Here is a 72,089-nt window from a genome sequence, read left to right on the forward strand (position 1 = left end):
TTAACACTAGTAAGTACTGTCTTAGATACAGAGGCACAAACTCTGCAGTTGTTGTACTGATGTGTGGTGTTAAAGCGGAAATATGCAATTGCTACATCCATATTGTGACTTTTAAATTAATAATTTATAGCCATTGATTGTTGAAGAATATAACACATGCCTCATGAGCTTAGTTCAACTGTTGTACCCCATCAGAACCCCAAATAAGCTTTTTTTTACTCCAATGTTTAGAAATGTAAACCAACACTTTATAGCCTCAACATAGTTAAAACTATAATGTTGATATCATGGATGGTCAGTCCTTGCATGCATAGGTCTGTCTATGAATTTGAAAGTAGTTACATTTCTCCAACCCCATAATCATCTTATAACCAAAACAGTGGTGGAATGACAGCTTTGTTATTGTATGAACTGCAGATTGCTGGGTTGTGTGGGTTTATTCAACAGTAACAAAATGGCTGCCCAGAGGCTTGGTTTGGTAAACAGCTGAGGGATGGGGGAAGGAGGAGTGTAACCACTCAAATCTATTAATCCATGATGTCATAATGATAGTTTAACCAGGTTTCTAGGCTATATAGTATATTCTAAAATTCATCCATATTGTCATAATGATAGTTTAACCAGGTTTCAAGGATATATAGTATATTCTAGAATTCATCCATGATGTCATAATGATAGTTTAACCAGGTTTCTAGGATATATAGTATATTCTAGAATTCATCCATGATGTCATAATGATAGTTTAACCAGGTTTCTAGGATATATAGTATATTATAGAATTCATCCATGATGTCATAATGATAGTTTAACCAGGTTTCTAGGCTATATAGTATATTCTAGAATTCATCCATGATGTCATAATGATAGTTTAACCAGGTTTCTAGGATAAATAGTATATTCTAGAATTCATCCATGATGTCATAATGATAGTTTAACCAGGTTTCTAGGCTATATAGTATATTCTATAACTGCCAGTGTAGATTTCCTGTGGAGGCAAATTATTAGAGCTGTTGATAAGTCATTGTATAATTTTCAGCCAATTGTTTTTCATGTCATTACATTAAAGGCAAGACATACCTAGATTCAATTACATTCTTGAATTGGTTTGAAACCTTTGTTTTAAACCCTTCTCAAAATTGGTGCCTTGCCGGATTTGTAAAAAATTGATTGTCAGGAAACTCTATTTTTTAAATGTATTTAAATGTAACCTTTATTTAACTAGGCAAGTCCGTTAAGAACAAATTCTTATTTACAATGACTGCCTACCCCGGACAACGCTGGGCCAATTGTGCGCCGCCCTATGGGACTCCAAATCACGGCCGGTTGTGATACAGCCTGGATTTGAACCAGGGTGTCTGTAGTGAAGCCTCAAGCACTGAGATGCAGTGTCCTCTGCGCCACTCGGGAGCCCCAAAATTATGTTCTAGTGCTGTCCCCAACTAAAATACATCTTGGTCAACCAAGAGTCATCTGTTCTTTCTACCAATCGCCCCATGTGTTTTTATACAATCAACTATATGTACTGAACTTGTCTGATGCTTTAAGCATGCTATTTGATTAAATAATTAAAACACACAAATGACTGGAGGGAGCCAGTCGTCAACATAACCTGACCGGAGGGAGCCAGTCGTCAACGTGACCTGACCGGAGGGAGCCAGTCGTCAACGTGACCTGACCGGAGGGAGCCAGTCGTCAACGTGACCTGACCAGAGGGAGCCAGTCGTCAACGTGACCTGACCGGAGGGAGCCAGTCGTCAACATGACCTGACCGGAGGGAGCCAGTCGTCAACGTGACCTGACTAGAGGGAGCCAGTCATCACTATAACCTGACCGGAGGGAGCCAGTCGTCACTATAACCTGACTAGAGGGAGCCAGTCATCACTATAACCTGACTAGAGGGAGCCAGTCATCACTATAACCTGACTAGAGGGAGCCAGTCATCACTATAACCTGACTAGAGGGAGGGAGCCAGTCATCACTATAACCTGACTAGAGGGAGCCAGTCATCGCTATAACCTGACTAGAGGGAGCCAGTCATCGCTATAACCTGACTAGAGGGAGCCAGTCATCACTATAACCTGACTAGAGGGAGGGAGCCAGTCATCACTATAACCTGACTAGAGGGAGCCAGTCATCACTATAACCTGACTAGAGGGAGCCAGTCATCACTATAACCTGACTAGAGGGAGCCAGTCATCACTATAACCTGACTAGAGGGAGCCAGTCATCACTATAACCTGACTAGAGGGAGCCAGTCATCACTATAACCTGACTAGAGGGAGCCAGTCATCACTATAACCTGACTAGAGGGAGCCAGTCATCACTATAACCTGACTAGAGGGAGGGAGCCAGTCATCACTATAACCTGACTAGAGGGAGGGAGCCAGTCATCACTATAACCTGACTAGAGGGAGGGAGCCAGTCATCACTATAACCTGACTAGAGGGAGGGAGCCAGTCATCACTATAACCTGACTGGAGGGAGCCAGTCATCACTATAACCTGACCGGAGGGAGCCAGTCATCACTATAACCTGACCGGAGGGAGCCAGTCGTCAACGTGACCTGACCGGAGGGAGCCAGTCGTCAACGTGACCTGACCGGTTCTGAAATCCTTTAGCCGTACCCTCATCCTACTCCTCTGGTGATGTAGAGGTTATCCCAGGCCCTGTGTGTCCCCAGGCGCTCTCATTTGTTGACTTCTGTAACCGTAAAAGCCTTGGTTTCATGCATGTTAACATCAGAAGCCTCCTCTCTAAGTTTGTTTTACTCACTGCTTTAGCACACTCTGCCAACCTTGATGTCCTTGCCGTGTCTGAATCCTGGCTTTGGAAGGTCACCAAAAATTATGAAATTTCCATCCCCAAATACAACATTTTCCATCAAAATGAGAGGAGTTGCAATCTACTGCAGAGATGGCCTGCAAAGTTCTATCATACTTTCCAGGTCTATGCCCAAACAGTTTGAGCTTATATTTAAAAAAATAAATCTCTCCAGTAATAAGTCTCTCACTGTTGCCGCCTGTTATAGACCCCCCCTCAGCTCCCAGCTGTGCCCTGGACACCATATGTGAATTGATTGGCCCCCATCTATCTTCAGAGTTCGTTCTGTTAGGTGACCTAAACTGGGATATGCTTAACCTCTCTAGAGGGTGTGGGACGCTACCGTCCCACATGGCAAACATCCAGTGAAATTGCAGAGCGCCAAATTCAAAAACAGAAATACTCATTATAAGAATTCATAAAACATACAAGTGTTATACATCGGTTTAAAGATTAACTTCTTGTTAATCAAACCACGGTCTAGAAAAAAGAAACGCACACCTATAAAGGCGATGTGCTGGCTAGCGGAGCAGAACACTAGAAAATAAAGGAAAGCCGCACACTCTAAGAGCTCAGATGCAAAAATGTAATAACCAACGTTTCGACAGCTAAGCTGTCTTCATCAGGGTATCATCACAAACACTGGGAGATGAGTCATTTATATAGTGTCAAGAGACACACAGGTGTTTGTAATCATGGCCAAGTATGGCCTAATATCATTGGTTAACTGAAATATTTAAAAAATGGTATACAAGAAACACAAAAAGACAAACAAATGGATAACATGATCATAGCATTTGTAGTCTAAAAAGTATCTAACAAACAATTACAATGGCAAAATCACAATAATCACAAGAATGGCTTCAGATCAAAGTCTATGTTGAGACCGAAGGGAGCAAGTGTCTTTAAATTAAAGATCCAGGCAGCCTCTCGTTTTAACAATAAATTATCAAGGTCACCCCCTCTCCTCGGGAGGGTGACATGTTCGATGCCAATATAACGCAGAGACGAAATCGAATGGCCTGCCTCCAAAAAGTGGGCCGCAACTGGGTAAGTCAGGTTTTTGCACCTAATGGTGCTACGGTGCTCTGAGATACGTACTTTTAATTCACGCTTTGTTTTACCCACATAATTTTTACCACAGGGACAAGTTATAAGGTAAATAACTGCCTTAGTGGAACACGTAATAACACCTTTAATTGGGATAGATTTCCCTGTTTGGGGGTGTTTGAAGGATCTACATTTGTAAGTGCCATTGCATTGAGCACAGCCATTACACTTGTAATTTCCATCCAGTATGGGCGCAAATAGGCGTTGTTCAGGAATATCTTGGGGTGGTAAATCAGAGTGTACCAATTGGTCTCTGAGATTTCTGCCCCGCGAGAATACGACCAGGGGAAGATCAGAAAACACATTACCAAGACTATCATCATATTTCAGAATGTGCCAATGTTTGTGAACGATTCCTTTAATTTGTTCAGAGCACTTTGAATAGCGGGTAGTAAGAACGCATGAATGCGTCTTTTTGCGAGACTGACCTTGAAAAAGGTCATGTCTCGTTTTGTTTTGAATTTTCTCAATGGCAATATTAATCTGATCATTGTTGTACCCCCTCTCCTTGAACTTATCCTGAGTCTCAGCCATATTTCTGTAGAAATCTGATTGTTTAATGCAAATTCTTTTGATTCGACAGAATTGGCTGTAGGGCAAACTATTTTTCAAGGGAAGTGGGTGACAACTATCAGCCCTCAACAAACTGTTACGATCAGTAGGTTTCCTGTAAAGATCAGTGTATAAAACATTATCTTCACACAAGATCAGAAGATCAAGAAAACTGATTTGACGTGTATCAGATTGCATAGTAAATCTCAAATGTTCAGAACAGGAGTTAAGAAAAGCATAAAACAACTGGAGCAGTTCTGCATCACCCCTCCATAGAACAAAAATATCGTCAATATACCGTTTCCAAATAATGATGTTAGGCAAGAAAACATTTTTGAGAGGGTTAAAAATGGATTGGAAAAAAGGACACCAGCAGTATGATCTCTATCATTGAATCTCTTGATCCTCTGCCTGAGAACACCTTGTGTAGTTACTTTTGATGTTGAGTCGTTATACACAAATATTCCGCATGAGGGCGGTATTGAAGCCATGGAACATTTTCTTCTGCAACGTGACCCAAATGAGCTACCTTCCAGTGCCTGCATTGTAACGTTGGCTGAAATAGTACTCACACACAACTACTTCATGTTTCTAAATGATTTCTTTATTCAGACGAAGGGTACTGCTATGGGATCTCCCATGGCTCCTAACTATGCTAATTTGTATGTGGGTTACATGGAGAAACAATCCATTTTTAACCCTCTCAAAAATGTTTTTTGTGAAATGAACTCATAAGCAACCTGGTAATGGAGGTTACTCCCCTGAGCAAAAATCTTTTCTCACCAGCAAACATAGAAAAGGGCCTCCAATCTTAGATGTTACTACTAATGTGAAAACAAGACAAAATATGACTATTGTTGCTCATTTTAAGACGATTGTCAAGTAATCATTACATTCATTACAGATGTCAATTGTTGTTCAACATCATGGCTACGCTGTTGGCATCACCTTTTACAGTGGATTTCTGCTGTTGTGGGCCTTTAACCATCTGTCTGACTTAGTCATGTCTCTCTCCTGTGTGAATGACAATCGTGGATCCTCTGGGGAGCCTCAACAACCTCATGATGCTGACAAGGCGGAGAAGAGTCTCTCCAGATCAGAACTCCTCAAGAAACACCAGCAGAGATCCACAGGGAAGAGAACTCACTGCTGCTCTGATTGTGGGAAGAGATTCACCTCATCAGGCATTAAAATTCATCAGAGAATCCACACAGGAGAGAAATCTTATAGCTGTGGTCAATGTGGGAAGAGTTTTGATACATCTAGCCATCTTATTGTACACCAAAGAACACACACAGGAGAGAAACCTTATAGCTGTGATGAATGTGGGAAGAGTTTTACTCATCGAAGCAGCCTGATATCACACCAGAGAATACACACAGGAGAGAAACCTTATAGCTGTGATGAATGTGGGAAGAGTTTTACTCATCTAAGCAGCCTGATATCACACCAGAGAACACACACAGGAGAGAAACCTTTTAGCTGTGATCAATGTGGGAAGAGTTTTACTCAGCTAATCAACCTGATAACACACCAGAGAACACACACAGGAGAGAAACCATATAGCTGTGATGAATGTGGGAAGACTTTTACTCATTCAACCAGCCTGAAATTACACCAGAGACCACACACAGGAGAGAAACCTTTTAGCTGTGATCAATGTGGGAAGAGTTTTACTCATCGAAGCAGCCTGATATCACACCAGAGAATACACACAGGAGAGAAACCTTATATCTGTGATGAGTGTGGGAAGAGATTTACTTGCTTGCGCAATCTGACTCTTCACCAGAGAACACACACAGGAGAGAAATCTTATAGCTGTACTCGATGTGGCAAGAGTTTTGTTCAATCTGGCGAACTGAAGATACACCAGAGAACACACACAGGAGAGAAACCTTATAGCTGTGGTCAATGTGGGAAGCGTTTTGGTCAATCTGGCCATCTGACATCACACCAGAGAACACACACAGGAGAGAAATCTTATAGCTGTGATCAATGTTGGAAGAGTTTTACTACTTTTAGCCATCTGACATCACACCAAAGAACACACATGGGAGAAAAACCTTATAGGTGTGGTCAATGTAACAAGAGATACTCCGATAAAAGACATCTGATCAAACATCAGAAAATACATGAAGGAGTTGTTTCATGATATCAATGAATTAATGTCACAATGTAGAATGTTTAAACATTGTAGTAGGAGTATTTTAATGATGTCACAATGTAGAATGTTTTAACATTGTAGTAGGAGTATTTTAATGATGTCACAATGTAGAATGTTTTAACATTGTAGTAGGAGTATTTTAATGATGACACAATGTAGAATGTTTTAACATTGTAGTAGGAGTATATTAATGATGTCACAATGTAGAACCCTAAACGTTTGTCCCCTGTTCTATTGATTTCAACATGATATGGATATTAGCCTCAGGGGGAAAATCCAGGCTCTGAAATGGAAGAGTTACTATTTTTGTGATTTAACAAAAAGTGACAAACACAAAAAGAGTTGTGTTACACTTACCACGTTGGTGACCCACTGGAATCAAAATGCAACACTTCAAAATGTAGCTAGCTGTTTTCTACAAATTCTCCTCTAACCAGTGATGTACACATTATTCCCAGATTCCATGTGGCTTTTGAGCTGTTAGTTTTAACAGGACGTGCAACCTCATCTCCCTCCTCTCAGCACAAATGATTTCAACATGATATCGATGAGTGATGACAAATTAGTGTTGTGTTCCTTTGTTTAGCGACCCCTTCATTTAAATGCATCAGTCCAAAATGTAGCTGACTGTCTTCTGCAGGTTGTCCTCTAACCAGTGAGGTGAAAGATATCTCCATTTCCATGTGTTTTTTTAGTTTCAACAGCACAAACAACCTGATTTCCCCCCTAATCGATATCAGTGATTTATTGCTGCTTGTGCAGTTTTATAAAGGTGCTTGTTTAAAAAAAATCCAAGTAATATGATTATTATGGCTGATGTTTGTGTATATAGCACATTTTATGTTTAGGTTTTCAATATCACAAACTGTTTCTGCATATTGGTTATTGATTTGGACACGTTAAAACTGTGTTTTGACATTGGGGATATCCCACCTAGCAACATGTCATTGAAAAGACTTTGAAAATAAGACTATGCAACCAAATATTTCATATTTACATTTCATGTAACATTTAGTAATGATTATTATTAATGTAACCAACTGACAATTTTTGGTACAATTATATTGACATTGTTGCCCTGCTTTTAGAATATCAGGAGTCATTCTGATGTGCCAACCCAAATGTACTAGAGCATGACATTGGGGACTGGACCCCGATCCAACAACATGCCTATCTAGTGAACCCTGAAAAGAGAGAGAAGCTCTGCAGTGAGGTGGAAAGTTACTACGAATATTGCAGGAGTTTCCTCTTGAAATCAGACACGTCTGTGGTAAGGACAACTTGGTTGCTGATTGTCTCAAGGGTGGGCAGTCAAAAAGATTTGTGTTTTGCGTTTAGCCAGTTCGAGAGTTCTAGAAGCTAGTGAGTTTTAGGATTCTATAGAATCCCTTTTCTTTCTATAGAATCCTAAAACTCACTAGCTTCTAGAACTCTCGTCCCCTTGGAACGAGCCCAAACAAAACTCATCTCCAATACGGAAAAACATGCAGTCAAAATAAATTTTGATCCATATATTATTATTTAGAAATTTGTTTATTTCATTTTTTTATTTTATTGTTGACAGCCAGTAGACACCATGTTTATATTGTAGAAGGGAATCAATTTAGTTGATTATAATGTGAAATGAATTTTTCGGTTGGTGGTGAGCAAACTTGTCCAACAAAAATGTAGGATATATTTGTTGTCTTAAGGGGGAAGGTGTTACAGGCTTTGGTTTTTCCATTTATGTTTTGAGGTTGGACTTTAGCACGTCTAGCTCGTTAGCACGTCTAGCTCGTTAGCACGTCTAGCTCGTTAGCACGTCTAGCTCGTTAGCACAGCTAGCTCGTTAGCACGTCTAGCTCGTTAGCACAGCTAGCTCGTTATCACAGCTAGCTCGTTAGCCCGTCTAGCTCGTTAGCCCGTCTAGGTCGTTAGCACGCCTCGCTCGTTAGCCCGTCTAGCTCGTTAGCACGTCTAGCTCGTTAGCACGTCTAGCTCGTTAGCACGTGTAGCTCGTTAGCACGTCTAGCTCGTTAGCACGTAGGACGCACTGATTGGTGTCACCTCGTTAGTCAGTATGTGTTACACCTGTGCTGGCTTGTCCATCTCGTTAGTGGGAAGGTGTTTCACCTGAGCTGGTCCAGGTTCTATTTATGAGTGTCTGGCCCAGTGCTCCAGTTGTCTTGATAGATGTGGAGAGTCAACACCTTTAGTTGCTCCACCTTTTTGGTTTGTTTCCTGTCTTTAAGTTTGGTGTGGGTTTTTCTTTTGTTTGTCTCTTCTTGGGCAGATTTAGTGGGTCTCATGGTGGGTGTCTTTTAGGTCCCAGTTGTTACTAGTCAACTTCCAGTGGACACCCCCATAGTGTCTTTCAGAGACCCTCCTAAAAAACAAGCTTATATTTTGGGTTGGATGTTGCATCCAATTAATATTTTAATCAATGGCATTTCCTTAGAATGCTCATTAGTCTTTCAGTTGTTAGCCTTCTGTTTGTTGTTTACTAAATATTTCTGTTTTTTTTTCATTTTTTTATTTTTTCCTGTGAAGCCATTGTGTTGCATACATGTGCTGTATAAATAAAGCTTGATTTGATTTCAACAAATTAACCCAATGACTGGCCAATCAACAGACTCTTGGTATGAAAAACAGTATCACTTTTCCAGCCTGATGAAGGCGTGGTGGAGTGGTAAACACCACCCCCGGCTCTACCAGGGGCTTGAGGTGGTCTCCCACAGCTCTGCTTATGTCATGTTCTGTGGCCTTGCTGTTCCATTTCTTGACTGCCCCTGCAACACAGAAACACATTTAGTCATATTATATAAAACACTCAAAGTAATGTATATGGAGCATCTATGGCCTCAGTTACACCTGGCACCTAAATGTGACTATTGTCATCCGATCACTCCAAGCTGCATTAGGTTCAGATCTACCAGGATGGGCCTTTGACACAGTCAGGCCACTGATTATGCATCAGCAATGTAAAGAGGTGGGGTGAATGAGGGGAAAAGTACATTTGACAAAAATGACCTTCATAATAAATCAAATGTTGTTGGTCACATACAGGTGTTCAGCAGATGTTATTGCGGGTGTAGTGAAAGGCTTGTCCTTCTAGTTCCCACAGTGCAGGAATATCTAACAAGTATTATCTAACAATTTCACAACAAATACCTAATACACACAAATCTAAGTAAAGGAATGGAATTAGGAATATATAAATATATGGATAAACAATGTCAGAGCAGCATAGACTGAAATACAGTTTATACATATGAGATGAGAAATGATATGTAAACATTATTAAAGGGCCTATGATTTCATGATGCCTGTTTAACAGTCTGATGGTCTGGAGATAGAAGCTGTTTAACAGTCTGATGGCCTTGAGATAGAAGCTGTTTTTCAGTCTTTCAGTCCCAGCTTTGACGCACCTGTACTGACCTCGCCTTCTGGATGATAGCAGGCTGAACAGGCAGTGGCTCGGGTAATAACAAAGAAGAAATGTGTGTGCCTGAGGGGAAATTAACTTTCATACAGCCAAAAGGGGTGAGAAATTACACCCATATCAGTGGACAATTTGCACTAATGTAAATAAATATAGATGATGGAACATATTACCTTTTGCTGACGTGATGAACCGCTAAGGGGACATAAATATTTACCATCTAAACCATGTGTGACCTCTCACCTCTCTGGCTGTAGAAGTGTTCTTCCTAACCAGTCCCTCAACAGCTCTCTGACTGAGCTCCACCCTCACTGGGTCTTCAGAGGAGAGGAAGGCTGAGGAGGGATGGATGGATCAGTCAGTCAATAAAGTGTAGAGCTGCTGTCTATGCTGTCTGACAAAATCACTATTTTAGTAGTTCATTAAAGTAAATAAGGCTTTATGACTGCTGAATACCAACTACCAATCACTTAGATCATGTATTTTCAGGTATAGATACATCCTTGGGACGTCCCTAGCCCGTTGAAGTTGACATTTAAAATGGTTAAGGTAGGGGTTAAGGTTAGGGTTTAGGGTAGGATGTCCCAAGGATCCCAGATAGCATTGACCATTGTGCATTATTCTGTCTCTTTTACATAGCAGGTGATGAGTTCTGAACTTGAAAATATTAAATATCCTTATTATGTGAAATTGTATGAAATAATAATGCATGTTGATGCTAATATGATGTACAATATTCCATCATGTTTCTATCTGATAACAATAGAGTAATATATTTAATATGACAAATACTATTTTTTAATAGTTTGAGTAATTCATTTTAATGAACTTAATCATTATGATTCAACATCAGTTCACCGTCTCACCTCATACTGTATTGGAGCAGCAGCAGCTGACTGCCCGGTTCAACATCAGTTCACCGTCTCACCTCATACTGTATTGGAGCAGCAGCAGGTGACTGCCCGGTTCAACATCAGTTCACCGTCTCACCTCATACTGTATTATAACAATATAACATACTAATAATGAATAACGAAGACAATGATGGTTTTCTGTGAATATCTTCCATAACGTTACTATAGTTAATGAACGTAAATATTAGAAAGCCGGGTTTGACCGTCGGCGTTGTATGAGCTACAGTACAGTACAGTTATCTAGCTAGCTAACGTTATGTCCTAACTAGGCACAACTAGGTTTGGATTATTTCCTCAACTATATTCTTTCCCATATATTGTATACCGTTTCCATAAAGCCAACAACAGCTCTTATTCCTTCCCTTTCTCTGATGTATTTTGTAATGAAATTAGCAAGTCTAGTAAGATCATTGCTTTACTTTACTAGGACTGGAGACCACAGCAGCGATTCTGCTCTTGCCCAACCTCTTCAATGAGGACCCGAGTGGACTTTATGTCCGTGACAAGGTATGCCTATGCACCAATCATCTGTTTCTTCATAAACATAGGTGTTCATGCTTATATAAAACTACAGCTGAACATTTGTTATGTTCTTTGTTAATTGTATGTGTATTAATCTTTTCTTCCTTTTGTTGACACAGATTTCACCGCTCTTCACTCCTTTACTGCACATCGGTGGAAATCCATTTCACCATGAGAGTGAAATCCCGCTGGCCTTTGATGGGGAGAACATCCAGGCCCTCGAGGACGTTACCATGAGAGTGAAATCCCGCTGGCCTTTGATGGGGAGAACATCCAGGCCCCCGAGGACGTCCCCATGGGACTTGGGGCTCTGCTACGACTGGATTTTTATTTTCCCTTCAATTTCCCCAAAATGTCAGAAAAACAGTTATGTTGTTAAGTTACTGTGTTCTGGGGATCAGAGAAGTTGGGGTGAAGTTACCAGGGCCGGTCATAAAGATGGAGAACTTCCTAACATAACTAAGTGGATACGATATACACACTAAAGCTGAAACATCTGTATTTAGCATCAAGTCTACAATGTTGTTAGTTGACCTGTGATTCATTTTTAATGTTTTTATTGTACATCCTTATTTTGTAACTGTCATGAAAATCACTATACAAAGTAAATGTATTATTTATTATGTTCTGACATGTCTGCAGAAATGTTGCAATTTGGTAATGTGTTTTGTTTGGTAAATTGTTTTGTAAATATTAATTCACATTTGTGGTGCCAGTAAATAAACAATGAATTATTTAAATCAATACTGTCAATATTGTTAGACGGGCTAACGAGCTAGACGCGCTAACGAGCTAGACGTGTTAACGAGCTAGACGGGCTAACGAGCTAGACGTGCTAACGAGCTAGACGTGCTAACGAGCTAGACGTGCTAACGAGCTAGACGTGCTAACGAGCTAGACGTGTTAACGAGCTAGACGGGCTAACGAGCTAGACGTGCTAACGAGCTAGACGTGCTAGACGGGCTAACGAGCTAGACGTGCTAACGAGCTAGATGGGCTAACGGGCTAGACGGGCTAACGAGCTAGACGGGCTAACGGGCTAAAGTCCAAACTCAAAACATAAATGGAAAAAACAAAGACAGTAACACCTTAAGAGAATTTTTGTTGGACAAGTTTGCTCACCACCAACAGAAAGCTTCGATTTGACATTATAATCAACTACAATGCTTCACCTCCTACAATATAAACATGGTGTCTACTGACTGTCAACAATTAAAAACAGGAAAAAACATATTTCTAAATATATATTTTTCTACAACCTTATTTTTTTTAAAACTCACTAGCTTCTAGAACTCTCATCACCCCAATCAGGAACCAAGTCGTCCAAAAAAGGAAAACACAAAACTTTTTGACTGCCCACCCTTGAGACAATCAGAAACCAAGTTGTCCTCACCACAGACATGTCTGATTTCAAGAGGAAACTCCTGCAATATCCGTAGTAACTTTCCACCTCACTGCAGAGCTTCTCTCTCTTTTCAGTGTTCACTAGATAGGCATGTTGTTGGATCGGGGCCCAGTCCCCAATGTCATGCTCTAGTACATTTGGGTTGGCACATCTGAGAATGACTCCTGATATTCTAAAATCAGGGCAGCAATGTCAATATTATTCTACCCAAAAATTGTCAGTTGGTTGCATGAATAATTTTCATTACCAAATGTTACATGTAAATATGAAATATTTGATTGTCTTATTTTCAATGACATGTTGCTAGGTGGGATATCCCCAATGTCAAACACAGTTTTAACGTGTCCAAATCAATAACCAATATGCAAAAACAGTTTGTGATATATTGAAAACATAAAATGTGCTATATACACAAACATCTGCCACAATAATCATATTACTTGTATTATTTTAAACAAGCACCTTATAAAACTGCACAAGCACCAAAAACGCTGTTGTTTTGACAAGTAGCAATAAATCACTGATATCGATAAGGGGGGAAATCAGGTTGTACGTGATGTTGAAACTAACACAACTAAAAAACACATGGAAATGGGAGATATATTTATTATATATTACACAACTCTTTAAATGTAGGGGTCCCTAAACAAAGTAACGCAACACTTATTTGTCATCACTCATCGCTAAAATCATTTGTGTGACAGGAGGGAGATGAGGTTGCACATCCTATTAAAACTAACAGCTCAAAAACCACACGGAATCTGGGAATAATGTGTACACCCCTGGTTAGAGGACAACTTGTAGAAAACAGCCAGATACATTTTGATTCAAGTGGGTCACCAACATGGTGTAACACAGCTCTTGTTGTTAAATCTCATAAATAGCCAACGTGTTATTAAGTGTAACACAACTCAACACAACTTTCAATTCAGAGCCTGGGTTTTTCCCCTGATGCTAATATCCATATCATTTTGAAATCAATTGATAAAGAGGCAAACATTTTGGCTTCTACATTGTGACATTATTAAAATACTCCAACTACAATGTTAAAACATTCTACATTTTGACATTAATTCATTGATATCATGAAACAACTCCTTCATGTATTTTCTGATATTTGATCTGAGATCTTTTATATGATTCTCTCTCTGGTCACAGCTAAGAGGTTTCTCTCCTGTGTGTGTTCTCTGGTGTTGTACCAGGCTGTTTGACTGAGTAAAACTCTTCCCACATCGATTAGAGCTATACGATTTCTATTCTGTGTGTATTCTCTGGTGTACTGTCAGAAGGCTAGATGTAACAAACTTCTTCCCACATTGAACACAGCTATAAGGTTTCTCTCCTGTGTGTGTTTTCTGGTGTACTGTCAGATCACCAGATCGAACATAACTCTTCCCACATTGAGTACAGCAAAAAGGTCTCTCTCCTGTGTGTGTTCTCAGGTGTATCTCCAGCTGGCTAGATTGAACAAAACTCTTCCCACATTGATCACAGCTATAGGGTTTCTCTCCTGTGTGTGTTCTCTGGTGTGATATCAGGTTGCTTAGCTGAGTAAAACTCTTCCCACATTGAGTACAGCTAAAAGGTTTCTCTCCTGTATGTATTCTCTGGTGTAGAGTCAGATTTCTAAATGCAGTAAAAGTCTTCCCACAGTCATCACAGCTATACGGTTTCTCTCGTGTGTGTGTTCTCTGGTGTGATATCAGGATGCCGAGCTGAGTAAAACTCTTCCCACATTGAGTACAGCTATAAGGTTTCTCACCTGTGTGTGTTCTCTGGTGTGATATCAGGCTGCTTAGCCGAGTAAAACTCTTCCCACATTGATCACAGCTATATGGTTTCTCTCCTGTGTGTATTCTCTGGTGTGATATCAGGCTGGTTGAATGACCAAAACTCTTCCCACATTGATCACAGCTAAAAGGTTTCTCTCCTGTGTGTGTTCTCTGGTGTGTCTTCAGATGGCTATATTGAACAAAACTCTTCCCACATTGATCACAGTCGTAAGATTTCTCTCCTGTGTGTGTTCTCTGATGAATTTTAATGCCTGATGAGGTGAATCTCTTCCCACAGTCAGAGCAGCAGTGAGTTATCTTCCCTGTGGGTCTCTGCAGGTGTTTCTTGAGGTGTTCTGATCTGGAGAGACTCTTCTCTGCCTTGTCAGCATCACAAGGTTGTTGAGGCTCCCCAGAGGATCTACGGTAGTCCCATATCTCTCCTGTGTGAACAACAAAGTCAGACAGATGGTTAAAGGCCCACAACAGCGGAAATCCACTGTAAAAGGGGATGCCAACAGCGTAGCCATGATGTTGTACAACAATTGACGTCTAATGAATGTTAAAATTATTTGACAATTGTCTTAAAATGACCAACAATAGTCATATTTTGTCTTGTTTTCACATTATTAGTAACATCGATGATTGCAGGCTAGAAATAAGTTAAAGTTGTTGAAATCCTAAGCAGTGTGGCAGACGACTTTTGGTCTCCAATATTGGCCCCTTTCTGTGTTTGCTAAAATTGCGGCACGAGGGCGATTTGGTTGCAGAAACTCCTCTCTGCTAATGAGGAAACCACTAGTTATGGATGTAGTGTATCTGGTAATGAGGAAACCACTAGTTATGGATGTAGTATATCTGGTAATGAGGAAACCACTAGTTATGGATGTAGTGTATCTGGTAATGAGGAAACCACTAGTTATGGATGTAGTATATCTGCTAATGAGGAAACCACTAGTTATGGATGTAGTATATCTGGTAATGAGGAAACCACTAGTTATGGATGTAGTATATCTGGTAATGAGGAAACCACTAGTTATGGATGTAGTATATCTGGTAATGAGGAAACCACTAGTTATGGATGTAGTATATCTGGTAATGAGGAAACCACTAGTTATGGATGTAGTATATCTGGTAATGAGGAAACCACTAGTTATGGATGTAGTATATCTGGTAATGAGGAAACCACTAGTTATGGATGTAGTATATCTGGTAATGAGGAAACCACTAGTTATGGATGTAGTATATCTGGTAATGAGGAAACCACTAGTTATGGATGTAGTATATCTGCTAATGAGGAAACCACTAGTTATGGATGTAGTATATCTGCTAATGAGGAAACCACTAGTTATGGATGTAGTATATCTGGTAATGAGGAAACCACTAGTTATGGATGTAGTATATCTGGTAATGAGGAAACCACTAGTTATGGATGTAGTATATCTGGTAATGAGGAAACCACTAGTTATGGATGTAGTATATCTGGTAATGAGGAAACCACTAGTTATGGATGTAGTATATCTGGTAATGAGGAAACCACTAGTTATGGATGTAGTATATCTGCTAATGAGGAAACCACTAGTTATGGATGTAGTATATCTGCTAATGAGGAAACCACTAGTTATGGATGTAGTATATCTGGTAATGAGGAAACCACTAGTTATGGATGTAGTATATCTGGTAATGAGGAAACCACTAGTTATGGATGTAGTATATCTGGTAATGAGGAAACCACTAGTTATGGATGTAGTATATCTGGTAATGAGGAAACCACTAGTTATGGATGTAGTATATCTGCTAATGAGGAAACCACTAGTTATGGATGTAATATATCTGCTAATGAGGAAACCACTAGTTATGGATGTAATATATCTGGTAATGAGGAAACCACTAGTTATGGATGTAGTATATCTGGTAATGAGGAAACCACAAGTTATGGATGTAGTATATCTGGTAATGAGGAAACCACTAGTTATGGATGTAGTATATCTGGTAATGAGGAAACCACTAGTTATGGATGTAGTATATCTGGTAATGAGGAAACCACTAGTTATGGATGTAGTATATCTGCTAATGAGGAAACCACTAGTTATAGATGTAGTATATCTGCATGGAGCAAAAATGGTGAGCAAAGATTTTAGCTTTTCACAATGTATTCTGAATATTACAGCGCAAGATCAGGAGTGCTACTCAAGGAAACTCACATTAAGCTCTGTGTCTATTCACTAATTCACCACCGTGGGGAAAACTCAGGGGAGTTCTCATAGGCTGACAGCAAAAATAGCCTCCATTTCCAGGTTGCCTATGACTTCATTTCACACTACTTTGGATTATAATTGTAAGGCTCGCTTGAATCACCTGCTTAATATGTTTGTGTTATTGTCGCAAATCAACTGCTTTATACTTAAAAAACACCTCAACCAATAAAATGCTCTTTGGCTAGCTTTAACATCAGCCTGACAATGAGGGTTTGTACACCAAGTGTATGCCAAATTGGCCCATAACTTCACCTAACAACAACACAGACCTACTGTAGGACCCATAACTTCACCTAACAATAACATAGACCTACTGTAGGACCCATAACTTCACCTGACAACAACATAGACCTACTGTAGGACCCATAACTTCACCTAACAACAACATATACCTACTGTAGGACCCATCACTTCACCTAACAACAACACAGACCTACTGTAGGACCCATAACTTCACCTAACAATAACATAGACCTACTGTAGGACCCATAACTTCACCTAACAACAACATAGACCTACTGTAGGACCCATAACTTCCCCTAATAACAACATAGACCTACTGTAGGACCCATAACTTCACCTAACAACAACATAGACCTACTGTAGGACCCATAACTTCACCTAACAACAACACAGACCTACTGTAGGACCCATAACTTCACCTAACAATAACACAGACCTACTGTAGGACCCATAACTTTACCTAACAACATAGACCTACTGTAGGACCCATAACTTCACCTAACAACAACACAGACCTACTGTAGGACCCATAACTTCACCTAACAATAACATAGACCTACTGTAGGACCCATAACTTCACCTAACAATAACATAGACCTACTGTAGGACCCATAACTTTATCTAACAACAACATATACCTACTGTAGGACCCATAACTTCACCTAACAACAACACAGACCTACTGTAGGACCCATAACTTCACCTAACAATAACATAGACCTACTGTAGGACCCATAACTTCACCTAACAATAACATAGACCTACTGTAGGACCCATAACTTTATCTAACAACAACATATACCTACTGTAGGACCCATAACTTCACCTAACAACAACACAGACCTACTGTAGGACCCATAACTTCTCCTAACAATAACATAGACCTACTGTAGGACCCATAACTTTATCTAACAACAACATAGACCTACTGTAGGACCCATAACTTCACCTAACAATAACACAGACCTACTGTAGGACCCATAACTTCATCTAACAACAACAACACAGACGTAGGACTATAAATCATTTAATATTTCAGGTGAAACATGGAAACTAAAATGTCTTTGTTATGACATTTCATAACCTGATCACCAGATAATTTTGTGAATAATCCCACTAGGCTACTCTGTAATGTGTTGTCATTCTAAATGTCCCGAATGAAGGAAAATAGCTCTGTGTGTTGTACAATAGCCTATCCATCAAGGAACAGTTCTCTACACATTATGAGATAAGTCTCTCTGTTTCCAAACAGACTAACGAGACCCTACTGTAAATCAAGCAGACAATAACACATTATAAACATCAATTTGTTAGGGATGTTGGATCCAACGTGGAGCACGGCATAACTGTCTTTACCAGAGTAATGAATGAAGAAGCACTTTGATTGTTGTTGCATATCGTGATGTTTGTCATTCAGAAAATGATTTCCTGGATCAGCTGATGATAGTTGAACATGTGACTGTAACTAAACATCTACAGTATTAAGTATTATGTGTAATTATTGAAGAACCGCATTAATGACCATTTGGGTGACTCTTGGTTAGAACCACTGGATTTAGCAAACTGAAATGATTTAGGATTTATTTATTTTCCTTCAGGGAACAGTAATTATAGTCATAAAGTTACACTCCCTTTCAGTCGGTCAACTTCGGGACAACATACTATGGGGAAATAAAATCATTCCCCAACTGACCTAAACGGATACTAAATGAAACGGCCCCTGGCAGAACACCCAGACCTGACCCCGCAAGATTGTTGTCAATTTATTAATTGTCTTTTGTTTGAAACACTCCTGTCAATGTTGAGTAAAGACACACACCTAATTAAGCATATAGAAGTAGGACTAGTCTACCTGGTTACACATATAGAAGTAGGACTAGTCTACCTGGCCTGTGTGCAAATGTAGGCCTATAAATGTGCCCATTTGGGGATGTCTGATAGTATTTCTGATTGTCTTAACGCACCACCACTAATGAATTGTGGAGCTTCTCAAAGTAATTTTGTCTTCATTTTCAAACAACACGTAAACAAAGTCTAATCAAAATCATTTGCCGATGACAATAGTTCCTCAAAGTATTTTAATAAAATATTTCCAGCTCTCGTCCTTTCGATAACCACTCAGCATAAAAAGGGAAACATGTAATTCTCTGATCCTGTGGAAATGTCATAAAATACCTGATTACTTCTTATCCTTTGCACAAATAGCCTACAGCTGTGTCTGTCCAGAACTCACTGGAGCAGGAAACTGAGGGTGTAGAATATTTTATACAATGTTGCAAGCTTGCTATCCGAGTTTCACTGACCCAGTTGATAGTTGATATAATGTTTCAGGTTTGTTGTAGACAGGCCATGTGCAGCCAAAGTGATTTCTAGGATATTTATTTTTATCACAATATTTTCTGCCTGCAGAATGCAGGTCAGGTCATGTTGACGACTGACGACTGGCTCCCTCTAGGTCAGGTCATGTTGACGACTGGCTCCCTCTAGGTCAGGTCATGTTGACGACTGGCTCCCTCTAGGTCAGGTCATGTTGACGACTGGCTCCCTCTAGGTCAGGTCATGTTGACGACTGGCTCCCTCTAGGTCAGGTCATGTTGACGACTGGCTCCCTCTAGGTCAGGTCATGTTGACGACTGGCTCCCTCTAGGTCAGGTCATGTTGACGACTGGCTCCCTCTAGGTCAGGTCATGTTGATGACTGGCTCCCTCTAGGTCAGGTCATGTTGACGACTGGCTCCCTCTAGGTCAGGTCATGTTGACGACTGGCTCCCTCTGGTCAGGTCATGTTGACGACTGGCTCCCTCTAGGTCAGGTCATGTTGACGACTGGCTCCCTCTAGGTCAGGTTACGTTGACGACTGGCTCCCTCCCTCTGGTCAGGTTATAGTGACGACTGGCTCCCTCGTCATTTGTGTGTCTTATTTATTTAATCAAACAGCGTGCTTAAAGCACCAGACAAGTTCAGTACATATAGTTGATTTTATAGAAACACATGGGGCGAATGGTAGAAAGAACAGATGACTCTTGGTTGACCAAGATGTATTTTAGTTGGGGACAGCACTAGAACATGATGTTGGGGCTCCCGAGTGGCGCAGCGGTCTGCATCTCAGTGCTTGAGGCGTCACTACAGACACCCTGGTTCAAATTCAGGCTGTATCAAAACCGGCCGTGATTGAGAGTCCCACAGGGCGGCGCACAACTGGCCCAGCGTCGTCAGTCATTGTAAATAAGAATTTGTTCTTAACTGACTTGCCTAGTTCAATAAAGGTTACGTTTAAATAAATAAAAAAAATAGTGTTTCATGACAAACCATTTTTTACAAATCCGTCAAGGCACCAACTTTGAGAAGGGTTTAAAACAAAGGTTTCAAACCAATTCATGAATATAATTAAATCTAGGTAAGTCTTGCCTTTAATGTAATGGCATGAAAAAAAATTGGCTGAATATTATACAATGACTTATCAACAGCTCTAACAATTTGCCTCCACAGGAAATCTACACTGGCAGTTATAGAATATACTATATAGCCTAGAAACCTGGTTAAACTATCATTATGACATCATGGATGAATTCTAGAATATACTATATAGCCTAGAAACCTGGTTAAACTATCATTATGACATCATGGATGAATTCTAGAATATACTATATAGCCTAGAAACCTGGTTAAACTATCATTATGACATCATGAATGAATTCTAGAATATACTATATAGCCTAGAAACCTGGTTAAACTATCATTATGACATCATGGATGAATTCTAGAATATACTATATAGCCTAGAAACCTGGTTAAACTATCATTATGACATCATGGATGAATTCTAGAATATACTATATAGCCTAGAAACCTGGTTAAACTATCATTATGACCTCATGGATGAATTCTAGAATATACTATATATCCTAGAAACCTGGTTAAACTATCATTATGACATCATGGATGGCCAGTCCTTGTATTCATAGTGTAGTGAATTCATGGGGTAGCCCTGAGCTGAACTCAAACCTGGGTCCAGCGACTGTCAAGTCAACACCTTATAACTGTTACGCCAAGATGTCTGAACTTCTTGAAGAGGTCGGTAGGTGTTGGGTTACGGTTGCTACAATAGCTTTCTCTATGAATTTGAGAGTGGTTACACTTCTCCTTCCCCCATCCCTCAGCTGTTTACCAAACCAAGCCTCTGGGCAGCCATTTTGTTGCTGTTTAAAAAACCCACACAACAAACCAATCTGCAGTTCATACAATAACAAAGCAGTCATTCCACCACTGTTTTGGTTATAAGATGATTATGGGGCTGGAGAAATGTAACTACTTTCAAAATTCATAGACAGACCTATGGATGCAAGGACTGACCATCCATGATATCAACATTATAGTTTTAACCATGTTGAGGCTATACAGTGTTGGTTTACATTTCTAAACATTGGAGTAAAAAAAAAGCTTATTTGGGGTTCTGATGGGGTAAACAGTTGAACTAAGCTCATGAGACATGTGTTATATTCTTCAAGAATCAATGGTTATAAATTATTAATTTAAAAGTCACAATATGGATGTAGCAATTTCAGATTTCCGATTTAACACCAAACATCAGTTCAACAACTGCAGAGTTTGTGCCTCTGTATTTAAGACAGTACTTACTAGTGTTAATCAGGGAACAGGTCTTATGTCTAAGTTCACCGTTAGAACCATTGGATGTCTTAAGATGTGTTTGGGAAATCGGGCCCAGATATCCAGTTTCCTCCTCTTCTTCCTCCTCCTCCTCCTTTCTCGATGTAACAGTCATCTCCCTCTCCTCCCTTTTCACTCCAAAAACTGCATCCTCCTCCTCTTTCACTCTGAACGCGTCTTCCTCTTCTTTCACAGTAACGGCCTCACCCTCTACTTCTTGTTTTACTGTGATATCCTCATCTTCTTTAGCAGGAGAGTAGCTTAGTGAACTCATGGTCAGGGATGTTAGCTATGCTAATGCTAGCTGACTAGTAACAACAACACCGTAAATATGAAATTAAATCTGATAACTAACTGGACGACAGAAATGGTTTTCAAACACAGTTGCTAATATACTCGAAAACGTCTAAAGAGCTTTATTGTTTCGGCTATTTTGTCTAGCAAGCTTCCGTGTTGTCTGACTAACTGTTGCTGCTGTTGAAAGAAGCGTTCCGTCCACTAGATTATACGTCACACCAACAGCATTGCCGTAAATTCCCACACCGCCATCTGCTGACTGGAGTGGGTAACGTAGTTGAGTAAAATGTTTATTTTGTCAGACAAAAAGTTAAAGGGTAGGAATAAGGGACATCGCTGGTACTAAAATATTCATTAGCCCCCCCCCTAAATAAATCAATATCAGTCAATATATATTTTCTGTGATTTATTTTTTTCATCAACCGTTCCATCGCATCTTAAACTTCTTACGGGCGGCACTAGGACCGGGGGAGGCTGCTGCTGCACTAGTGACTGTTAGACTTTCTTCAGCAAAGATGGCGGACAGAAATACTAGGAGAGAGGGGTACCCCTACACAGAACTGAACTGGATCAAAGATGGCGGACAGAAATACTAGGAGAGAGGGGTACCCCTACACAGAACTGAACTGGATCAAAGATGGCGGACAGAAATACTAGGAGAGAGGGGTACCCCTACACAGAACTGAACTGGATCAAAGATGGCGGACAGAAATACTAGGAGAGAGGGGTACCCCTACACAGAACTGATCTGGATCAAAGATGGCAGACAGAAATACTAGGAGAGAGGGGTACCCCTACACAGAACTGATCTGGATCAAAGATGGCGGACAGAAATACAGAAATACTAGGAGAGAGTGGTACCCCTACACAGAACTGATCTGGAACAAAGATGGCGGACAGAAATACTAGGAGAGAGGGGTACCCCTACACAGAACTGAAATGGATCAAAGATGGCGAACAGAAATACTAGGAGAGAGGGGTACCCCTACACAGAACTGAACTGGATCAAAGATGGCGGACAGAAATACTAGGAGAGAGGGGTACCCCTACACAGAACTGATCTGGATTAAAGTTGGCGGACAGAAATACTAGGAGAGAGGGGTACCCCTACACAGAACTGAACTGGTACAAAGATGGCGGACAGAAATACTAGGAGAGAGGGGTACCCCTACACAGAACTGAACTGGATCAAAGATGGCGGACAGAAATACTAGGAGAGAGGGGTACCCCTACACAGAACTGAACTGGATCAAAGATGGAGGACAGAAATACTAGGAGAGAGGGGTACCCCTACACAGAACTGAACTGGATCAAAGATGGCGGACAGAAATACTAGGAGAGAGGGGTACCCCTACACAGAACTGAACTGGATCAAAGATGGAGGACAGAAATACTAGGAGAGAGGAGTACCCCTACACAGAACTGAACTGGATCAAAGATGGCCGACAGAAATACTAGGAGAGAGGGGTACCCCTACACAGAACTGAACTGGATCAAAGATGGCCGACAGAAATACTAGGATGGAAGCAAATGTAAGGGATTATAGCGTCATAACGAATCATGCAGAAACATGTACAGTTGACAGGAATGTTAGTTAATGTAGAGACAAACGATTATGCATTTTTTATCGTAAAGTTCATTTACGAAAATCGCGATTTAGCAAGCTAGCTTACTAGCTAACATTAGCCAACTAGCTGACTAGCTAACATTAGCCAGCTAGCTGACTAGCTAACATTAACCAACTAGCTGACTAGCTAACATTAGCCAGCTAACTGACTTGCTAACATTATCCAGCTAGCTGACTAGCTGACATTAACCAACTAGCTGACTAGCTAACATTATCCAGCTAGCTGACTAGCTAACATTAACCAGCTAGCTGACTAGCTAACATTAGCCAGCTTGCTGACTAGCTAACTTTAGCCAGCTAGCCGACTAGCTAACATTAGCCAGCTAGCTGACTAGCTAACATTAGCCAGCTAGCCGACTAGCTAACATTAGCCAGCTAGCCGACTAGCTAACATTAGCCAACTAGCTGACTAGCTAACTTTAGCCAGCTAGCCGACTAGCTAACATTAGCCAGCTAGCCGACTAGCTAACATTAGCCAGCTAGCTGACTAGCTAACTTTAGCCAGCTAATCGACTAGCTAACATTAGCCAGCTAGCTGACTAGCTAACATTAACCAACTAGCTGACTAGCTAACTTTAGCCAGCTAGCTGACTAGCTAACATTAGCCAGCTAGCTGACTAGCTTTATGGGTGTTGTGACATGAGTATGAAATTGTCATTCTGGTTGTTTTAGGGACTCCTGAAACAACCAGCAAACCAGGCTGTTGTTTTGCGAAACAGTGGATGTATAGAATCTAGCTAGCTGAAGAATTTACTGCAAATTGAATGTACAATTGTGTAAGCTTGCCTTGCTGATATTTGCCATGCAGATAGATGAAATAACGTAGCTAGCTATGTTCTTGCTTATTGTGCAGTGGATGATTATAATACCTGTATGTCTATGGATGTGTAGCTAGCTATCTAGCCGATCTGTGTATGGACCCAAACGTTTGGTATACATATTAGTTCAGAACCTATGAACCTCAGCTATCATAGCCAGTTGTATCAACTTCAAAACAGCCTGAATGACATTAATGAAGCCTATGGATTGAGTAGAATATAATATCATGTTGTGCCAAGGATGCAAGTCGTATATACATGTAGTTATTACCATGCATGAGATCCCCACATTGTAGCCTGTACATTTAATATATTCACTGATCATGTACTCTACCTTGGCAAATAAAGGTGCAGTTTAGGTATGAATGTCTTTGAGATTATTCTTCAGTCATATCCAATACCAGGAGTATCAAATTCCAGTCTTTGAATGACGCTGTGTCTGCATGTATGGATTACAATTATACACTTCAACAGTGTTTACCAATCTTGGTCCTGGGACATCAATGGTTACACATTGTAACTAATAGACTAGAAACAGGATTTAACTAGTTAATTCATATATATACAGAAATATAATGTTAAAAAACAGAACACTACACTTCCTATGCATCATGTAAATACTCTAACACTGGTTCATCTCAACATCTAATGCCCTTCATCTGTATTGATCTGATAAACACAGGATAGGTGGAGTATTTCATCACATTACACTTCATTTCAACCAGTAGAGAATGTGAAACGCTTTATTGAAAAGCTCATTATCAAAGTGTTATAAATACAAGTTTAATCTGTACTTCAATGCACATCTGTTGTGCATTATAAAAACAGAGGAAGAAAGAGGAGGTGGTGAGAGAGGTGTAAAAGACAGAAAGGGAAAGAGGTAAGCACATAGGAGCAGAGAAGGCAGCACACGATTAATGAATCACAGTGCTACATAAATATTCTCTCAGTTCATCACAATTACATAATAGTTTCTCTCGTCGGCCCAAAGGTTCTTAAAAGCAGGTGAGGTGGCGATGATGGGACTGGGGGTTGGCATCCTCTCACATCAAAACATATCTGCAGACGAGAGACAGATGGAGAGAGAGAGAGCATGTTTAAACCTTGTGTTTTTATTTTTTATTCTAACATTGTTAGTCATCAATCAGGAGGTGAAATGCAAAACTGACCTTGGATCATTAACTCTGGGACTACTGCATCTCTATCTTTATTTCAATGTAAAGCATCTCTTTAATAATACTTCCTGTATAACATAAACTGACCTGGGATCATTAACTCTGGGACTACTGCATCTCTATCTGTATTTCAATGTAAAGCATCTCTTTAATAATACTTCCTGTATAATATAAACTGACCTTGGATCATTAACTCTGGGACTACTGCATCTCTATCTGTATTTCAATGTAAAGCATCTCTTTAATAATACTTCCTGTATAATATAAACTGACCTGGGATCATTAACTCTGGGACTACTGCATCTCTATCTGTATTTCAATGTAATGCATCTCTTTAATAATACTTCCTGTATAATATAAACTGACCTGGGATCATTAACTCTGGGACTACTGCATCTCTATCTGCATTTCAATGTAAAGCATCTCTTTAATAATACTTCCTGTATAATATAAATTGACCTGGGATCATTAACTCTGGGACTACTGCATCTCTATCTTTATTTCAATGTAAAGCATCTCTTTAATAATTCTTCCTGTTGACCTGACCAAGTGACCTCTCACCTCTGATCATGCTGTGCCCTCTATGTAGCCAGTTCAGATGCATGAGGGGTTCACCGACACAGCTGATATAACCTAGAGGATTTAGGGAGAAGGGGAGAGAGGGATGAAGTGAAGGAGAGAGACTGTTATTGAGAAAATAAGGTAGTTAAAGCGACAGTGTTCAACAGGAATCTGTGTGTGGCCACACCTGGTGTCCACACCACACTAAGTGGCTGCAGAGTACTTTATGCTGAAAAACATGAACGGACACACGAGGACAAACAATACAGCGTAGTTATAGAAATAATGAAGTGTCTTACTATTCTCCATGGTTGGCCCTCTTGCCTATTCTTTGAAGGTGGAAGGAGCCACAGTTATACACCTGAACCTGTTTACTGCACAACACAATCCATCAATCAGATTGATACATGAGTGTGTTGGTGTGGGTTATAGGGTGTCTAATTGTTCTACATTTTTTCAATATGGGTGATTTAAAATAGTCTGTTTTGTTTTTTCCACAGACATCACACCCTTACCTAAACAGCACCCTCACATGAGAAGTAGAAATCAAAGGGAGAAAAAATGTGAATTGAATAACTGCAGTTGACATAGCAAAGTAAATGGAAGAATACTCTTATTGCAATGTGAATGGCTCTTAAAAGAGCCTTTGGTTGTGCATAGTGTAGTCTATGGTGTTGCCAGGGAACAGCACCTTCTTTGAAGAAGTAGGAGGTGAAGATCTCCTGCACACGGATTGCCTCTCTTGCTGCGTTGTTGGACCCCATCCTTGAAACATCCTGCAGAGCAGCAGACTCCTCCTCTGGCACACGGCGGTGAGCTGCAGATCCCCTCCTGGTCCTCCTGTCCATCCTCATGAAGTTACACAGGACACAGGTAGCCTTCACACACCTGAATTCCTCCAGGAGGCAGTCCCAGATGGTCCTGGACACCCAGCCTTGCAGTGTCCTACACGGTAACTGTAGGCAATCGTTTTGAAGGAATCTCCAGTTACAAGGTATCTGTAGGAATATGGAAGACAATGTAATTATTAGACTGTTACATCACCAGGTCATTGTGGATTACTAAAGTATAATATCCCTGATAACAAATCATGATAACATTGGATTGATAGATGCATGGGCACACATATGTACATGTGTAGCATGTGACAATAACAGGATCATATCAAGGACGGCATCACAAATGAACACATAAATACCACTTGAAGCTTGATAATGAGTTGATCATTTGAATCAGCTGTGCAGTGTGAAGGCAAAAACAACAATGTGCCCCTCTGAGTCCCCAGGACTGAGAACCACTGCTCTTCATTGGGACCTCTTCATATGTAGACTGGCTTTCATAGAGCTCTTTATCTGAGGACAGAAAACCTCACAAGAAACAGACTTCATTATAGTCAAATTACACCACACTGAATATTATGTTACTATTATCTCCGTCCTCACTTCTAGGGACAGGAACTACACAAAAGTACCTGCCCTATCCAGAATAGCCTCCTCTCTCACTGACAGTTGGGGCTGCTATCCTTTCACCCTCCTCCATGGCTGTTAGCTAGCTACCTACAAATGCATTTGGAGTTTGTTTTTTACAGTGATAAATAGATAGCTAGCTAATATGAAGTTAGCTAGCTAAGTGAATTAAATATCACCAGCTATCTATCTATCTATACAGTATTTGAAGTTGGCTAGATAGATAGCTCATTTAGCAGCTCATTTGAGTTAGCCTGCATTGTAGCTAGTTAGCTAATAATACATCGTTTTTTTTTACATTTTCAAAATCTATTTACTTACTTACTTGAATAGGTTCTCCCAGCCATGTGGACAACTGGAAACAGGGCAGTAAAGTTTGTCACCAGAGCGTTTTAGAGGATATTACTATTGAACTATGTACCCATTTAACCTCTTATGGCTAGGGGGCAGTATTTTCACGGCTGGATAAAAAACGTACCCGATTTAATCTGATTATTAGTCCTGCCCAGAAACTAGAATATGCATATAATTATTAGCTTTGGATAGAAAACACTCCAAAGTTTCTAAAACTGTTTGAATGGTGTCTGTGAGTATAACAGAACTCATTTGGCAGGCCAAAACGTGAGAAGATTCTGTACAGGAAGTACCCTGTCTGACCATTTATTTGCTTTCTTTGACATCTCTTCCAAAAACTAAGCATCTCTGCTGTTACGTGACACTTCCCACGGCTCCAATGGGCTCTCAGAGCCTGGGAAAAACCTGAATGATGTAATTCAAAGCCCTGGCTGAAACACACGAGTGCTTTTGCAAAGTGGTCTATCAGAGGACAAAGGGCTTAGGCACAGGCACTGGCCTCCCCCGCCTTTCTGTTTTTCCCTCTGTTTACAGACATTCAGATTCTCGGTCGGAATATTAGCGCTTTTCTACGAGATAAATTGCATAAAAATTGATTTTAAACAGCGGTTGACATGCTTCGAAGTACGGTAATGGAATATTTAGAATTTTTTTGTCACATTATGCGCCATGCGCACGACCGTGATTTACCATTCTGATAGTGTCTAGAACTCACGAACAAAATGCCGCTGATGGAACATAACGATGGATTATTTGGGACCAAACCTACATTTGTTATTGAAGTAGAAGTCCTGGCAGTGCATTCTGACGAAGAACAGGAAAGGTAAGACCATTTTTCTTATAGTAAATATGATTTTGGTGAAGGCTAAACTTGCTGGGTGTCTAAATAGGTAGCCCGTGATGGCTGGGCTATGTACTTAGAATATTGCAAAATGTGCTTCATCCGAAAAGCTATTTTAAAATCGGACATATCGAGTGCATAGAGGAGTTCTGTATCTATAATTCTTAAAATAATTGTTATGCTTTTTGTGAACGTTTATCGTGAGTAATTTAGTAAATTGTTAGTAAATTCCCCGGAAGTTTGCAGGGGGTATGCTAGTTCTGAACGTCACATGCTAATGTAAAAAGCTGTTTTTTGATATAAATATGAACTTGATTGAACAGACATGCATGTATTGTATAACATAATGTCCTAGGTGTGTCATGTGATGAAGATCATCAAAGGTTATTGCTGCATTTAGCTGTCTTCTGGGTTTTTGTGACATTATATGCTAGCTTGAAAAATGGGTGTCTGATTATTTCTGGCTGGGTACTCTGCTGACATAATCTAATGTTTTGCTTTCGCTGTAAAGCCTTTTTGAAATCGGACAGTGTGGTTAGATTAACGAGAGTCTTGTCTTTAAATAGCTGTAAAATAGTCATGTTTGAAAAATGGAAGTTTTCGGATTTTAGAGGAATTTGTATTTCGCGCCTCGCCCATCATTGGATATTGGAGCAGACGTTCCGCTAGCGGAACATCTAGATGTAAGAGGATTTATTAATAACAAGACCTTCATACAAACTTGCTCTGCTGAATTCTTGATGGAGTCACAATGGGCGGCCTAAGAGGCATCTAGTCCATCTGCTGACTGGACGCAGTTCAGTAAAATGTACATTTTATCTTCAGACAACAAGTTAAAGGGGTCAAATACTTATTTCACTCATTAAAATGCAAATCAATTTATAACATTTTTGACATGCGTTTTTCAGGATTTTTTGTTGTTGTTATTCTGTCTCTCACTGTTCAAATAAACCTACCATTAAAATGATACACTTTCACTGACAAAGAAATGATCAGTCTAAGTGGGCAAACGTACAAAATCAGCAGGGGATCGAATACTTTTTACCCCCACTGTATCTCAGTCTATGCTGCTCTGACAATGTTTATCCATATATTTATATATTCCTAATTCCATTCCTTTACTTAGATTTGTGTGTATTAGGTATTTGTTGTGAAATTGTTAGATATTACTTGTTAGATATTACTGCACTGTGGGAACTAGAAGGACAAGCATTTCGCTACACCTGCAATAACATCTGCTGAACACCTGTATGTGACCAACAACATTTGATTTGATTTATGAAGGTAATTTGTGTCAAATGTACTTTTCCCCTCATTCACCCCATCTCTTTACATTGCTGATGCATAATCAGTGGCCTGACTGTGTCAAAGGCCCATCCTGGTAGATCTGAACCTAATGCAGCTTGGAGTGATCAGATGACAGAAGTCACATTTAGGTGCCAGGTGTAACTGAGGCCATAGATGCTCCATATCCATTACTTTGAGTGTTTTATATAATATGACTACATGTGTTTCTGTGTTGCAGGGGCAGTCAAGAAATGGAACAGCAAGGCCACAGAACATGACATAATCAGAGCTGTGGGAGACCACCTCAAGTCCCTGGTAGAGCCGGGGGTGGTGTTTACCACTCCACCACGCCTTCAGCAGGCTGGAAAAGTGGGATTGATCTGGTTGATCCATTTGTTTGTTTCTGTTATCAGTAGTTGAATCCTTTGACATGGGATTGATACTGATTTTCATACTAACAGGGACCAAGAGTCTGTTGATTGGTCGGTCATTGGGTTCATTAGTTTTGCAATATGTTCAAATCAAATCAAGCTTTATTTATACAGCACATGTCAGACATGGATGCAACACAATGGCTTCACAGGAAAAAACAATGAAAATAAACAGAAATATTTAATACACAAACATAAGAGGATAAAAAAAACAGAAAACTAACAACTGAAATACTAATGAGCATTCTAAGGAAATGCCATTGATTAAAATATTAATTGGATGCAATATCCAACCCAAAATATAAGCATGTTTGTTAGGAGGGGTTCTGAAAGTTGACTAGTAACAACAACTGGGACCTAAAAGACACCCACCATGAGACCCACTAAATCTGCCCAAGAAGAGACAAACAAAAGAAAAACCCACACCAAACTTAAAGACAGGAAGCAAACCAAAAAGGTGGAGCAACTAAAGGTGTTGACTCTCCACATGTATCAAGACAACTGGAGCACTGGGCCAGACACTCTTAAATAGAACCTGGACCAGCTCAGGTGAAACACCTTCCCACTAACGAGATGGACAAGCCAGCACAGGTGTAACACATACTGACTAACGAGGTGACACCAATCAGTGCGTCCTACGTGCTAACGAGCTAGACGTGCTAACGAGCTAGATGAGCTAACGAGTATAACGAATATAAACATGGTGTCTACTGGCTATCTACTGGCTATCAACAATTAAAAACAAGAAAAACACATTTCTAAACAATAATATACAATCGTTTTATTTTCTCTCATTTTTCTTTCTATAGAATCCTAAAACTCACTAGCTTCTAGAACTCTCATCCCCTTGGAACGAGCCCAAACAAAACTCATCTCCAATAGGTAAAAACATGTAGTCAAAATAAATTGTGATCCATGGCAACGCACTGGCTAAACGCAAAACAGAAATCTTTTTGACTGCCCACCCTTGAGACAATCAGCAACCATGTTGTCCTTACCACAGACATGTCTGATTTCAAGAGGAAACTCCTGCAATATCCGTAGTAACTTTCCACCTCACTGCAGAGCTTCTCTCTCTTTTCAGGGTTCACTAGATAGGCATGTTGTTGGATCGGGGCCCAGTCCCCAATGTCATGCTCTAGTACATTTGGGTTGGCACATGTGAGAATAAACCCTGATATTCATAAAAACACGGCAACAATGTGAATACAATTGTACCAAAAAAATGGTCAGTTGGTTGCATAAATAATTATCATTACTAAATGTTACATGAATTGTAAATATGAAATATTTGATTGCATAGTCTTATTTTCGATGTCTTTTCAATGACATTTTGCTAGGTGGGATATCCCCAATGTCAAAGCACAGTTTTAACATGTACAAATCAATAACCAATATGCAGAAACAGTTTGTGATAAATTGAAAACCTAAACATAACATGTGCTATGTACACAAACATCAGCCAGTCAGGTTGTACGTGCTGTTGAAACTAACACAACTAAAAAACACATGGAAATGGGAGATATATTTTACCTCACAGGTTAGAGGACAACCTGCAGAAGACAGTCAGCTACATTTTGGAGTGATGCATTTAAATGTAGGGGTCGCTAAACAAAGGAACACAACACTTATTCATCAATATCATGCTAAAATCATTTGTGTGACAGGAGGGAGATGAAGTTGCACGTCCTGTTAAAACGAACAGCTCAAAAACCACATTTAATCTGGGAATAATGTGTACATCCCTGGTTAGAGGACAATTTGTAGAAAGCAGCTAGATACATTTTGAAGTGTTGCATTTTGATTCAAGTGCGTCACCAACGTGGTAAGTGTAAACACAGCTCTTTTTTTGTTAGTCACTTTTTGTTAAATCTCATGAATAGTACTCTTCCAATTCAGAGCCTGGATTTCCCCCCTGAGGCTAATATCCATATCATGTTGAAATCAATAGAACAGGGGACAAACGTTTAGGGTTCTACATTGTGACATCATTAAAATACTCCTACTACAATGTTAAAACATTCTACATTTTATTTAATTCAGAGCCTGGATCCTCTGAGGCTAATAATCCTTCTACAATGTTAAAACATTCTACATTGTAACATTATTTCATTGATATCATGAAACAACTCCTTCATGTATTTTCTGATGTTTAATCAGAGATCTTTTATCAGGGTATCTCTTCCCACATTGATCACAGCTAGGAGGTTTCTCTCCTGTGTGTGTTCTCTGATGTGATACTAGGCTGGTTAGCCAAGCAAATCTTGTCCCACATTTACTACAGCTATATTGTTTCTCTCCTGTGTGTGTTCTCTGGTGTATAGTGATATAGCTAGACGTAGAAAAACTCTTCCCACATTGAGTACAGCTATATGGTTTCTCTCCTGTATGAGTTCTCTGGTGTTTAGTGAGAACTCTACATGTAGAAAAACTATTCCCACATTGGTTACAGCTATAAGATTTCTCTCCTGTGTGTGTTCTCTGGTGTAATTTTAGGCTGTCTGGCCGAGTAAAACTCTTCCCACATTGAGCACAGTTATAAGATTTCTCTCCTGTGTGTGTTCTCTGGTGTACAGTCAGATTGCTAGATGCAGTAAAACTCTTCCCACATTCATCACAGCTATAAGGTTTCTCTCCTGTGTGTGTTCTCTGGTGTACAGTCAGAGAGCCAGATGCAGTAAAACTCTTCCCACATTGATCACAGCTATAAGATTTCTCTCCTGTGTGTGTTCTCTGGTGTAGAGCCAGAGAGCCAGATGCAGCAAAACTCTTCCCACATTGACCACAGCTATAAGGTTTCTCACCTGTGTGTATTCTCTGGTGTAGAGTCAGAGAGCCAGATGCAGCAAAACTCTTCCCACATTGACCACAGCTATAAGGTTTCTCACCTGTGTGTATTCTCTGGTGTAGAGTCAGAGAGCCAGATGCAGCAAAACTCTTCCCACATTGACCACAGCTATAAGGTTTCTCTCCTGTGTGTCTTCTCTGGTGTAGAGTCAGAGAGCCAGATGTAGTAAAACTCATCCCACATTGACCACAGTTATAAGGTTTCTCTCCTGTGTGTGTTCTCTGGTGTAGAGCCAGAGAGCCAGAAGTAGTAAAACTCTTCCCACATTGATCACAGCTATAAGATTTCTCTCCTGTGTGTGTTCTTTGGTGTAATATCAGGCTGCCTGACTGAGTAAAACTCTTCCCACATTTATCACAGCTATAAGATTTCTCTCCTGTGTGTGTTCTTTGGTGTGATATCAGGCCGCCTGACTGAGTAAAACTCTTCCCACATTGACCACAGCTATAAGATTTCTCTCCTGTGTGTATTCTCTGGTGTAGAGTCAGAGAGCCAGATGCAGCAAAACTCTTCCCACATTGACCACAGCTATAAGGTTTCTCTCCTGTGTGTATTCTCTGGTGTAGAGTCAGAGAGCCAGATGTAGTAAAACTCTTCCCACATTGATCACAGCTATAAGATTTCTCTCCAGTGTGTGTTCTCTGGTGTAGTGTCAGCTGTCCAGATCGACAAAAACGCTTCCCACATTGATCACAGCTATAAGATTTCTCTCCTGTCTTGATTCTCTGATGAATTTTAATGCCTGATGAGGTGAATCTCTTCCCACAGTCAGAGCAGCAGTGAGTTCTCTTCCCTGTGGGTCTCTGCAGGTGTTTCTTGAGGTGTTCTAATGTGGAGGGACTCTTCTCTGCCTCTTCAGCATCATGAGGTTGTTGAGGCTCCTCAGAGGATCCACGATAGTCCCGTATCTCTCCTGTGTGAACAACAAAGTCAGACAGATGATTAAAATCCCACAACAGCGGTAATCCACTGTAAAGGGTGATGCCAACAGCGTAGCCATGATGTTGTACAACAATTGACGTCTGTAATGAATGTTAAAATTATTTGACGTTTGCCTTAAAATGAGCAAGAATAGTCATATTTTGTCTTGTTTTCACATTAGTAGTAACATCGATGATTGTAGGCTAGAAATAAGTTATTCATGTTGTTGAAACTCTAAGCAGTGTGCCAGATGACTTTTGGTCTCCAATATAGGCCCCTTTCTGTGTTTGCTAAAATTGTGGCACGAGGGCAATTTCATTGCAGAAACTCCTCCCTGCTAATGAGGAAACCACTAGTTATGGATGTAGTATATCTGGTAATGAGGAAACCACTAGTTATGCATGTAGTATATCTGGTAATGAGGAAACCACTAGTTATGGATGTAGTATATCTGGTAATGAGGAAACCACTAGTTATGGATGTAGTATATCTGCTAATGAGGAAACCACTAGTTATGGATGTAGCATATCTGGTAATGAGGAAACCACTAGTTATGGATGTAGTATATCTGGTAATGAGGAAACCACTAGTTATGGATGTAATATATCTGGTAATGAGGAAACCACTAGTTATGGATGTAGTATATCTGGTAATGAGGAAACCACTAGTTATGGATGTAGTATATCTGGTAATGAGGAAACCACTAGTTATGGATGTAGTATATCTGGTAATGAGGAAACCACTAGTTATGGATGTAGTATATCTGGTAATGAGGAAACCACTAGTTATGGATGTAGTATATCTGCTAATGAGGAAACCACTAGTTATGGATGTAGCATATCTGGTAATGAGGAAACCACTAGTTATGGATGTAGTATATCTGGTAATGAGGAAACCACTAGTTATGGATGTAATATATCTGGTAATGAGGAAACCACTAGTTATGGATGTAGTATATCTGGTAATGAGGAAACCACTAGTTATGGATGTAGTATATCTGGTAATGAGGAAACCACTAGTTATGGATGTAGTATATCTGGTAATGAGGAAACCACTAGTTATGGATGTAGTATATCTGGTAATGAGGAAACCACTAGTTATGGATGTAGTATATCTGGTAATGAGGAAACCACTAGTTATGGATGTAGTATATCTGCTAATGAGGAAACCACTAGTTATGGATGTAGTATATCTGGTAATGAGGAAACCGATAGTTATGGATGTAGTATATCTGCTTGGAGCAAAAATGGTGAGCAAAGATTTTAGATTTTCACAATGTATTCTGAAAGTGAATGGGGGAAAACTCAGGGGAGTAACCTCCATTTCCAGGTTGATTATGAGTTCATTTCACACTACTTTGGATTATAATTGTAAGACTCATTTGAATGTCCTGTTTATTATAATGTTTGCTACAGCATTAACCTCTCTAGGGTAGGGGGCAGTATTTTCACGGCCGGATAAAAAACGTACCCGATTTAAACTGGTTACTACTCTTTTCCAGAAACTAAAATATGCATATAATTATTTGATTTGAATGGAAAACACCCTAAAGTTTCTAAAACTGTTTGAATGGTGTCTGTGAGTATAACAGAACTCATATGGCAGGCAAAAACCTGAGAAGATTCCATACAGGAAGTGCCCTCTCTGACTATTTCTTGGCCTTCTATAGCCTCTTTATGGAAAATAGAGGATCTCTGCTGTAACGTGATAATTTCTTAGGCTCCCATAGGCTCTCTGAAGGCGCCAGAAAATGGAATGAGATCTCTGCTGTCTCTGGGCTAGGTACAGGAGCGCTGTTTGTGAGGTATCAGGCTGGTGGCTCAGAGACAGGAGATGCGCAGCCACGAGAGTACTCCATGTTTTTCTTCACCAGTTTGAACGAATACAATATCGAGAAGTGGCCATGTTTTTCTTTCAGCCTTTGAATGAAAACAACTTTGCCCGGTTGGAATATTATCGCTATTTTACGAGAAAAATAGCATAATAATTGATTTTAAACAGCGTTTGACATGCTTCGAAGTACGGTAATGGAATATTTTGAATTTTTTTTGTCACGACATGCGTCCTCGCGTCACCGTTCGGATAGGGACCTGAACGCACTGACAAAACAGAGGATATTTAAACATAACTATGGATTATTTTGAACCAAAACAACATTTGGTGTTGTAGTAGAAGTCCTGGGAGTGCATTCTGACGAAGAACAGCAAAGGTAATCCAATTTTTCTAATAGTAAATCTGAGTTTGGTGAGTACCAAACTTGGTGGTTGTCAAAATAGCTAGCCTGTAATGGCCGCGCTATCTACTCAGAATATTGCAAAATGTGCTTTTGCCGAAAAGCTATTTTAAAATCTGACACCACGATTGCATTAAGGAGTTCTGTATCTATAATTCTTAAAATAATTGTTATGTATTTTGTGAACGTTTATCGTGAGTAATTTAGTAAATTCACCGGAAGTTTTCGGTATGTTTGCTAGTTCTGAACGTCTCATGCTAATGAAAAAAACTAGTTTTTGATATAAATATGAACTTGATTGAACAAAACATGCATGTATTGTATAACAATATGTCCTAGGAGTGTCATCTGATGAAGATCATCAAAGGTTAGTGCTGCATTTAGCTGTGGTTTTGGTTTTTGTGACATTATATGCTAGCTTGAAAAATGGGTGTCTGATTATTTCTGGCTGGGTACTCTGCTGACATAATCTAATGTTCTGCTTTCGTTGTAAAGCCTTTTTGAAATCGGACAATGTGGTTGGATTAACGAGAGTCTTATCTTTAAAATGGTGTAAAATAGTCATATGTTTGAGAAATTGAAGTTATAGCATTTTTAAGGTTTTTGAATATCGTGAGGTCACCGCATGTGTGGGAGGTGGGACAAAAGAGCTCTCTGAGGCATGTTGAGTGGGACTAGGGGCTCCGCAGTAAAATAAAACAATGATAACTACCCTAAACAACAGTATACAAGGCATATTGACATTAGAGAGACATAAAGCAAGGCATAAAGCAATCACAGGTGTTGATTGGGAGAGCTAGCAAAGACAACAACGGGTAAGACAACAACAATTCATCAGCTAAGACAACAACAACAGGTAAAATGGCGATGCATGGGCAGAGAGGGTCAGTTAAATACATACAGGGCCTGAATTCTAGGCTGGGGCCGACAGATAAACAAAACAAACAAAATGGAGTAGTGATTAATGAACAGTCCAGCAGGCATCAGCTATGTAGCCAAGTGATCATAGGGTCCAGTGAACAGGAATATATGAAACAGGGAAGCCGTTAGGTAGTTGTTACTACGCTAGCCGGGAGATGCGCCTGGCTTGAGGCTAACTGGTGCTAACTTCGAGACAAGTGCGTCACCGACGTCCGGCAAAGGCCGGTTGAGGGCACATCGGACGGAATTACGTTGGCAGACCAGTCGTGATGGATCGACGGGGCTCCGTGTCGACAAAGGGTCCAGGCCAATTGGCAAAAGAGGTATTGTAGCTGGAGTAATTTTGTTTGCTAGCCGGGAGATGCACCTGGCTCGAGGCTAACTGGTGCTACCCAAACGTTTTGGGTAGCCTCCCACAAGCATCCCACAATAAGTTGGGTGAATTTTGGCCCATTCCTCCTGACAGAGTTGGTGTAACTGAGTCAGGTTTGTAGGTCTCCTTGCTCGTACACGCTTTTTCAGATCTGCCCACAAATGTTCTATAGGATTGAGGTCAGGGCTTTGTGATGGCCATTCCAATACATTGTTGTCCTTCAGCCATTTTGCCACAACTTTGGAAGTATGCTTGGGGTCATTGTCCATATGGAAGACTCACTTGCAACCAAGCTTTAACTTCCTGACGAATGTCTTGAGATATTGCTTCAATATATCGACATACTTTTCCTTCCTCATGATGCCATCTATTTTGTGAACTGCACTAGTCCCTATTGCAGCAAAGCACCCCCACAATATGATGCTGCCACCCCTGTGCTTCACAGTTGGGATGGTGTTCTTCGGCTTGCAAGCCTCCCCCTTTTCCCTCCAAACATAACGATGGTCATTATGGCCAAACAGTTCTATTTTTGTATAATCAGACCAGATGAAATTTTTTCAAAATGTACGATCTTTGTCCCCATGTGCAGTTGCAAACCGTTGTCTGGCTTTTTTTATGGCAGTTTTGGTGCAGTGGCTTCTTCCTTGGTGAGCGGCCTTTCAGATATAGGATATAGGACTCGTTTTACTTTGGGTATAGATACTTTTGTACCTGTTTCCTCCAGCATCTTCACAAGGTCCTTTGCTGTTGTTCTGGGATTGATTTGCTCTTTTCGCACCAAAGTACGTTAATCTCTAGGAGACAGAACGCGTCTCTATCCTGAGCGGTATGACAGCTGCGTGGTCCCATGGTGTTTATACTTGCGTACTATTGTTTGTACAGATGAACATGGTACCTTCAGGCGTTTGGAAATTGCTCCCAAGGATGACCCAGACTGAGGTCTTGGCTGATTTATTTTGATATTCCCATGATGTCAAGCAAAGAGGCACCGAGTTTGAAGGTATGCCTTGAAACACATCCACAGGTACACCTCCAATTGACTCAAATGATGTCAATTAGCCTATCAGAAGCTTCTAAAGCCATGGCATAATTTTCTGGAGTTTTCCAAGCTGTTTAAAGGCACAGTCAACTTAGTGTATGTAAACTTCAAACCCACTGGAATTGTGATTCAGTGAATTATAAGTGAAATAATCTGTCTGTAAACAACTGTTGAAAAAATTACTTGTGTCATGCACAAAGTAGATGTCCTAACCGACTTGCCAAAATTACAGTTAGTTAACAAGAAATGTGTGGAGTGGTTGAAAAACGAGTTTTAATGACGCCAACATAAGTGATGAACTTCCAATTTGACAACAATTTGACCCCCACAGCAAATCTTAACTGCCAATTATAGAATATACTATATAGCCTTGAAATCAGGTTAAAACTATAATTTTGACCTCATGGGTGGCCAGTCCTTGTATTTATAGTGTAGTCAATTCAGGCGGTAGCCCTGAGCTGGACTCAAACCTGGGTCCAGCAACTGTCAAGCCAACATCTTATAACTGTTACACCAAGATGTCTGAACTTCTTGACAAGGTCCCTAGGTTTTGGGTTACGGTTGATACAATAGCTTCCTCTATGAATGTGAGAGTGGTTACATTTCTCCAGCCCCCATCCCTCAGATGTTTACCAAACCAAGTCTCTGGACAGACATTTTGTTTCTGTTTAAAACCTAGGTTACCCCTTTAAATAAGCCACACAATCAACCAATCAATCTGCAGATCAAACAATAACAAAGTTGTAATTCCATCACTGTTTTGGTAATAAGATGATTATGGGGTTGGAGAAATGTAACTAATTTCAAATTCATAGACGGACCTATGGATGCAAGGACTGACCATCCATGATATCAACATTATAGTTTTAACCATGTTGAGGCTATACAGTGTTGATTTACATTGTTTCTAAACATTGGAGTAAAAAAAGCTTATTTGGGGTTCTGATGGGGTACAACAGTTGAACTAAGCTCACGAAGCATGTGTTATATTCTTCAAGAACCAATGGCTATAAATTAATAATTTAAAAGTCCAAATATGGATGTAGCTATTGCAGATTTCCGCGTTAACACCAAACATCAGTTCAACAACTGCAGAGTTTGTGCCTCTGTATTTAAGACAGTACTTACTAGTGTTAATCAGGGAACGGTTTCTCAAACCCATCTTATTGCTAAGTTCACCGTTAGAACCATTGGACGCCTTAAGATGCGTTTGGGAAACCGGACCAAGATATCCAGTTTCCTCCTCTTCTTCCACCTCCTTTTTGGATGTGACAGTCATCTCCCCCTCCTCCTCTTTCACTCCATAAACAGCATCCTCCTCTTCTTTTACTGTAACATCCTCCTCCTCTTTCACTCCAAAAACAGCAGCCTCCTCTTCTTGTACAGTAACATCCTCTTTCACTCTGAACGCGTCTTCCTCTTCTTTAACTGAAACGTCTTTCTCTTCTTCTTTCACTGTAACAGCCTCACCCCCTACTTGTTTTTGTATTGTAATATCTTTCTCTTCCTCTTTCACAAGAGCCTCTTTCTCCGTCCAGCAGACCTCCTCCTCTTTAACAGGAGGAGAGTAGCTAAGTGAACTCATGGTCGGAGATGTTAGCTAGCTAGCATTAGCGACTAGCCTAGTTCTAAGCTAACTTAGCAAACCAGCTAGCTGACAAACAACGTAAATATATAATTAAATGGGCCAACAAGTACATACGACAGAAGTGTGTTTAATACACAGCGACTAATATACACCAAAACAGTGTAAAGAGCGTGAATGTTGTAGCTATGTTTGCTAGAAAGCTACCGAGGTGTCTGACTAGCTGTTGTTGTTGAAGGAGCGTCCCGTCCACTAGATTATACGTCACACTGGCAGCATCGCCTGAACCTAAAAGACGCACATCGCCATCTGCTGACTGGAGGGCAACGCAGTTGAGGAACCAAACGTTTATTTTTCATTTATTTCAGAAAAGTTTAATATTATATTAAGTCGTTCAAAGAGAAGCATTTGTTGATTTATTCGTTTTTAATGAGTGAGAATTTAAAACAAACTTTACACCCACTACACATTTGCAATGAACCATACTTCTGACATGGATCATTTTGACCCCAGAGGCATATCTTTTATCATAGCCATAATGTGGTTAATTCAATTCTTCCAATTTTTCATGACTTTGTCAATCAACTTGTTCTTACAAAATCTAAATCATGGTTTATTGTTTCTGTATCAAAATGGACTTTTAACAAATTCAAATCCTTTGGAGTCATTTTGACCCCAGCCAAAAGCACCTTTGATAAATAGGACATTTATTTAAAATCAAAATCAAATCACATTTTATTGGTCACATACACATGTTTAGCAGATGTTATTGCGGGTGTATCGAAATGCTTCTGTTTCTAGCTCCGACAGTGCAGTAATTTCTAACAAGTAAAATCTAACAATTTCACATCATATACCCAATACACACGAATCTAAATATTTGACTCTAGGTTTCTCTGTAGACATGATCCATCCCACCAGAGGGTGGAGGGGCTCCTGTATCAGTGGTTTTGACCAGATAGACACCTGCAGACACACAGTATAGTGCCTCCCATGTACTCTCCTAAGATTGGACTTTTCTATACCACATATCACGTGGCTGTGTACAAAACTGCCAATGGTAGAAAACTCTGCCAGCGGTAGAAAATTCTGTCAGAGGTAGAAAACTCTGCCAGTGGTATACAATGCATTCGTTAAGTATTCAGACCTCTTCACTTTTTCCACATTTTGTTACGTTACAGCCTTATTCTAAAATTGAATAATTATTCCCCCTCATCAATCTACACACAATACCCCATAATGACATCACAATATCCCATAATGACATCACAATACCCCATAATGACAAACCAAAAACAGTTGTTTTTTTTACATTTTTGCAAATGTATTTACTTAAGTATTCAGACCCTTTGCTATGAGACTCGAAATTGAGCTCAGATGCATCCTGATTCCATTGTTCATCCATGAGATGTTTCTACAACTTGATTGGAGTCCACTTGTGGTACATTCAATTGATTAGACATGATTTGGAAAGGCACACACCAGTCTATATAAGGTCGCACAGTTTACAGTACATGTCAGAGCAAAAACCAAGCCATAATGTCAAAGGAATTGTCCATAGAGCTCTGAGACAGGAAAGTGTCGAGGCACAGATCTGGGGAAAGGTACCAAAAAATGTCTTCCGCATTGAAGGTCCCCAAGAACACAGTGGCCTCCATTCTTAAATGGAAGAAGTTTGGAACCACCAAGACTCTTCCTAGAGCTGGACACCCAGCCAAACTGAGAAATAGGGGGAGAAGGTCCTTGGTCAGGGAGGTGAACAAGAACCCGATGTTCACTCTGACAGAGCTCCAGAGTTCCTCTGTGGAGATGGGAGAACCTTCCAGAAGGACAACCATCTCTGCAGCACTCCAGCAATTAGGCCTTAATGTAGCAATGATTAAATTGTCAAAATGTATTTCATTGGACAATTCAGTGAACTGTTCTGTGAAAGGTGTTGGCTAGAGATGACATGCAGGAGGTTGCAGGGATTTGTTGTCTTGCATGTCGTCTACTTTGATGCTAATTAGCATTTTCGAATCTGAGAGTAAAGAGACACAAATCTATTGATACAAGTATTTGTATTTATTATGGATCCCCATTAGTTCCTGCCAAGGCAGCAGCTACTCTTCCTGGGGTTTATTATAGATCCCCATTAGTTCCTGCCAAGGCAGCAGCTATTCTTCCTGGGGTTTATTATGGATCCCCATTAGTTCCTGCCAAGGCAGCAGCTAGTCTTCCTGGGGTTTATTATGGATCCCCATTAGTTCCTGCCAAGGCAGCAGCTACTCTTCCTTGGGTTTATTATGGATCCCCATTAGTTCCTGCCTAGTAAGAAGTAAGGTCAGGGAGCGTGCCAGCCTGCATGAACCGCCCCTTTTGATCAAAAGGTATAAATGATGGGTTATGAATTAACAGGTAAAAATGATGGGTTATGAATTAACAGAAATAAATGATGGGTTATGAATTAACAGAAATAAATGATGGGTTATGAATTAACACATCCCCTGCGAGCCCAGGCATTTCAATACATTCAGGATTTCTTACGGTCCATGTGCAATGAATATGGTTCTCTCTCTCTCTCTCTCTCTCCCTCCATCTCTTCTTTAACAAGCAGCCATGTTGTTGTCATTCCACTTGGAACCAGTTTTCAGCATTTTAAGTCTCCAGTCAATAACCGGTGCACTGGAATTATCCCTCTACACATGTACTGCACTGGAATTATCCCTCAACACCCTTTACACATGTACTGTACTGGAATTATCCCTCTACACATGTACTGCACTGGAATTATCCCTCTACACCCTTTACACATGTACTGTACTGGAATTATCCCTCTACACATGTATTGTACTGGAATTATCCCTCTACACATGTACTGCACTGGAACGATCCCTCTACACATGTACTGTACTGGAATTATCCCTCTACATATGTACTGCACTGGAATTATCCCATTGGCTGGCAGAAATTTGCTGTTCTTTTGAGAGACTAGTTGATTATGGACTAACAGTCTAAAGGACCCAACTCATGTTATTCTGGTTGAACAGTGAGAGACTAGTTGAGTTTCATATTGAGGCTAAATGGCTAATGTAATGATGCATTAAGCCATGTATATATATATATATATATACAGTACCAGTAAAACACACGTCATTTAAGGGTTTTTATTTTTACTATTTTCTACATTGTAGAATAATAGTGAAGACATCAAAACTATGAAATAACTCATATAGAATCATGTAGTAACCAAAAAAGCGTTAAACAAATCAAAATATATTGTATATTCTTCAAAGTAGCCACCCTTTGCCTTGATGACAACTTTTCACACTAATGGCAAACTGTCAAATAAATCAAGAGATAAAAACAAATTACAGTCAGAGCAGTGGTAAGATTTGTCTCCTGTGTGTGTTCTCTGGTGTCTTTTCAGGCTGCTTGACTGAGTAAAACTCTTCCCACATTGATCACAGCTATAAGGTTTCTCTCCTGTGTGTGTTCTCTGGTGCTCTTTAAGGTGTTCTGTCCGAGAAAAGTTTTTCCCACATTGCTCACAGCTATATGGCTGCTCTCCTGTATGTGTTCTCTGGTGTGATACCAGGTTGCTTGACTTTGCAAAACTCTTGCCACATTGATCACAGCTATATGGCTGCTCTCCTGTATGTGTTCGCTGGTGTGATACCAGGTTGCATGACTGACTAAAACTTTTGCCACACTGATCACAGCTATAAGATTTCTCTCCTGTGTGTGTTCTCTGGTGGTCTTTAAGGCGTTCTCCCAGAGAAAAGTTTTTCCCACATTGCTCACAGCTATATGGCTGCTCTCCTGTATGTGTTCTCTGGTGTGATACCAGGTTGCTTGACTGAGTAAAACTCTTACCACACTGATCACAGCTATAAGGCTTCTCTCTTGTGTGTGTTCTCTGGTGTGTTACCAGGTTGCTTGACTGAGTAAAACTCTTGCCACACTGATCACAGCAATAAGGCTTCTCTCTTGTGTGTGTTCTCTGGTGTGTTTTCAGATTACTTGAATTAGTAAAACTCTTCCCACATTGATTACAGCTATAAGGTTTCTCTCCTGTGTGTACTCGCTGATGTATTTTTAGTTTTGATGAAGATTTGCAATGTTTCCCACAGTCAGAGCAGCAGTGAGGTTTCTTTCCTGTGGGTCTCTGATGGTGTTTCTTGAGGTGTCCTGATGTGGAGAGACTCTTCTCTGCCTCGTCAGCATCATGATGTTGTTGAGGCTCCCCAGAGGATCCACGATAGTCCTGTCTCTCTCCTGTGTGAACGTTCAAGTCAGGCAGTCAATGTAGTGAATGTTAAATGTTTTTACAAACTTTGACAAATGTCTTCTAAGTCTTGTTTTAGTTTTAGATTTTGGTCCACCAACCACTGTAACAGGCAGATGATAGAATATACCAGCCACTGTAACAGACAGATGATAGAATATACCAGCCACTGTAACAGGTAGATGAAAGAATATACCAGCCACTGTAGCAGGCAGATGATAGAATTAGAGGTCGACCGATTATGATATATATTTTTTTCAACGCCGATACCGATACCGATTATTGGAGGGCCAAGAAACCCCGATCCCGATTAATTGGCCGATTTTTTTTATTTATTTGTAATAATGACAATTACAACAATACTGAATGAACACTTATTTCAACTTAATATAATACATAAATACTATCAATTTTGCCTCAAATAAATAATGAAACATGTTCAATTTGGTTTAAATAATGCAAAAACAAAGTGTTGGAGAAGAAAGTAAAAGTGTGTGTGCCATGTAAAAAACCTAATGTTTAAGTTCCTTGCTCAGAACATGAGAACATATGAAAGCTGGTGGTTCCTTTTAACACGAGTCTTCAATATTCCCAGGTAAGAAGTTTTAGGTTGTAGTTATTATAGGAATTATAGGACTATTTCTCTCTATACGATTTGTATTTCATATACCTTTGACTATTGGATGTTCTTATTGGCACTTTAGTATTGCCAGTGTAACAGTATAGCTTCCGTCCCTCTCCTCGCTCCTACCTGGGATCAAACCAGGAACACATCGACAAAAGCCACCCTCAAAGCAGCATTACCCATGTAGAGGAAGGGAAACAACTACTCCAAGTCTCAGAGCGAGTGACGTTTGAAACGCTATTAGCGCGCACCCGCTAACTAGCTAGCCATTTCACATTGGTTACACGAGCCTAATCTTGGGAGTTGACAGGCTTGAAGTCATAAACAGTGCAATGCATTGCGAAGGGCTGCTGGCAAAATGCAGTAAAGTGCTGTTTGAATGAATGCTTACGAGCCTGCTGGTGCCTACTATCGCTCAGTCAGACTGCTCTATCAAATATCAAATCATAGACTTAATTATAATATAATAAACACACAGAAATACGAGCCTTAGGTCATTAATATGGTCGAATCCGGAAACTATCATCTCGAAAACAAAAGTTTTTTTCTTTCAGTGACATACGGAACCGTTACGTATTTTATCTAACGGGTGGCATCCCTAAATCTAAATATTCCTGTTACATTGCACAACCTTCAATGTTATGTCATAATTACGTAACATTCTGGCAAATTAGTTCGCAACGAGCCAGGCGGCACAAACTGTTGCATATACCCTAACTCTGCGTGCAATGAACGCAAGAGAACTGACTCAATTTCACCTGGTTAATATTGCCTGCTAACCTGGATTTCGTTTAGCTAAATATGCAGGTTTAAAAATATATACTTCTGTGTATTGATTTTAAGAAAGGCATTGATGTTTATGGTTAGGTACAGTCGTGCAACGATTGTGCTTTTTTCGCAAATGCGCTTTTATTAAATCATCCCCTGTTTGGTCCCGTGTGGCTCAGTTGGTAGAGCATGGTGTTTGCAACGCCAGGGTCGTGGGTTCGATTCCCACAGGGGGCCAGTACGGAGTACGGAGAAAAATGTATGAAATGTACGCATTCACTACTGTAAGTTGCTCTGGATAAGAGCATCTGCTAAATGACTAAAATGTCAAATGTTTGGCGAAGTTGGCTGTCTTTGTTAGGAAGAAATAGTCTCCACACTGTTTGCAACGAGCCAGGCGGCCCAAACTGCTGCATATACCCAGACTCTGTTGCAGAGGTGACACATTTTCCCTAGTTAAAAGAAATTCATGTTAGCAGGCAATATTAACTAAATATGCACGTTTAAAAATAACACTTGTGTATTGATTTTAAGAAAGACATTGATGTTTATGGTTAGGTACACGTTGGAGCAAGTCCTTTTCGAGAATGCGCACCGGATCGATTATATGAAAGCAGGACAGGCTAGATAAACTAGTAATATCATCAACCAAGTGTAGTTAACTAGTGATTATGATTGAATGTTTTTTATAAGATAAGTTTAATGCTAGCTAGCAACTTACCTTGGCTTCTTACTGCATTTGCGTAACAGCCAGGCTCCTCATGGAGTGCAATGTAAAGCAGGTGGTTAAAGCGTTGGACTAGTTAACCATAAGTTTGCAAGATTGAATCCCCAAGCTGACAAGGTAAAAATCTGTCGTTCTGCCCATGAACAAGGCAGTTAACCCACCGTTCCTAGGCCGTCATTGAAAATAAGAATGTGTTCTTAACTGACTTGCCTAGTTTATATAAAAAAATAAAAAAATAAAATCGGCAAATAGGTGGCAAAAAAATACCGATTACCGATTATTATGAAAACTTGAAATCGGCCCTAATTAAAATCGGCCATTCCGATTAATCGGTCGACCTCTAGATAGAATATACCAGCCACTGTAACAGGCAGATGAATACACGCCACTGATTCTTTTACCAGGCCAAATATATTTTTGCCATGACTGATTACACCAGAAATCACAACTACAAGAAAACGAATAAGCAATGTTTGTAAAACAAGGAATGTAAGTAAGAAGTAATGTGCTGAGGAGTATTTCTGTCAGTAATAAAGCCCTTTTGTGGGGAAAAACTCACGGCAGCACACCTGCCCAGTTATAAAATCTATAGATTAGGGCCTAATTTATTTATTTCAATTGACTTCTATGAACTATAACTCAGTAGAATCTTTGAAATTGTTCCATGTTGCGTTTATATTTTTGTTCGGTATAGTTAGGAGCTGGACAATTCCACAGTGACGGACACAAGACTCTGATTTTCACCTTAAAATGTATGCAAAACAAAAACCATTGCTGCTTTAAAACCACGTTTCTGTACAAAGATTAGTATTTACTGGTGTTACGCTGACCTGTCTCCTCCTCTCCTTCCTCCCCCTCCACTTCAAAAACTGCATCCTTGTCTTTTACTGTAACATCCTCCTCCTCTTTCACTCTGAACGGAACGGAGAAAACAAGGGGCAGCTTGTTCTCTACGTCGTCTGATTCTAGACATATCAGTCATCATCCCAGGGCCCTCCGTTGAAGAGGTATTGACGAGCCAACTCCGAATATCCAAAGTTAAAAACTAATTGAAGGCGGTACTTACTGGTGTTAATCAGATCTCCTGTCTCCTCCTCTTCATCTTTCAATGTGACAGTCATCTCTCCTTCCTTCTTCTCTCCAAAAACTGCATCCTCCTCTTTCTCTTCCTCCTCCTCTTTCACTCTGAACGCGTCTTCCTCTTCTTTCACTGTAACGTCTTTCTCTTCATCTTTCACTGTAACAGCCTCATCCTCTACTTCTTGTTTTACTGTGACATCCTCCTCTTCCTTCTCCTCTTTCACGACAATGTTCAGCCCCAGAGCTTCTTTCTCCGTCCAGCAGACCTCCTCGTCTTTAACAGGAGGGGAGTAGTTTAGGGAGCTCATGTTCGGGGATGTTAGCTAGCTAGCTATCATTAGCGACTAGGCTAATGCTAACTTAACCAGCCAGCTACTATAGCTGACTAATAAACAATAACGTAATATTAAATTAAATAGGTTAACAAGTAGATACGACAGAAGTGTGTCTAAAACACAGTAGCTAATATAGACCGAAAGCGTATAAATAGCTTGAATCTTTCGGCTATGTTGGCTAGCAAGCTACCGAGGTGGTTGACGAGCTGTTTATGAAGAACCGTCCACTAGATTATACGTCACGCTGCAGCATCGCCTGAAAGACGCACATCGCCGTCTGCTGACTGGAGGGAAACGCAGTTGAGGATCACATTTTATTTTCAGACAAAGACTATTTTACATGGATTTAATTGAATAATACTATTGAGACATACAAAGACAGGAATGTGGTGATTGATTAGTGAGAATAAAAAATGTTTACTACAGCACATTTAAGGCAGTTTCATTCAGTCAAACAACATATAAATAAGTAGCCAGCTACTGTAGGTCTATACTGCTGCTAATGAACAGACTAGGTCTATACTGCTCCTACATGGTGTAACAATACATCATGTAGATGTATATAATGAACAGACTAGGTCTATACTGCTCCTACATGGTGTAACAATACATCATGTAGATGTATATAATGAACAGACTAGGTCTATACTGCTCCTACATGGTGTAACAATACATCATGTAGATGTATATAATGAACAGACTAGGTCTATACTGCTCCTACATGGTGTAACAATACATCATGTAGATGTATATAATGAACAGACTAGGTCTATACTGCTCCTACATGGTGTTACAATACATCATGTAGATGTATATAATGAACAGACTAGGTCTATACTGCTCCTACATGGTGTAACAATACAGTGCATTCGGAAAGTATTCAGACCCCTTCACTTTTTCCACATTTTGTTACATTACAGCCTTATTCTAAAATGATTAACACTACCGTTCAAAAGGTTGGAGTCACTTAGAAATGTTCTTGTTTTTGAAAGAAAAACACTTATTTTGTCCATTAAAATAACATCAAATTGATCTGAAATACAGTGTAGACATTGTTAATGTTGTAAATGACTATTGTAGCTGGAAACAGCAGATTTTTTAATGGAATATCTACATAGGCGTATGGAGGCCCATTATCAGCAACCATCACTCCTGTGTTCCAATGCCATGTTGTGTTAGCAAATCCAAGTTTATCATTTTAAAAGGCTAATTGATCATTAGAAAACCCTTTTGCAATTATGTTAGCACAGCTGAAAACTGTTGTGCTGATTTAACAAAGCTTTTGTAAACAGTGTTGTTGCATAACAATCAGGCAGTAGAACAACAATAATCATCACCCTCTTGACCAATCTTCCCTCCCCTTAACATTGGGTTGATTCAGACCCTGTCAGTGTACCAGGTGGACATTGGGTTTGATTCAGACCCTGTCAGTGTGCCAGGTGGACATTGGGTTTGATTCAGACCCTGTCAGTGTACCAGGTGGACATTGGGTTGATTCAGACCCTGCCAGTGTACAAGGTGGACATTGGGTTTGATTCAGACCCTGTCAGTGTACCAGATGGACATTGGGTTTAATTCAGACCCTGCCAGTGTACCAGGTGGACATTGGGTTTGATTCAGACCCTGTCAGTGTACCAGGTGAACATTGGGTTTGATTCAGATCTGCTCAACACGTGATGTAACCAATAACATGTGATTTTGATTTGAAATAAATGTCCTATTTATCAAAGGTTCTTTTGGCTGGAGTCAAAATGACTCCAAAGGATTTGAATTTGTTAAAAGTCCATATTGATACAGAAACACTAAACCATGATATAGATTTCTTAACAACAAGTTGATTGACAAAGTCATGAAAATTTGGAAGAATTGAATAAACCACATTTTGGCTATGATAAAAGATATGCCTCTGGGGTCAAAATGATCCATGTCAGAAGTATGGTTCAATGCAAATATGTAGTGGGTGTAAAGTTTGTTTTAAATTCTCACTCATTAAACACGAATCAATCAACACATGCTTCTCTTTGAACGACTTAATATAATATTAAACTTTTATGAAATAAATGAAAAATAAACGTTTGGTTCCTCAACTGCGTTGCCCTCCAGTCAGCAGATGGCGATGTGCGTCTTTTAGGTTCAGGCGATGCTGCCAGTGTGACGTATAATCTAGTGGACGGGACGCTCCTTCAACAACAACAGCTAGTCAGACACCTTGGTAGCTTTCTAGCAAACATAGCTACAACATTCACGCTCTTTACACTGTTTTGGTGTATATTAGTCGCAGTGTTTTAAACACACTTCTGTCGTATGTACTTGTTGGCCCATTTAATTATATATTTACGTTGTTTGTCAGCTAGCTGGTTTGCTAAGTTAGCTTAGAACTAGGCTAGTCGCTAATGCTAGCTAGCTAACATCCCCGACCATGAGTTCACTAAGCTACTCTCCTCCTACAGTAAAACAAGTAGAGGGTGAGGCTGTTACCGTGAAAGAAGAAGAGAAAGACGTTACAGTGAAAGAAGAGGAAGACGCGTTCAGAGTGAAAGAGGAGGAGGATGTTACAGTAAAAGAATAGGAGGAAAGAGGATGATGCTGTTTGTGGAGTGAAAGAGGAGGAGGGGGAGATGACTGTCACATCCAAAAAGGAGGAAGAAGAGGAGGAAACTGGATATCTGGGCCCGGTTTCCCAAACGCATCTTAAGGCGTCCAATGGTTCTAACGGTGAACTTAGCAGTAAGATGGTTTTGAGAAACCGTTCCCTGATTAACACTAGTAAGTACTGTCTTAAATACAGAGGCACAAACTCTGCAGTTGTTGAACTGATGTTTGGTGTTAAAGCGGAAATCTGCAATTGTTACATCCATATTTGGACATTAAATTATTAATTTATTGCCATTGATTCTTGAAGAATATAACACATGCCTCATGAGCTTAGTTCAACTGTTGTACCCCATCAGAATATAAGCTTTTTTTACTCTAATGTTTAGAAACAATGTAAACCAACACTGTATAGCCTCAACATGGTTAAAACTATAATGTTGATATCATGGATGGTCAGTCCTTGTATCCATAGGTCTGTCTATGAGTTTGAGAGTAGTTACATTTCTCCAGACCCATCATCATCTTATTACCAAGACAGTGATGGAATTACAACTTTGTTATTGTTTCAATTGCAGATTGATTGATTGTTGTGTGGCTTGTTTAAAGGGGCAACCTAGTTTTAAACAGCAACAAAATGTCTGCCCAGAGGCTTGGTTTGGTAAACAGCTGATGGATGGGGGCTGGAGAAATGTAACCACTCTCACATTCATAGAGAAAGCTATTGTAGCAACCTTAACCCAAAACCTAGCGACCTCTTCAAGAAGTTCAGACATCTTGGTGTAACAGTTATAAGATGTTGGCTTGACAGTTGCTGGACCCAGGTTTGAGTCCAGCTCAGGGCTACCGCCTGAATTGACTACACTATAAATACAAGGACTGGCCACCCATGAGGTCAAAATTATAGTTTTAACCTGATTTCAAGGCTATATAGTATATTCTATAATTGGCAGTTAAGATTTGCTGTGGGGGTCAAATTGTTGTCAAATTGGAAGTTTACATACACTTATGTTGGCGTCATTAAAACTCGTTTTTCAACCACTCCACACATTTCTTGTTAACTAACTGTAATTTTGGCAAGTCGGTTAGGACATCTACTTTGTGCATGACACAAGTAATTTTTTCAACAGTTGTTTACAGATAGATTATTTCACTTATAATTCACTGAATCACAATTCCAGTGGGTTTGAAGTTTACATACACTAAGTTGACTGTGCCTTTAAACAGCTTGGAGAATTCCAGAGAATTATGCCATGGCTTTAGAAGCTTCTGATAGGCTAATTGACATCATTTGAGTCAATTGGAGGTGTACCTGTGGATGTGTTTCAAGGCATACCTTCAAACTCGGTGCCTCTTTGCTTGACATCATGGGAATATCAAAAGAAATCAGCCAAGACCTCAGTCTGGGTCATCCTTGGGAGCAATTTCCAAACGCCTGAAGGTACCACGTTCATCTGTACATACAATAGTACGCAAGTATAAACACCATGGGACCACGCAGCTGTCATACCGCTCAGGATAGAGACGCGTTCTGTCTCCTAGAGATTAACGTACTTTGGTGCGAAAAGAGCAAATCAATCCCAGAACAACAGCAAAGGACCTTGTGAAGATGCTGGAGGAAACAGGTACAACAGTATCTATATCCAAAGTAAAACGAGTCCTATATCTGAAAGGCCGCTCACCAAGGAAAAAGCCACTGCTCCAAAACTGCCATAAAAAAAGCCAGACTACGGTTTGCAACTGCACATGGGGACAAAGATCGAACATTTTGAAAAAATGTCATCTGGTCTGATTATACAAAAATAGAACTGTTTGGCCATAATGACCATCGTTATGTTTGGAGGGAAAAGGGGGAGGCTTGCAAGCCGAAGAACACCACCCCAACTGTGAAGCACAGGGGTGGCAGCATCATATTGTGGGGGTGCTTTGCTGCAATAGGGACTAGTGCAGTTCACAAAATAGATGGCATCATGAGGAAGGAAAAGTATGTCGATATATTGAAGCAATATCTCAAGACATCCGTCAGGAAGTTAAAGCTTGGTTGCAAGTGAGTCTTCCATATGGACAATGACCCCCAAGCATACTTCCAAAGTTGTGGCAAAATGGCTTAAGGACAACAATGTCAAGGTATTGGAGTGGCCATCACAAAGCCCTGACCTCAATCCCATAGAACATTTGTGGGCAGATCTGAAAAAGCGTGTACGAGCAAGGAGACCTACAAACCTGACTCAGTTACATCATCTCTGTCAGGAGGAATGGGCCAAAATTCATCCAACTTATTGTGGGATGCTTGTGGGAGGCTACCCAAAACGTTTGACCCAAGTTAAACAATTTAAAGGCAATACTACCAAATGCTAATTGAGTGTATGTAAACTTCTGACCCACTGGGAATGTGATGAACGAAATAAAAGCTAAAATAAATCATTCTCTCTACTATTATTCTGACATTTCACATTCTTAAAATAAAGTGGTGATCCTACTTGACCTAAGACAGGGAAGAATTTCCACTCTGATTAAATGTTAGGAATTGTGAGAAACTGAGTTTAAATGTATTTGGCTAATGTGTATGTAAACTTCCGACTTCAACTGTATACCTAGATTCAATTACATTAAGGGTGAAACATACCTAGATTCAATAACATTTATATGATTCAATAACATTAATGAATTGGTTTGAAACCTTTGTTTTAGAACCTTCTCAAAGTTGGTGCCTTGCCGGTTTCTCACTCGTACCCTGACTTTTTAAAAGGGATTTTGGGACAATTAGCTTAGTTTATAACGTGTATTTTAGGAACTGCGTGTCACAGCATGACAATGTGAACATGATTGGTCGACAGTCTCTTGGATGGGCATTAAACATTTGAATAAGGCTGTAATTTAACAAAATGTGGAAAAGGGGAGGGGTCTGAACTTTCTGAATGCTCTATGTTTTATTACATTTTTCAAATGTAACATTTATTTAACTAGACAAGTCAGTTAAGAACAAATTCTTTTTTACAATGACGGACGACGCTTGGCCAATTGTGCGTCTCCCTATGGGACTCCCAATCACGGCCGGTTGGGATACAGCCAGGATTCGAACCAGGGTCTGTAGTGACGCCTCAAGCACTGAAATGCAGTGCCTTAGACCGCTGCACCACTCGGGAGCCCCAAAATCATCTTCTAGTGCTGTCCCCAACTAAAATAAATCTTGGCCAACCAATAGTCTAATTTTGTTTCTACCAATCGATTGGTTGAAAATTTCTAATGTGTATTTTTCCATATATAAACACCACCCACGTGTATTAATAAAATAAAAATTATTCTCGACCAGGTTGAAATACTATCAGACATCCCCAAATGGGCACATTTATAGGCCTACATTTGTGTACAGGCCAGGTAGATTAATCCTACTTCTATATGTGTAATCAGGTGCCCGTCCTTACTCAACATTGACAGGAGTTTCAAACAAAAGACAATTAATAAATTGACAACTGACGCATCTTGCGGGGTCAGGTCTGGGTGGTCTGCCAGGGGCCGTTTCATTTAGTATCTGTTTGGGTCGGCATGGGGAATGATTGTATTTCCCCATAGTATGTTGTACCGAAGTTGACTGATTGAAAGGGAGTGTAACTTTGATTATAATTACACTTCCCTGAAGGAGGGAAACGAGGTACAACACCTGTTTGGCCCCACCCCTTCCTGGGTCGGTGAAGAGCGGTATTACATTTAAGGAATAAATCGGAGCCTCACGGTCATCACCTGTGGAAGGCGGGGCTTCCAGAGAGGCACGGATTTAATAGTATGTTGTACCTAGTTTCCCTCCTTCAGGGAACAGTAGTTATACTCATAAATCATTTCAGAGTTTGCTAAATCCAATGGTTCTAACCGAGAGTCACCTTAACTTTATTGACACCCAAATGGATACTGTCATTAATGCGGTTCTTAAATAATTACACATAATACTTAATGCTGTAGCTGTTTAGTTACAGTCACATGTTCAACTATCATCAGCTGATCCAGGAAATCATTTTCTGAATGACAGTCACATGACAAACATCACGACATGCAACAACAACAAAAGTGCTTCTTCATTCATTACTCTGGTAAAGAAAGTTATGCCGTGCTCCACTTTGAATCCAACATCCCTAACAAATTGATGTTTATAAAGTGTTATTGTCTGCTTGATTTACTGTAGGGTCTCGTTAGTCTGTTTGGACACAGAGATACTTCGCTCATAATGTGTAGAGAACTGTTCCTTGATGGATAGGCTATTGTACAACACACAGAGATATTTTCCTATATTTGTTGTTAGGTGAAGTTATGGGTCCGACAGTAGGTCTATGTTATTGTTAGGTGAAGTTATGGGTCCTACAGTAGGTCTATGTTATTGTTAGGTGAAGTTATGGGCCCTACAGTAGGTCTATGTTATTGTTTGGTGAAGTTATGGGTCCTAAAGTAGGTCTATGTTATTGTTAGGTGAAGTTATGGGCCAATTTGGCAAACTGTACAAACCCTCATTGTCAAGCTGATGGAAAAGCCAAAGAGCATTTTAATGGTTGAAGTGTTTTTAAGTACAAAGTAGTTTATTTGCGATGATGACACAAACATTATATTAAGCAGGACATTCAAACGAGCCTTACAATTATAATCCAAAATAGTGTGAAATGCACTCATAAGCAACCTGGAAATGGAGGTTTCTCCCCTGAGTTTTCCCCGTTCACATTCAGAATACATTGTGAAAAACTAAAATCTTTGCTCACCATTTTTGCTCCAGGCAGATATACTACATCCATAACTAGCGGTTTCCTCATTAGCAGGGAGGAGTTTCTGCAATCAAATTGCATGTGCATCGCCCTCGTGCCGCAATTTTAGCAAACACAAAAAGGGGCCTACATTGGATACAAAGAGTTGTCTGGCACACTGCTTCGAGTTTCAATAACTTTAACTTATTTCTAGCCTACCATCATCGATTTTACTACTAATGTGAAAACAAGACAAAATATGACTATTCTAGCTCATTTTAAGACAATTGTCAAATAATTTTAACATTCATTACAGATGTCATTTGTTGTACAACATCGTGGCTGCGCTGTTGGCAACACTTTTACAGTGGATTACTGCTGTTGTGGGCCTTTAACCATCTGTCTGTCTTTGTTGTTCACACAGGAGAGAGGCGGGACAGTTGTGGATCCTCTGGGGAGTCTCAACAACCTCTTGATGCTGAAGAGGCAGAGAAGAGTCTCTCCAGATCAGAACACCTCAATAAACACCTGCAGAGATCCACAGGGAAGAAATCTCACTGCTGCTCTGACTGTGGGAAGAGATTCACCTCCTCAGGCATTAAAATTCATCAGAGAATCCACACAGGAGAGAGACCTTATAGCTGTACTCAATGTGGGAAGAGTTTTGTTCAATCTACATCTCTGACAGTGCACCAGAGAATACACACAGGAGAGAAACCTTATAGCTGTGGTCAATGTGGGAAGAGTTTTAGTCAATCTGGCCATCTGACAGTGCACCAGAGAATACACACAGGAGAGAAATCTTATAGCTGTGGTCAATGTGGGAAAAGTTTTCATAAATCTGGCAATCTGACAGTGCACCAGAGAATACACACAGGAGAGAAATCTTATAGCTGTGATCAATGTGGGAAGAGTTTCACTAGATCTGACCATCTGACTTTACACCAGAGAATGCACACAGGAGAGAAATCTTATAGCTGTGGTCAATGTGGGAAGAGTTTTACTGAGTCTGGTAGTCTGACTAAACACCAGAGAACACACACAGGAGAGAAACCTTATAGCTGTGATCAATGTGGGAAGAGTTTTACTAGATCTGACCATCTGACTTTACACCAGAGAATGCACACAGGAGAGAAACCTTATAGCTGTGGTCAATGTGGGAAGAGTTTTGTTCAATCTAGCCAGCTGACAGTACACCAGAGAACACACACAGGAGAGAAACCGTATAGCTGTGATCAGTGTGGGAAGAGTTTTACTGAGTCTGGTGGTCTGACTAAACACCAGAGAACACACACAGGAGAGAAATCTCATACCTGTGACAAGAGATAATCTGATAAAAAATCTCTGATCAAATATCAGAAAGTACATACATGAAGGAGTTGTTTCATGATATCAATGAATTAATGTCACAATGTAGAATGTTTTAACATTGTAGTAGGAGTATTTTAATGATGTCACAATATAGAACCCTAAACGTTTGTCCCCTGTTCTATTGATTTCAACATGATATGGATATTATCCTCAGGGGGAAAATCCAGGCTCTGAAATGGAAGAGTTACTATTTATGAGATTTAACAAAAAGTGACTAACAAAAAAAGAGTTGTGTTACACTTACCACGTTGGTGACCCACTTCAATCAAAATGCAACACTTCAAAATGTAGCTAGCTGCTTTCTACAAGTTGTCCTCTAACCAGGGATGTACACATTATTCCCAGATTCCATGTGGTGTTTGAGCTGTTAGTTTTAACAGGGCGTGCAACCTCATCTCCCTCCTCTCGCACAAATGATTTTAGCGATGAGTTATGACAAATAAGTGTTGTGTTCCTTTGTTTAGCGACCCCTAAATTTAAATGCATCACTCCAAAATGTAGCTGACTGTCTTCGGCAGGTTGTCCTCTAACCAGTGAGGTAAAATATATCTCCCATTTCCATGTGTTTTTGTTTAGTTGTTAGTTTCAACATCACGTACAACCTGATTTCACCCCTAATCGATATCAGTGATTTATTGCTACTTGTCAAAACAACAGCGTTTTTGGTGCTTGTGCTTAAAAAGTAATATGATTAATGTGGCAGATGTTTGTGTATATAGCACATGTTATGTTTAGGTTTTCAATTTATCACAAACTGTTTCTGCATATTGGTTATTGATTTGTACATGTTAAAACTGTGTTTTGACATTGGGGCTATCCCACCTAGAAAAATGTAATTGAAAATACTTTGAAAAAAGGACTATGCAACCAAATATTTATTTATGCAACCAACTGACAATTTTTGGTACAATTATATTGACATTGTTGCCGTGCTATTAGAATATCAGGGTTCATTCTCAGATGTGCCAACCCAAATGTACTAGAGCATGACATTGGGGACTGGGCCCCGATCCAACAACATGCCTATCTAGTGAACCCTGAGAAGAGAGAGAAGCTCGAAATCATACATGTCCGTAGTAAGGACAACTTGGTTGCTGATTGTGGGCAGTTAAAAAGTTTTGTGTTTAGCCAGTGCGTTGCCATTGATTACAATTTATTTTGACTGGTTTTCCGTATTGGAGATGAGTTTTATCTCTTATTCTTTTCCGTATTTTTCGTTCCAAGGGGACCAGAGTTCTAGAAGCTAGTGGGGAAAAAAATATATGAAAAATTTGTTCCAGAAGCTAGTGAGTTTTAGGAAGACAAGGTTTTTTTCTTGTTTTTTTTAAATTGTTGACAGCCAGTAGACACCATGTTTATATTGTAGAAGGTGAAGCATTGTAGTTGATTATAATGTGAAATTGAAGTTGTTTTCTGTTGGTGGTAAGCAAACTTTTAAGGTGTTAGTCTTTGGTTTTTCCGTCTAGCTCGTTAGCACGTCTAGCTCGTTAGCCCGTCTAGCTCGTTAGCCCGTCTAGCGGGTTAGCTCGTCTAGCTCGTTAGCACGTCTAGCTCGTTAGCACGTCTAGCTCGTTAGCCCGTCTAGCTCGTTAGCCCGTCTAGCGCGTTAGCACGTCTAGCTCGTTAGCACGTAGGACGCACTGATTGGTGTCACCTCGTTAGTCAGTATGTGTTACACCTGTGCTGGCTTGTCCATCTCGTTAGTGGGAAGGTGTTTCACCTGAGCTGGTCCAGGTTCTATTTAAGAGTGTCTGGCCCAGTGCTCCAGTTGTCTTGATAGATGTGGAGAGTCAACACCTTTAGTTGCTCCACCTTTTTGGTTTGCTTCCTGTCTTTAAGTTTGGTGTGGGATTTTCTTTTGTTTGCCTCTTCTTGGGCAGATATAGTGGGTCTCATGGTGGGTGTCTTTTATGTCCCAGTTGTTGTAACTAGTCAACTTCCAGTGGACACTGAGAGCAAAACTGCAAGATTATGTTATAATACTTTTATTGCATCAAATGGTTGTTTTATGCAACAGAATAGAGGGTTCTTAGAACTATTGTGTCTGTGTGTTCTACTGAGGATGGGCCTCTTGGAGAAAACACTGACAGGAGATTTACAATGTCTTTTGGGTGATAAAACCTAAAGAGACCGCATTCCAGAGCATGAGTTAATGTTTCTGTTCTGTATGTTACCAGGGAGAGATGACCTCAGGGCCAGACCCTGGTCTCTACACAAAGAGTACTGTTTTTACAGCAGATACTGTCTGCTGAGAATTATAAGTATCTTTCATACAAATCTTAACCTTGTGACCCGTTCTATACATCTGTTGTTGGTCATGTAGGTTAAAAGGGATGTATCTTGGCTGTAAAAGACCTTTGTACTTTTGTCTCGTGGCTCTCAACGAATCATCTGGGGGTGATTCGTCGACCAGCCATCATTATCGTAGAGCACTCAATTGATTCACCCTATATTTTTGCGTTGTATTGACCTGCTCCTTTATTAATATGTGAATAAAGATTTAGTTTAAGATTAACTCTGACTTGTGATAAGTTTGTCTCATTTGAGATTAAAGAAATTAACAACCACATTTGGGGGATGTGAATCTTGACTTGGTGACCGCTCCTGGTGACCTGGGTAAATGGTGCACCAGGGATCCCTCTAACTTGGGATCTCAGGGAGACCACACTGCGGGAACGGAGCAGATGGACCCACCTTTGATCTGAGAGGCAGCAAGCCGAGTGGATACCATCAGAATAGTATATATAGTGGATACCATCAGTATAGTATATATAGTGGATACATCAGTATAGTATATATAGTGGAGACCATCAGTATAGTATATATAGTGGATACCATCAGTATAGTATATATAGTGGATACCATCAGTATAGTATATATAGTGGATACCATCAGTATAGTGTATATATAGTGGATAGTATATATAGTGGATACCATCAGTATAGTATATATAGTGGATACCATCAGTATAGTGTATATATAGTGGATACCATCAGTATAGTATATATAGTGGATACCATCAGTATAGTATATATATAGTGGATAGTATATATAGTGGATACCATCAGTATAGTATATATAGTGGATACCATCAGTATAGTATATATATACCACATCTTGAACGTAGTTTAAAAAAAAGAGGTGAGCGAAACACGCAAAGTGGAGTTTTTAGAAAAGCCCCGTAGGCTCTGAGTGTGTTTTTCTGTGTGGTGTAAACAGGGCCCAGTCAGTAGGCTCTGAGTGTGTTTTTCTGTGTGGTGTAAACAGGGCCCAGTCAGTAGAATCTGGGTGTCTATTCCTGTGTGGAGGTGTAAACAGGGCCCAGTCAGTAGGCTCTGAGTGTGTATTCCTATGTGGAGGTGTAAACAGGGCCCAGTCAGTAGGCTCTGAGTGTGTATTCCTGTGTGGAGGTGTAAACAGGGCCCAGTCAGTAGGCTCTGAGTGTGTATTCCTATGTGGAGGTGTAAACAGGGCCCAGTCAGTAGGCTCTGAGTGTGTATTCCTGTGTGGAGGTGTAAACAGGGTCCGCTATCTGTGTGAACTGGATGAAAACTAGAATCTGTGTTTACTAGTTAAGACCATTTATGATATAGTATAAGATAGTAAGGTGCACCTGTAATTTTTTAAACCTGTAATTATTTTAAACCTGGACCCCATTTTAGAAGTATTGAAAGATGTAAATGTATGAGTTACATTATCCTAGGAACTAACCATCACATAGAAATGTGAAAATATTCCTGCAAGTTAAAATATTGTTGAAAAACAACTAATTGATTAGGTATGTTTGAGAATAGCATTTTGTGACTGTGATATGTGATTTGTGTGACTGTGATATGAGAGTTGTGTGACTGTGATATGAGAGTTGTGTGACAGTGGAAATGAGTCTTAATCTGTCGTCTGGATAGTAACATAGAAATATGCTGAATCAGATGATTGAAATGTGGATAATAAATAATGATATTTTAGAAAGCAGTGGAAGGTCTATAGTTCCTGGGAGGCTTGATTTTGCCGTGGTCTCTGGGAGGTTAGAGAACCGTTGAGGATCCCATGGTCATTTTATTTTTATTTATTTATTTCACCTTTATTTAACCAGGTAGGCAAGTTGAGAACAAGTTCTCATTTACAATTGCGACCTGGCCAAGATAAAGCAAAGCAGTTCGACAACATACAAAAACACAGAGTTACACATGGAGTAAAACAACATACAATCAATGATGCAGTAGAAAAAAATAAGACTATATACAATGTGAGCAAATGATGTGAGATAATGGAGGTAAAGGCAAAAAAATGCCATGGTGGCAAAGTAAATAAAGTATGGTAAGAAAAACACTGGAATGGTAGATTTGTAGTTTGAAGAAAGTTAAAAGTTAAAATATAAATAATATGGTGCAAAGGAGCAAAATAAATAAAATAAATAAATACAGTAGGGGAAAAGGTAGTAGTTTGGGCTAAATTAAAGATGGGCTATGTACAGGTGCAGAGATCTGTGAGCTGCTCTGACAGCTGGTGCTTAAAGCTAGTGAGGGAGATAAGTGTTTCCAGTTTTAGAGATTTTTGTAGTTCGTTCCAGTCATTGGCAGCTGAGAACTGGAAGGAGAGACGACCAAAGGAGGAGTTGGCTTTAGGGGTGACCAGAGAGATATACCTGCTGGAGCGCGTGCTACAGGTGGGTGCTGCTATGGTGACCAGTGAGCGGAGATAAGGGGGGACTTTACCTAGCAGGGTCTTGTAGATGACCTGGAGCCAATGTGTTTGGCGACGATTATGAAGTGAAGGCCAGCCAACGAGAGCATACAGGTCGCTGTGGTGGGTTGTATATGGGGCTTTGGTGACAAAACGGATGGCACTGTGATAGACTGCATCCAGCTTGTTGAGTAGGGTATTGGAGGCTATTTTGTAAATGACATCGCCGATGTCGAGGATTGGTAGGATGGTCAGTTTTACGAGGGTATGTTTGGCAGCATGAGTGAAGGATGCTTTGTTGCGAAATAGGAAGCCAATTCTAGATTTCACTTTGGATTGGAGATGATTGATGTGAGTCTGGAAGGAGAGTTTACAGTCTAACCAGACACCTAGGTATTTGTAGTTGTCCACAAATTCTAAGTTAGAACCGTCCAGAGAAGTTATGCTGGATGGGCGGGCAGGTGCAGGCAGCGATCGGTTGAAGAGCATGCATTTAGTTTTACTTGTGTTTAGGAGCAGTTGGAGACCACGGAAGGAGAGTTGAATGGCATTGAAGCTCGTCTGGAGGGTTGTTAACACAGTGTCCAAAGAAGGGCCAGAAGTATACAGAATGGTGTCGTCTGCGTAGAGGTGGATCAGAGATTCACCAGCAGCAAGAGCGACATCATTTATGTATACAGAGAAAAGAGTTGGCCCAAGAATTGAACCCTGTGGTACCCCCATAGAGACTGCCAGAAGTCCAGACAGTAGGCCCTCCGATTTGACACACTGAACTCTGTCAGAGAAGTAGTTGGTGAACCAGGCGACGCAATCGTTTGAGAAACCAAGGCTACTAAGTCTGCCGATGAGGATGTGGTGATTAACAGAGTCAAAAGCTTTGGCCAGGTCAATGAATACGGCAGCACAGTAATGTTTCTTATCGATGGCGGTTACGATGTCGTTTAGGATCTTGAGCGTGGCTGAGGTGCACCCATGACCAGCTCTGAAACCAGATTGCATAGCGGAGAGGGTGCGGTGGGATTCAAAATAGTCGGTAATCTGTTTGTTGACTTGGCTTTCGAAGACCTTAGAAAGGCAGGGTAGGATGGATATAGGTCTGTAGCAATTTGGGTCAAGAGTGTCACCTCCTTTGAAGAGGGGGATGACAGCAGCTGCTTTCCAATCTATGGGAATCTCAGACGACACGAAAGAGAGGTTGAACAGGCTAGTAATAGGGGTTGCAATAATTTCGGCAGATAATTTTAGAAAGAAAGGGTCCAGATTGTCAAGCCCAGCTGATTTGTAGGGGTCCAGATTTTGCAGCTCTTTCAGAACATCAGCTGAATGGATTTGGGAGAAGGAGAAATGGGGGAGGCTTGGGCGAGTAGCTGTGGGGGGTGCAGTGCTGTTGAATGCAGTAGGGGTAGTTAGGTGGAAAGCATGGCCAGCCGTAGAAAAATGCTTATTGAAATTCTCAATTATAGTGGGCTTATCGGTGGTGACAGAGTTTCCTATCCTCAGTGCAGTGGGCAGTTGGGAGGAGGTGTTCTTATTCTCCATGGACTTTACAATGTCCCAGAACTTTTTAGAGTTGGAGTTGCACGAAGCAAATTTCTGTTTGAAAAAGCTAGCCTTGGCGTTTCTAACTGCCTGTGTGTATTGGTTTCTAACTTCCCTAAAAAGTTGCATATCGCGGGGGCAGTTCGATGCTAATGCAGAACGCCACAGGATATTTTTGTGTTGGTCAAGGGCAGTCAGGTCTGGGGAGAACCAAGGGCTATATCTGTTCCTGGTTCTAAATTTCTTGAAAGGGGCATGCTTATTTAAGATGGAGAGGAAGGCATTTAAAAAAAATAACCAGGCATCCTCTACTGACGGGATGAGGTCAATATCCTTCCAGGATACCAGGGCCAGGTCGATTAGAAAGGCTTGCTCGTTGAAATGTTTCAGGGAGCGTTTGACAGTGATGAGTGGAGGTCGTTTGACCGCTGACCCATTACGGGTGCAGGCAATGAGGCAGTGATCGCTGAGATCTTGGTTGAAAACAGCAGAGGTGTAATTAGAGGGCACATTGGTTAGGATGATATCTATGAGGGTGCCAGTGTTTGCGGCTTTGGGGTTGTACCTGGTGGGTTCATTAATAATTTGTGTGAGATTGAGGGCATCAAGCTTGGATTGTAGAATGGCTGGGGTGTTAAGCATGTCCCAGTTTAGGTCGCCTAGTAGCACGAGCTCTGAAGATAGATGGGGGGCAATCAGTTCACATATGGTGTCCAGAGCACAGCTAGGGGCCGAGGGGGGTCTATAGCAGGCGGCAACGGTGAGAGACTTGTTTTTGGAGAGGTGGATTTTTAAAAGTAGAAGTTGAAATTGTCCGGGAAACAAAAGTTTATCTTTTGTTCTGCTGGGAGTATGTTTGGAGAGCTGCTTCGTAGCTATGGAGAGTCCTTGAAAAAGCAAATGGAATGGTTGTCGTGACTACCTGAGAATTTCTTACGTTTTATATGGATTCTGTGAATATATGAAAATATGATGAAATGTATGTGTGTATAATGATTACTAGAGATTTGATGAAGTAATACTGGGAATATAATTAGATACAATTTAAACAACCCATATGTAGACGAACGTAGGTTTTGAGTTGGTATCTTTTAATGGATAATTTGATAAAGATGAGGTTTAAGCATTATTAAACAGTCCACAAAGTCTGGCCAGTTGTCTCAGAAACTGATGGGAGTGTGTCCACTTTAGGGTAAGTTACCTTAACGATGTAACTATAAAACGTCCAGGTACTACGATTGAAATAAAACAATTGTTTGGGGGGGGGGGGGGGGATAGATGAGATGAGAAGCAGGACAGGTCACCGTCCTTAGTTAGTTAGTTAGTTAGTTAGTTAGTTAACGAAGCTAACATTAGCTAGTTCATTATCACAAAAGTGAGAACTGCTCTAGATTGGAAACTTACATTAATGAGTGTAAAGCCATGTTGGCTTTATGGAAACGATATACAATATATGGGAAAGAATATAGTTGAGGAAATAATCCAAACCTAGTTGTGCCTAGTTAGGACATAATGTTAACTAGCTAGTTAACGGTACTGTACTGTAGCTCATACAACGCCGACGGTCAAACCCGGCTTTCTAATATTTACGTTCATTAACTATAGTAACGTTATGGAAGATATTCACAGAAAACCATCATTGTCTTCGTTATTCATTATTAGTATGTTATATTATTATAATAAATGATTTCGAGACATATTCAGAGCCAAACATCAACCCAACTTAACCTATTTAACTGTTGTCGCATCCAAACTTGTCACCATCGTTTTCAGTTGTAATTGCGAAGTTCCCGGAAGAAGTCCAGCAACAACGGAGGTTCCTCGATGAACCCACCTTCTAACAAGTTCTTTGAAGAACCTTTTGGGGCTGTTTTTCATTGACCGAGAACCCTACGGTTCTTAGGGGATCTGAGAACAACTCCAGTTGAACCCTTCATTTTTAGAGTGTAGTCGGCTCTATTTACTCTCAGATTCAAACATGATGATTAGCATCAACGATCAAGTCAGCTGCTGCTGCTCCAATACAGTATGAGGTGAGACGGTGAACTGATGTTGAACTGGGCAGTCAGCTGCTGCTGCTCCAATACAGTATGAGGTGAGACGGTGAACTGATGTTGAACCGGGCAGTCAGCTGCTGCTGCTCCAAACAGTATGAGGTGAGACGGTGAACTGATGTTGAACTGGGCAGTCAGCTGCTGCTGCTCCAATACAGTATGAGGTGAGACGGTGAACTGATGTTGAACTGGGCAGTCAGCTGCTGCTGCTCCAATACAGTATGAGGTGAGATGGTGAACTGATGTTGAACTGGGCAGTCAGCTGCTGCTGCTCCAATACAGTATGAGGTGAGACGGTGAACTGATGTTGAACCGGGCAGTCTGCTGCTCCAATACAGTATGAGGTGAGACTGTGAACTGACGTTGAACTGGGCAGTCTGCTGCTGCTGCTCCAATACAGTATGAGGTGAGACTGTGAACTGACGTTGAACTGGGCAGTCAGCTGTTGCTCCAATACAGTATGAGGTGAGACGGTGAACTGATGTTGAACTGGGCAGTCTGCTGCTGCTGCTCCAATACAGTATGAGGTGAGACGTTGAACCGGGCAGTTAGTCATTTATTCTGTACTATGAGTCTGGTCTAACATTGTGGTGGAAATTCTAACCAATAAGGAGAGACTGTCATTTCTTCAAACAATCAACCATTATTTGATAAGAATTGCAATAATGTAGCTGGTCAGCCCTACACTCTGAGGTGGAAGGCCAAGAGCTCGATGACACAAGGAATACAGAAGCCTTATATAGTCAAACTATCTTGTGTATATAGAAAACACGTGATCTTGGTTTGTGTACGTGTGTGGAGAACGAGACACAGACTAACTGTGAATTGGTCGTCTCGTTCTGTAGCAACAGCTAGTTATTCTAGTCTTCTAGTGAGGTGTTCTTACGTTCTCCCCTTGGGTGTAGCTCGTCTGAGGAGGAGACGTAAATGCCTGGGCCTAAACACACCAGGTAAACCAGATGAAAGGGGAAGAAATGTGGGGTGTAATGAGCAAAAATAACCAGAACTCAATGTCTCAATGCTCTCAGGGGGTGTTTAGTAAAGTAATTCAATAAACAATATAAAACACCTATAAAGAATCAGTAGGAAAACAAAAAAACAACCACAACCAGAGAAGGTGGAATGGAATCGGGGTCCAATTAATGAAAATAAGCAAAAGGTCCCTCCTCTTCTACACACCTAATCCTTCCTAACACACTCTAAACCCTAACCCACTGTCCTACCTGGTTCCAAGAAAATACAAGGGTGACACCCGCCCGGCTAACCTAGTGTATAAAACAATGGGTTATCTATGTGGGACCACCCATGGGCAGATCTACCTTTTCCCTTCTCCAGGACCTAGGTAGGGTGGAGTACGTCAGGAGGACAGGATGAAACACAAACAAAGAAATTAACACAAATAATCAAACAAAAAACAAGTGTCCTCTCTCTCTCCCCCTCTCTTCTTCTCTTCTCACACGGCAAACAGATATCCTCTCTGTAATCAGCTACAGCCACGCCCACCATCGTTAGCCACAACTCGGTACACCTGTAATGCCCAGGACACAAACACACTAACAGGGGAAAATGGGGAACAAGAGAAACGTAACACGTAACACAGAGTAAAAACCAAGCCATGAGGTCAAAGGAATTGTCCATAGAGCTCTGAGACATTATTGTGTCAAGGCACAGATCTGGGGAAAGGTACCAAAAAATGCCTGCAAGAACACAGTGGCCTCCATCATTCTGAAATGGAAGAAGTTTGGAACCACCAAGACTCTTCCCAGAGCTGGCTGCCTGGCCAAACTGAGCAATCGGGGGAGAAGTGCCTTGGTCAGGGAGGTGACCAAGAATCCGATGGTCACTCTGACAGAGCTCCAGAGTTCCTCTGTGGAGATGGGAGAACCTTCCAGAAGGACCATCATCTCTGCAGCACTCCACCAATCAGGCCTTTATGGTAGAGAGGCCAGATGGAAGCCACTCAGTAAAAGGCATTTGACAGCCCGCTTGGAATTTGCCAAAAGGCACCTAAAGGACTCTCAGACCATGAGAAACAAGATTCTCTGGTCTGATTAAACTAAGATTGAACTCTTTGGCCTGAATGCCAAGTGTCACGTCTGGAGGAAAATTTGCACCATCCCTACGGTGAAGCATGGTGGTGGCAGCATCATGCTGTGGGGATGTGTTTCAGCAGCAGTGCAAATTGTCCACTGATATTGGTATAACTTCTCACCCCTTGTGGCTGTATGAAAGTTAATTTCCCCTCAGACACACATGTGTTCTTTGATATAATGAAGGTCATTTGTGTAGAATGTACTTTTCCCCTCCTCTTTATTATTCCAAGAGAAAAACTGCTGATGAACAACCACATTTCTAAATGACACCTGGTCTATTCTTCTATTCTAACTCTCAACAGTAAGTTTAGACCCCGACTGATTTAAAAAAATATATATATTATTATTTATTACAAACAACACAAGGAAGGGGTAACATTAAAGTATTAGAACATGAAGGACAAACAATACAGCATCAAGACACTATCAAACATGTATCAGTCTGTCCACAACAGAGCCATCCTTATGTGTGAGGGTGCGTGTGCATGATAGTGATATAAAATATATGTCATAGTTTCCTTTTTCATGATCACAATCTAGTGAAACCCGAACCCTCCAAGATCCCCCCCGCCACAGTTCCCCAATAGCTGTTCCTCAACCCTCCAAGACCCCCCCCCCCCACAGTTCCCCAATAGCTGTCCCTCAACCCTCCAAGATCCCCCCACAGCTCCCCAATAGCTGGTCCCTCAACCCTCCAAGATCCCCCCACAGTTCCCCAATAGCTGCTCCCTCAACCCTCCAAGATCCCACCCACAGTTCCCCAATAGCTGTCCCTCAACCCTCCAAGATCCCCCCACAGTTCCCCAATAGCTGTCCCTCAACCCTCCAAGATCCCCCCCACAGTTCCCCAATAGCTGTCCCTCAACCCTCCAAGATCCCCCCACAGTTCCCCAATAGCTGTCCCTCAACCCTCCAAGATCCCCCCCACAGTTCCCCAATAGCTGTCCCTCAACCCTCCAAGATCCCCCCACAGTTCCCCAATAGCTGGTCCCTCAATCCTCCAAGATCCCCCCACAGTTCCCCAATAGCTGTCCCTCAATCCTCCAAGATCCCCCCACAGTTCCCCAATAGCTGTCCCTCAACCCTCCAAGATCCCCCCCACAGTTCCCCAATAGCTGTCCCTCAACCCTCCAAGATCCCCCCCACAGTTCTCCAATAGCTGTCCCTCAACCCTCCAAGATCCCCCCACAGTTCCCCAATAGCTGTCCCTCAACCCTCCAAGATCCCCCCCACAGTTCCCCAATTGCTGTCCCTCAACCCTCCAAGATCCCCCCACAGTTCCCCAATAGCTGTCCCTCAACCATTCGAGACCCCTCACACAGTCCCCCATAATAAAAAAGACAATTAATTCCATTCCCCACCTCCAAGAACCCCCCAATGCACCAACAACCAAGAGAATGAACTAAAGAGAAAAAAGGAAAAGACAGAAGAAAACAGCAAACAATGCAAAAAAATTATAAAACAAAATAATACATTTAAAACAAAGGACATCAAGGACAACTGAAATCATAACAGCAATGCCAACTGTATATGTTTTTGTGCATGTCTGGCACTATTACATGTATGTGTGTGTTCTTGTATGTGTTTGTTTGAATGAGAGTGTGTGAATATGCATGTGTTCCTGCACGGCATCAGCCTCAGGCAAACCGGCATTAGTTGTAAAAACACTGCCACTTAGTGTCATTCAAATGTACTTTTTATTATGTTTGATTTTGACTTTAAAAAAAAGACTTTTATCTTTTGACCATCTCATATCATCTACCATGAGGTAGTCACCTGGAATGCATTTCAATTTACAGGTGTGCCTTGTTAAATGTTCATTTGTGGCATTTCTTTCTTTCTTAATGGATTTGAGCCAATCAGTTGTGTTGTGACAATGTAGGGGTGGTATACAAAAGATAGCCCTATTTGTCTATATTATGGCAAGAATAGCTCAAATAAGCAAAAAGAAATGACAGTCCGTCATTACTTTAACACATGAAGGTCAGTCAATACGGAAACTTTCAAAAACTTTGAATGAATCTTCAAGTGCAGTCACAAAAACCATCCATCGCTATGATGAAGCTGGCTCTCATGAGGATTGCCACAGGAAAGGAAGACCCAGAGTTACTTCTGCTGCAGGAGATAAGTTCATTAGAGTTAACTGTGAAGACAACAACTATGCCTAGGAGATGGTTTGGGATGAATCGGACCGCAGAGTGAAGGAAATGCAGCCAACAATTGCTCAGCATATGTGGGAACTCCTTCAAGACTGTTGGAAAAGCATTCCAGGTGAAGCTGGTTGAGAGAATGCAAAGAGTGTGCAAAGCTGTCATCAAGGCAAAGGGTGGCTACTTTGAAGAATTTCAAATATAAAATATATTTGGATTTGTTTAACACTTTTTTGGTTACTACATGATTCCATATGAGTTACTTCATAGTTGTGTTGTCTTCACTATTATTGTACATTTTTTACATTTACATTTGAGTTATTTAGCAGAAGCTCTTATCCAGAGCAACTTACAGTAGTGAATGCATACATTTCATGCATTATTTGTTTTTGTACTGGCCCCCCGTGGGAATCTAACCCACAACCCTGGTGTTGCACACACCATGCTCTACCAACTGAGCCACAGGGAAGGCCAACTTAGACAACAGTTAAAATAAAGAAAAAACATTGAATTTGTAGGTGTGTCCAAACAATTGTTCGGTACTGAATATGCATTGTGGAGGAGAACTGATCCTAGATCTGTACAAAGGCATAACATCTACAGCAGGAACAACTGTCTGTGTTAAAAAGGCCCAGCTGGATTGAATTGAGCTATTTAAAATGACATATTTGAATGTGAAATGATTTGTTCTGTTTGTCAATACAAGACAGGGTCTGTGGAGGCTTGGCCTATTAGTGGTAGATTTGGGGGAGATTTTGAGTTGGAATAGTGGTAGATTTTTGGAGGGACCCTTGTCACTACAGCCAATCAGCGAGCAGCTTCCCTTCCCCCACACCGTAGGCAGTTCTGTTACTCACAACACTTCCCCTGCTTTCCTCAACAATGGAAAAGCCCACTGAACTAAAGCCTTGCCATTTCAGATCTTTTTTAAAAGATTGGGGAATTTTTTACAATTAGGAAATAATTTGTCATGTTTTACTAGTACCTCAGCCAGCATTGTGAATGGTTAGGACATAATAGGTAATGTTTTACTAGTACCTCAGCCAGCATTGTGAATGGTTAGGAAATAATATGTCATGTTTTACTCGTACCTCAGCCAGCATTGTGAATGGTTAGGAAATAATATGTCATGTTTTACTCGTACCTCAGCCAGCATTGTGAATGGTTAGGAAATAATATGTCATGTTTTACTCGTACCTCAGCCAGCATTGTGAATGGTTAGGAAATAATATGTCATGTTTTACTCGTACCTCAGCCAGCATTGTGAATGGTTAGGAAATAATATGTCATGTTTTACTCGTACCTCAGCCAGCATTGTGAATGGTTAGGAAATAATAGGTAATGTTTACTAGTACCTCAGCCAGCATTGTGAATGGTTAGGAAATAATATGTCATGTTTTACTCGTACCTCAGCCAGCATTGTGAATGGTTAGGAAATAATATGTCATGTTTTACTCGTACCTCAGCCAGCATTGTGAATGGTTAGGAAATAATATGTCATGTTTTACTCGTACCTCAGCCAGCATTGTGAATGGTTAGGAAATAATATGTCATGTTTTACTCGTACCTCAGCCAGCATTGTGAATGGTTAGGAAATAATATGTCATGTTTTACTCGTACCTCAGCCAGCATTGTGAATGGTTAGGAAATAATATGTCATGTTTTACTTGTACCTCAGCCAGCATTGTGAAGGGTGTCTGATGCAGTGACATGCTAGACCATGGCAGTAAATCTAATACTTAGGTGTTTTTAGTCATGTATGAAAGGTCTGGGGTGGTTCTGTGGTTATAAGTTACTGACCTTGGAATACATTTCTGGCCATGCTGGCAGGGTCTGAATCAAACCCAATGTCCACCTGGTACACTGGCAGGGTCTGAATTAAACCCAATGTCCACCTGGTACACTGACAGGGTCTGAATCAACCCAATGTCCATCTGGTACACTGGCAGGGTCTGAATCAAACCCAATGTCCACCTGGTACACTGGCAGGGTCTGAATTAAACCCAATATCCACCTGGTACACTGACAGGGTCTGAATCAACCCAATGTTAAGGGGAGGGAAGATTGGTCAAGAGGGTGATGATTATAGTTGTTCTACTGCCTGATTGTTATGCAACAACACTGTTTACAAAAGCTTTGTTATATCAGCACAACAGTTTTCAGCTGTGCTAACATAATTGCAAAAGGGTTTTCTAATGATCAATTAGCCTTTTAAAATGATAAACTTGGATTAGCTAACACAACGTGGCATTGGAACAAAGGAGTGATGGTTGCTGATAATGATCCTCTGTACGCCTATGTAGATATTCCATTAATAATCAGCCGTTTCCAGCTACAATAGTCATTTACAACATTAACAATGTCTACACTGTATTTCAGATCAATTTGATGTTATTTTAATTGACAAAAAATTGTTTTTCTTTCAAAAACAAGAACATTTCTAAGTGACTCCAACC

The 72,089-nt window shown here is 40.5% G+C and overlaps 1 protein-coding gene across 1 annotated transcript; it reads left to right on the forward strand.

Moving 5' to 3' along the window:
• Positions 1–5,638: 5,638 nt before the first annotated feature.
• Positions 5,639–57,024, forward strand: LOC115186745 (zinc finger protein 271-like; the record flags this gene model as incomplete). Its single annotated transcript, XM_029746265.1, has 2 exons — positions 5,639–6,503; positions 56,339–57,024. Coding segments are annotated over 2 exons (1,551 nt in total), but the record flags the coding sequence as incomplete, so codon positions are not given.
• Positions 57,025–72,089: the final 15,065 nt, after the last annotated feature.

This window comes from Salmo trutta, unplaced genomic scaffold (genome assembly GCF_901001165.1).
Source record: "Salmo trutta unplaced genomic scaffold, fSalTru1.1, whole genome shotgun sequence".
NCBI lineage: Eukaryota > Metazoa > Chordata > Actinopteri > Salmoniformes > Salmonidae > Salmo > Salmo trutta.